The sequence below is a fragment of the Mustelus asterias genome, chromosome 20, assembly GCF_964213995.1.
Source record: "Mustelus asterias chromosome 20, sMusAst1.hap1.1, whole genome shotgun sequence".
In the NCBI taxonomy this organism is placed as follows: Eukaryota; Metazoa; Chordata; class Chondrichthyes; order Carcharhiniformes; family Triakidae; genus Mustelus; species Mustelus asterias.
In genome coordinates, this window is record NC_135820.1 from 3,598,581 (window position 1) to 3,670,669 (window position 72,089).

The 72,089-nt window shown below is 46.7% G+C and overlaps 1 protein-coding gene across 1 annotated transcript; it reads right to left on the reverse strand.

Annotated features, from left to right (window-relative positions):
• Positions 1 to 372: 372 nt before the first annotated feature.
• On the reverse strand, positions 373 to 43,582 carry LOC144508732 (nectin-1-like). Its single transcript, XM_078237040.1, has 7 exons — positions 43,525 to 43,582; positions 21,997 to 22,335; positions 15,051 to 15,344; positions 9,257 to 9,359; positions 5,761 to 5,900; positions 5,032 to 5,145; positions 373 to 383 (listed from the first exon to the last, which is right to left on the reverse strand). Exons 1-7 carry the CDS (start codon positions 43,580 to 43,582, stop codon positions 373 to 375), a joined length of 1,059 nt encoding a protein of 352 aa, XP_078093166.1.
• Positions 43,583 to 72,089: the final 28,507 nt, after the last annotated feature.

Genomic DNA, 72,089 nt, shown 5'->3' on the forward strand with positions numbered 1-72,089 from the left:
TCTAACAGACAGAAAGACAGGCAGATTGACTGACAGACTAATTGACACACTGATTGACTGACTGACTGTGTCACAGACAGACTAACAGAAGGTCAGACTGTTAGACCGACAGACAGACAGACAGACAGTGAGAGAGGTGCAGAGACAGAAAGAAAACAAATATATACCTGATGAGGGGGGATTGGCTGACAATTGATATCGAATGAGGTGTACCTGTGTAATTCACTGTATAGCGATTGTTCTCCGACATTCAGACTCTGTGGGGAGGCGTCACACATGCAATTTTTAGTAAATCAATAATGTTGATTCAATGAAATAAAGTTTCACTCGAAATGTGTGTGTGTTCCGCTTACCATGTATGTTCCAGGCAGCTCAAGTGAATCCTGGAACAGAAATTGGACATGGTTCAAGGTGGGAACATTCAGAAGTTGTCTTGGACAGAAAGGGAAAGACAAGGTGATGGCCTCGTGGTTATATCGCCAGATTATTAATCCAGAAACTCAGCGAATGTTCTGGGGTCCCGGTTCGAATCCCGCCACGGCAGATGGTGCAATTTGAATTCAATAAAAAATATCTGGAATTAAGAATCTACTGAAGTCATTGCCGATTGTTGGAAAAACCCATCTGGTTCACTAATGTTCTTCAGAGAAGGAAATCTGCTGTCCTTACCCGGTCTGGCCTACATGTGACTCCAGAGTCACAGCAATGCGGTTGACTCTCAACTCCCTCGGGCAACTAGGGATGGGCAATAAATGCTGGCCAGCCAACGACGCCCATATCCCACAAATGAAACAATAAAAAGGCACAAAGCATTGGATGTAAACGGGGGAGAGGAGGGAACTCAGTGTCATCAACAAACAGAGAGATCACAGCTTCAACCCTTCTCCACGTGGCAAATGGTAAATGGGAATAAGTCATAGAATCATGAAGTCATGCTGTTCTGAAGTATGTTCCACTGTCCATTAGTCTGGGATCTTTGATAGAGCTCCCCAATTAGTTTCACTGCCCTGCTATTTCTATATAACCTTGCTCACTCTTCCTTCTGAAGTATTGGTCACAGCCATGATGCTTTACAGCAGCGAAAGAGGCCCTTTGGTCCATCTGCCTGTGCCAGCCATCAAGCAACTATCTATCCCCATCCCATTCTGCACTGCAGCCATCAAGCATCAATCAATTCTCATGACACACGACAGCACTTGGTCCGGAGGCTTGTATTCTTTGAGGTCTCAAGTGCTCATCTCAATGCTTCTTATTTCTCCAATCGTCTTCTCAAATCTACTCATAAATTTGTTTCCACCACCTTTCCAGCTAACCCTTCCAGCTCTAAACAATGTGACACACAAAATATATTCCTTTGGAATCTGTTACAAATGATCTTAAATCTGTACAACCCTGATGACATTCGATGAAAAGCTTTGCCCTTCTCCGATTCAAGACCGGCAGATCAATAGTTTTTGGTGAAATGATATCCCCGGGATATTCGAGAGAATCTTTGCAGATTTCCACATCACTGACTTGATGAACGTTGTCACCAAGGCCTGAACCGGATGATATTAAACACGAACACCGATTTCTATTGTGTGGTTCTGGTTTAGGGACCTTGTGGGCAACATGGTTCATACTCGCAATCCTGCGGCTGAAATGATTGGTAGGGAGCTGAAATGACGAAACTAATCATTCAATTACCTGCTCGATTCTCTGCCTCAGAAATGAACTGTTGACGTAGGTTTCTGCTGAATGAATGAAATGGGAGATTTGTATCATTACACATTCGGGTTTGCTGTTCTCCCTGCTGAAGGTCAGGAAGACACTGGTGTAAACCAGCTCCCCAATTCTAACGGAGGGTACAAAAGCCAGATACGGCAGAAACTAGAAATCTGAAATTAATAAACTGAAAATGCTCGGAATTCCCAGCAGACCAGGCAGCTGAGATGGAGAGAGAAAAACAGATTAATTGTTTCAAAGAACAAATAGCAAAGAACAATACAGCAGAGGAACAGGCCCTTCGGCCCTCCAAGCCTGTGCCGCTCATGTGCCCACTAGACCATTCTTTTGTGTCCCTCTATTCCCAGTCTGTTCAGGTGGTTATCTAGATAAGTCTTGAACGATCCCAGCGTGTCCGCTTCAATCACTTTGCTTGGCAGTGCATTCCAGGCCCCCACCACCCTCTGTGTAAAATATGTCCACCTGACATCTGTGTTGAACCTTGCCCACCTCACCTTGAACCCGTGACCCCTTATGTTCATCACCTCCGACCTGGGAAAAACCTTCCCACTGTTCACCCTACCTATGCCCTTCATAATTTTATACACCTCTATTAGGTTGCCCCTCATCCTCCGTCTTTCCATGGAGAACAACCCCAGTTTTCCCAATCTCTCCTCATCGCTAAGACCCTCCATACCAGGCAACATCCTGGTAAACCTTCCCTGTACTCTCTCCAAAGCCTCCACGTCCTTCTGGTAGTGTGGTGACCAGAACTGGACGCAGTATTCCAAATGTGGCCGAACCATCGGTCTATGCAGCTACAACATCATATGCCAACTTTTATATTCTATGCCCCGTCCAATAAAGGCAAGCATGCCATATGCCTTCTTCACCACCCTCTCCACCTGTGCTGCCACCTTTAAGGATCTGTGGACTTGTACACCCAGGTCCGTCTGTGTCTCTACACTCCTGATGGTTCTGCCATTTATTGTATAGCTCTCCCTTACATTAGATCTACCGAAATGCATCACTTCGCATTTATCTGGATTAAATTCCATCTGCCATTTCTCCGCCCAATGTTCCAACCTATCTATATCCTGCTGTATTCTCTGACAATGTTCATCACTATCCGCAACTCCAGCAATCTTCGTGTCGTCCGCAAACTTACTGATCACACCAGTTACATCTTCCTCCAAATCATTTACATATATCGCAAACAGCAGAGGTCCCAGTACAGAGCCCTGCGGAACACCACGAGTCACAGACCTCCAACTGAAACAAGACCCCTCCACTGCGACCCTCTGTCTTCTATGGCTAAGCCAGTTCTCCACCCATCTAGCTCGCTCACCTTTAATCCCATGAGATTTAACCTTTTGCACCAGCCTGCTATGAGGGACCTTGTCAAACGCTTTTCTAAAATCCATATAGACGACATCCCTTCCCTCGTCAATCGTTTTTGTCACCTCCTCAAAACGCTCAACCAAATTTGAGTGGCATGACCTCCCTCGTACAAAATCATGCTGTCTATCGCTAATGAGATTATTCAGTTCTAAATGTGCATATATCCTACCTCTAAGAATATTCTCCAACAACTTCCCTGCCACGGACGTCTATCTCACCGGCCTATAATTACCCGGGTTATCCTTGCTACACTTCTGAAATAACGGGACCACACTTGCTATCCTCCAATCTTCTGGGACCTCACTTGTGTCCAGTGAAGAGACAAAGGTTTCTGTTAGAGGCCCAGCAAATGCATCTTTCGCCTCCCTGAGGAGTCGAGGATAGATGCCATCCGGTCCTGGGGATTTGTCTGTCTCAATGTTTCCTAAAAACACCTCACACTTCCTCCCTTGTAAATTGAGATTTTATCAAAGGGTCAACACATCCCTCTGAGACACTACCAGTCAACATGTCCCTCTCCTTTGTGAATACTGATGCAAAGTATTCGTTTAGGATCTCACCTACTTCCTTTGGTTCGAAGCATAATTCCCCTCCTTTGTCCCTGAGAGGTCCGATTCTTTTCCTAATAACCCTCTTGATCCGAACGTATGTATAAAATGCCTTAGGATTCTCCTTAATCCTGTCTGCCAAGGACATTTCGTGACCCCTTTTTGCCCTGTGTTGGGACCGCAATTGTTTACGACTTACATAGATGATTTGGAGTTGGGGACCAAGTGCAGTGTGTCAAAATTTGTAGATGGCACGAAGCTGAGTGGTACAGCCAAGTGTGCAGAGGGTGCTGAAAATTTGCCAAGGGATATAGATAGTCTGAGTGAGTGGGCGAGGGTCTGGCAGATGGAGTACAATGTTGGTAAATGTGAGGTCAGCCATTTTGGTTGGAACAATAACAAAATGGACTATTATTTAAATGGTAAAAAATTGCAGTATGCTGCCGTGCAGAGGGACCTGGGTGTCCTTGTGCAGGAATCTCAAAAAGTTGTTTTGCAGGTGCAGCATTTAATTAAGAAGGCAAATGGAATTTTGTCCTTCATTGCGAGAGGGATGGAGTTTAAAAACAGCGATGTTATGTTGCAAATGTATAAGGTGCTGGTGAGGCCACACCTGGAGTACTGTGTACAGTTTTGGTCTCCTTACTTGAGAAAGGATATGCTGGCACTGGAGGGGGTTCAGAGGAGATTCCCTCAGTTGATTCTGGAGTTGAGAGGGTTCCCTTTTGAGCAGAGACTGAGCAGATTGGGACTGTACTCACTGGAATTCAGAAGAAGGAGGGGAGATCTTATAGAAACATATAAGATTATGAAGGGAATAGATAAGATAGAAGCAGGGAAGTTGTTTCCACTGACCGGTAAAATTAGAACGAGAGGGCATAGCCTAAAAATAAGGAGAGCAGATTTTGGACTGAGTTGAGGAGGAACTTCTTCACACAAAGGGTTATGAATCTGTGGAATTCCCGGCCCAGTGAAGCAGTTGAGGCTACCTCATTGAATATTTTTAAGGCAAAGATAGATAAATTTTTGAACAGTAAAGGAATTAAGGGTTATGGTGAGCGGGCGAGTCGGTGGAACTGAGTCCACCAAAAGATCAGCCATGATCTTATTGAATGGCGGAGCAGGCTCGAGGGGTCAGATAGCCTACTCCTGCTCCTAGTTCTTGTGTTATTCCGGTAAATTCTTGGACAATGGACTATTCTCAGGGATTAGAAATAATGAGAGAAAGCAGGTCTTTGGGAGAAAATTGAGATCAGAATGGACAGTCACCTCAGAAGGTTGGAAGATGATATGGGGAAGTATTGAATACCTGTGCCCAGGTGAGATACCTGTAACTGTGCAGGTATCTAACTTCACCTTTTATTCTCTGAGAACTTACCTGCTGCTTTGCGTTTTCTCCTGATGAGGAGGACGATGAGAATCGTGGCAAGAACAACCAGCAACAACACTCCCACTGCCACACTGAGGATGATGGTTTGCCCAATGGCATGACCTGTGGAGGTAGCACAAGGCGAACATGGAAATAATTAACACAATGGAGACATCCAATAAATCCCTGCTGTGTTTCATGTCAATCTCCTTGCTTTTGTTATCTGGGTTTTTGCCCAGTGATGGGGACAAACCTAGTTTCGCTGGCTCAGGGAGGTATCCTATATACCATAGGATGGCACAGTGGTTAGCACTGCTGCCTCACAGCTCCAGGGACCCAGGTTTGATTCCGGCGTCAGGTGGAGTTTTCACGTTCTCCCTGTGTCTGTGTGGTTTTCCTCCGGGTGCTCCGGTTTCCTCCCACAGTCCAATGATGTGCAGGTTAGGTTGACTGGCCATTCTAAATTGCCCCATTAGTGTGAGGGGAACTGGGCGTTTAAATATGTGGGGATCGGACCTGGGTGGGATTGTTGTTGGTGCAGGCTCAATGGGCCAAATGGCCTCCTTCTGTACTATGAATGACTCATCGCCGCTCACAATCTCCACCAGTCTCAAAGTGAACTCATTATTATAATGACCTAGTTTTATATCTGGTCGATTAATAACCTCTGTCACCAGTGCGTCCATGAACAAAATGAAAGAAATCCGTCACTTTCTATTACAATTCATTAGTAAATACCTTCAAGGGGGTCTTGAAATATTATCTCAATTGTGTCATTTCCAGTCCCGATTGAATTGCTCGTAAGACAGCTCACGTTTCCGTTCATCCCGGTCTTTACGAATACTGAAGTTTTGTTTGTCTCCACTCCTTCTGGTAACCTTGGAAAAGCCAACAACACACATTGAAGAAAGGTCCTGGTGACTAAATCCAGGTGATTAATGTTAACTCTGGGCTCGATGGAGCAGCCAACCCATTCTGCACTCCTCCAGCTTGTACCTACCACTGGCTGGACAGGTAGGGGACTTCAGGAGGGGTGTATAATGGGGCATGAGTGATACAGATGGTATTAATGAGTTAAGGACAAAAGTTTTGGATTTAAATGGTGATGGAATAATCAAGATCGGAAACACTGAGAGAGAGGAACAATCTAAGTACGTTCTGTCAACGATAAACATCAAGCTTACATCCACAAGTACAATCACATTGGTGTCCAGTTCACCAAAAACCTGTCCTGCTCCCTCCATGCCAACACTATAGTTAAGAAAGCTCACCTCGACTTTCTCAGAAGACGAAGGAAATTTGGCATGTCAGCTATGACTCTCACCAATTTTTACAGATGCACCATAGAAAGCATCCTTTCTGGTTGTGTCACAGCTTGGTATGGCTCCTGCTCTGCCCAAGACTGCAAGAAACTACAATGGGTCTTGAATGAAGCCCAGTCCATCACTCAAGACAGCCTCCCATACATTGACTCTGTCTACACTTCCCGCTGCCTCAGAAAAGCAGCCAACATAATTAAGGACCCACGTACCCCGGACATACTCTCTCCCACCTTTTTCCTTCGGGAAAAGTATACAAAAGTCTGAGGTCACGTACCAACTGACTCAAAAGGCAGCTTCTTCCCTGCTGCCATCAGATTTTGAATGGTCCTACCTCGCACTAAGTTGATCTTTCTCTCCACCCTATCTATGACTGGAGCACTACATTCTGTACTTTCTTTTCCTTCTCTATGAACGGTGTGCTTTGTCTGTATAGCATCCAAGAAACAATACTTTTTACTGTATCGCAATACATGTGACAATAATAAATCAAATCAAATCAAATGAAAACATTTAGATTCACTCGGGTAAGAGGCATGACCAGGTGAGCTGAGTAATCTCTGTAAGTCCAACAGCATCAGCATGAGGGTGATAACATGTCTAATTCAGTCACTAGAGTGCATTGTTACACTCCATGGAGCTGAGAATTGGACTCTGAAGGGTGAAGTTGAGTGAAGAACAGCTTTTGAAATAAGCTTTTGGTGGAGGATGCTTTGAATCAGTCGGAATGACAGAAAGACAAACGAGGGGGTCAGATCAAGAGTAGGAGTTGAGGAGTCAAAAGGGTTTTTGAAAACAGTAACAGAAAGTAAGGGGAGGTGATGGCCCAGTGATATTGTTGCTAGATAATTAATCCAGAAACTCAGTGAATGTTCTGGGGACCCGGGTTCGAATCCCGCCACAGCAGCTCGTGGAATCTGAATTTTTGAAACATCTGGAATTAAGAATCTACTGATTGCTGATTGTCGGAAAAACCCATCTGGTTCACTAATGTCCTTTAGGGAAAGAAATCTGCCGTCCTTACCTTGTCTCACCTTCATGTGACTCCAGAGCCACTGCAATGTGGTTGACTCTCAACTGCACCTCGGGCAGCTAGGGATGGGCACTAAATGCTGTAAGAGTTTGAACAACACCAGGTTAAAGCCCAACAGGTTTATTTGGCGGCAAATACCATTAGCTTTCGGAGCGCTGCTCCTTCGTCAGATGGGGGATCTGACGAAGGAGCAGCGCTCCGAAAGCTAATGGTATTTGCCCCCAAATAAACCTGTTGGTCTTTAACCTGGTGTTGTTAAAACTTTTACTGTGTTTACCCCAGTCCAACGCCAGCATCTCCACATCAATAAATGCTGGCCAACCAGCGACGCCCATGTCCAATGAATGAAAAAAAGACAACTGAATGTGGAGTTTGGAAATGAAGACCTGAGAGTGTTGCTATGGCAACAATTGATGGAGGGAGTGAGGGTAAAGAGAAAGAAGGAGGGTTGGACAGGAGGATGCTATTGAGATTGGATTGTGGGAGGATTGTGGGAAACCAGAGAAGAAGGAAGACAACGTTGATGATCCTGATGAGGGGAATGTGACAATAAGCAAAGATACAATGGGAGACTAATCTTCTGTTGCCTGTTTCCCTTTATCACCCAAAGGGAAATCTGTCCCAAAGATTTCTGGCACAGAACCTCGTACAACAAACCATCCTAATTGGTATTTGTCAGAAGTTCTCCTGCACTCTGGGCTTCTCAATAACACCTGTTGTACATCAGTCCAATCCCACCCAGGCTACTTAACGCGCGATACACACTCTTGAATTGTGGATGCATTTAGACCGATATTAAACTCCAATACATTAGTTTACCCCATCATCTTATTCATAAGTATTGCCTGCATGCTAATCATACACATAATGATATCCTCTCCTTCTCCTTCCGCGCTGCCATAATCTGCAGAGCAGATTCATTCTTAATGCTGGTTCTAGTGACCGGCCATATAAAGAACAGAAAATGCCGGATCACCTCAGCAGCTCTGGCAGCGGGTGTGGAGAGAGAGAAGCAGAGTTAACATCTCGCGACCCCATGACTCTGCTCAGAGCTGAAGAGGGGTGATGGATTATACAGTGAGAGAATGTGTCCCAGAATTGGGATAGGTTGAAGTTCATGAAAGGTGTAATGGACACAAGTCAAAGGGAGTGTTAATGGTAGCATGAAGGACTAAAGAAGGTGCAAGTAGTGGCAAAGATAGCAGAATATGTGAATCGGAGAACAAAGGTCAGTGCTTATTGAAAGCAAAGCTGATGAACAAGTGACAGGTGGCCCTGTGGTGAGAGGGAGAGGGAGTGGTTGATTTGGGCCAATAACAAGTCATGTTGGTTCTGCTCACCAAGCGGTTAAGTGGCCAAAGGACACATGACCCTGAAATACAAATGTTTTTTTTGGGTTTAGTTGTATTTTGTGGGTGTGACATTTCACTGGGCTGAAAGTGGCAACTCAGATTGTTGCATTTTTTTTTCCAACTACCCACACAATGAAACACAAACCTCCAGTTGTGTTTGTTTTATTGTTTAATCTAGTTGGTGTTCCTGGAGCTGAAGGTGCAATCTGATGATGATGGGTTAAGGAAATGACCTCGCTCTTCTCTGACAATCTATTTCCACCTGGTCACAGGATCCAGATTCTCAGTTCACTGTTTCTCATTGAAACATACATCCAGCGGCAGCCAGTGAAGATTCAGCTCTGACTCCCGTGTGTGTCTAACACATTTTCACCAATGTTGCCCTGGAAACAGTGACATGTGGAGAGAGGTTGCCGGGATAGACCTGTTTTCCCAGTTTAATGGCATGTCACAATTCTGAACAATCCATTATCTCCACAGGATAGGAAATATACACAATGAAATTCTCAATAAATTCAGCACATGTTTACCCTCGCCAAGAATAGGTTCCTGCTGGAGGATTGGCTTCCGCGACACATTTGAGGCTGACACCCCCGTTGCCATCGTCACGTATTATGGTTACTTCCGGTGGATCTATGGGGGAAATGATTGTGTTCATGTGGTCAGTGCTTCCAGTATAGCAAAGAATCCAACTTTGTATTTGTGTCAAAGTGGCCACAGCAACAAGAAACTATATTAACCATAGAAACATAGAATCATACAGTGCAGGAGGAAGCCATTTGGCCCATCGAGCTTGCACTGACAACAATCGCACCCAGGCCTTATCCCTGTAACTCCACATATTTACCCCAATTGTCCCACTGACACTGAAACCATTTTGGATACTGTGTGGGGGGGGGGGTGTGTGTGTGGGGGGGGGGGGGGGGGGCGGATGAGCCTCCAGGGGTAAGCCACGGTGACCAGGTCACTGGCACGGAATCGGGCTCTGTGGATCAGATGAGAAAGAGGGGAACCAGGAGAGCAATAGTAGTGGGGGATGAAATGGTTCGAGGCATAGACAGGCGGTTCTGTGGGCGTGGACGAGACTCCAGGATGGTAGTCTGCCTCACTGGTGCCGGGATCCTGGATGTCTCTGAGCAGGTAGGAAGCATCCTAAAAAAGGCGGGTAACCAGACAGACGTCATTGTCCACATTGGTGCAAATGACGTAAGCAGAAAGAGCAGGGAGGTCCTGCGAGAGCAATTCAGGGAGTTGGGTAGTAGGCTAAAAAGCAGGGCCTCTAGGATAGCGATCTCTGGACTACTCCCAGTGCCACAAGCTAGTGAGGCCAGGAACAGGGAGACTGCACAGCTGAACGCGTGGCTAAAGGACTGGTGCAGGAGGGAGGGTTTCGAATTTGTGGATCACTGGGAAGTCTTCAAGAGAGGATGGCACCTGTACAAGAAGGACGGGTTGCACCTAAACTGGAGGGGTACGAATATCCTAGCTGGGAGTTTTGCTCGTGTAGTTCGGGTGGGTTTAAACTAATGTGGCAGGGGGGTGGGGATCAGAACAATAGGTCAATAAGCATAGAGGCTGGGGACGAGGTTGGGGCCAAGACAAGGCTAAGAGGAAGGGCGTTCTGGGGGAGGATGACCTCAGTGGGCCTGGAGGTCTGGAGTGCATCTGCTTCGATGCAAGGAGCGTCACGGGCAAGACAGACGAGCTTGGAGCCTTAATGCTTGCGCGGAACTTGGATGTGGTTGCAGTGACGGAGACTTGGTTAAAAGAAGGACAGGACTGGCAGCTGAATATTCCGGGGTACAAGTGTTTTAGGCGAGACAGAGGAGGGTGGAGGAGAGGTGGGGGAGTAGCAATGCTGGTTAGGGAGCATATTACAGCGGTACAGAGGGTGGACAATATGGAAGGGTCAGGTAACGAGTCACTGTGGGTGGAGCTCAGAAACAGGAAGGGCGCAGTCACTATGCTGGGGGTATTCTACAGGCCTCCCAACAGCCCACAGGAAGTTGAGGAATGGATATGTAAGGAGATTCTGGACAGGTGCAGAAAAAATAGGGCTGTTGTAGTGGGAGATTTTAATTTCCCTCACATAGACTGGAAACCGTTTCGGGCTGGGGGCCTGGACAGGGAAGAATTTATAAAATGCGTACAGGAAGGTTCTTTGAAACAATATGTTGACAGTCCAACTAGAGAGGGGGCTATACTGGACCTAGTCCTGGGGAATGAGCCCGGTCAGGTCATCAAAGTTGCAGTCGGGGAACATGTGGCAAATAGCGACAACAATTATGTCAACTTTAGGAGAGTAATGGAAAAAGATGAGTGTTGTCCTATGGGTAAGGTCCTGAGTTGGGGGAAGGCTAACTACAGCCGGAGGAGGCAGGATTTGGTGGCTGTTGATTGGGAGAGGCTGTTCGAGGGTAAATCCACATCTGGCATGTGGGAGTCTTTTAAGGAGCATTTGATAGGACTGCAGGACAGGCATGTGCCTGTAAAGAGGAAGGATGGGAAAGGTAGGATTCGAGAGCCGTGGATAACCAGTGAAATTGTGGGTCTAATTAAAAAGAAAAAAGAGGCTTTCATGAGGTCCAGGCAGCTAAAAACAGATGGAGCACTGGAGGAATACAGAGAAAGTAGAAAAGAACTCAAACAGGGACTTAGAGGGGCAATAGGGGGTCGCGAAATGTCCTTGGCAGACAGGATTAAGGAGAATCCTCAGGCATTTTATACATACATTAGGATCAAGAGGGTTGTTAGGGAAAGAATCGGACCTCTCAGGGACAAAGGAGGGGAATTATGCTTAGAACCAAAGGAAGTAGGTGAGATCCTAAACAAATACTTTGCATCAGTATTCACAAGGGAGAGGGACATGTTGACTGGTAGTGTCTCAGAGAGATGTGTTGACCCATTAGAAAAAATCTCAATTACAAGGGAGGAAGTGTTAGGTTTTTGAGGAAACATTAAGACAGACAAATCTCCAGGGCCGGATGGCATCTATCCTCGACTCCTCAGGGAGGCAAGAGATGCAATTGCTGGGCCTCTAACAGAAATCTTTGTCTCTTCACTGAACACAGGTGAAGTCCCGGACGATTGGAGGATAGCAAATGTGGTCCCGTTATTTAAGAAGGGTAGCAAGGATAACCCGGGTAATTATAGGCCGGTGAGATAGACGTCCGTGGTAGGGAAGTTGTTGGAGAAGATTCTTAGAGATAGGATATATGCGCATTGAGAACTGAATAATCTCATTAGCGATAGACAGCATGGTTTTGTACAAGGGAGGTCATGCCTCACAAATTTGGTTGAATTTTTTGAGGAGGTGACAAAAATGATTGACGAGGGAAGGGCCGTGGATGTCGTCTATATGGATTTTAGTAAAGCATTTGACAAGGTCCCTCATGGCAGGCTGGTGCAAAAGGTTAAATCTCTCGGGATAAAAGGTGAGCAAGCTAGATGGGTGGAGAACTGGCCTAGCCATAGAAGACAGAGGGTCGCAGTGGAGGGGTCTTTTTTCAGTTGGAGGTCTGTGACTAGTGGTGTTCCGCAGGGCTCTTTACTGGGACCACTGCTGTTTGTGATATATATAAATGATTTGGAGGAAGATGTAACTGGTGTGATCAGTAAGTTTGCGGACGACACGAAGATTGCTGGAGTTGCGGATAGTGATGAACATTGTCAGAGAATACAGCAGGATATAGATAGGCTGGAACATTGGGCGGAGAAATGGCAGATGGAATTTAATCCAGATAAATGCGAAGTGATGCATTTCGGTAGATCTAATGTAATGGGGAGCTATACAATAAATGGCAGAACCATCAGGAGTATAGACACACAGAGGGACCTGGGTGTACAAGTCCACAGATCCTTAAAGGTGGCAGCACAGGTGGAGAGGGTGGTGAAGAAGGCATATGGCATTCTTGCCTTTATTGGACGGGGCATAGAATATAAAAGTTAGCATATGATGTTGCAGCTGTATAGAACGATGGTTAGGCCACATTTGGAATACCGCATCCAGTTCTGGTCGCCACACTACCAGAAGGACGTGGAGGCTTTGGAGAGAGTACAGAGAAGGTTTACCAGGATGTTGCCTGGTATGGAGGGTCTTAGCTATGAGGAGAGATTGGGTAAACTGGGGTTGTTCTCCATGGAAAGACGGAGGATGAGGGGCGATCGAATAGAGGTGTATAAAATTATGAAGGGCAGAGAGAGGGTGAACAGTGGGAAGGTTTTCCCCAGGTCCGAGGTGACGAACACAAGGGGTCACGGGTTCAAGGTGAGGGGGGCAAGGTTCAACACAGATGTCAGGGGGACATATTTTACACAGAGGGTGGTGGGGGCCTGGAATGCACTGCCAAACAAGGTGATTGAGGCGGACACGCTGGGATTGTTTAAGACTTATCTAGATAGCCGGATGAACAGACTGGGAATAGAGGGATACAAAAGAATGGTCTAGTGGGCACATGAACGGCGCTGGCTTGGAGGGCCGAAGGGCCTGTTCCTGTGCTGTATTGTTCTTTGTTCTTTGTTCAATAAGATCATGGCTGATCTTTTCGTGGACTCAGCTCCACTTACCCGACCGCTCACCAGAACCCTTAATTCCTTTACTTTTCAAAAATGTATCCATCCTTGCCTTAAAAACATTCAATGAGGTAGCCTCAACTGTTTCACTGGGCAGGGAATGTCACAGATTCACAACCATTTGTGTGAAGAAGTTCCTCCTCCACTCAGTCCTAAATCTGCTTCCCCTTATTTTGAGGCTATTCCCCCTAGTTCTAGTTCCACCCAACAGTGGAAACAACTTCCCTGCTTCTATCTTATCTATTCCCTTCATAATCTCATATGTTTTTATAAGATCTCCCCTCATTCTGCGGAATTCCAATGAGTATAGCTCCAGTCTACTCAGTCTCTCCTCATAAGCCAACCCTCCCAACTCCGGAATAAACCGAGTGAATCTCCTCTGCAACCCCTCTAGTGCCAGTATATCCTTTCTCAAGTAAGGAGACCAAAACTGTCCACAGTACTCCAGGTGTGGCCTCACCAGCACCTTATACAGCTGCAACATAATCTCGCTGTTTTTAAACTCCATCCCTCTCGCAATGAAGGACAAAATTCCATTTGCCTTCTTAATTACCTACTGCACCTACAAACCAACTCCTTGAGATTCCTCACAAGGACACCCAGATCCCTCTGCACAGCAGCATGCTGCAATTTTTTACCATTTAAATAACAGTCCATTTTGCTGTTATTCCTCCCAAAATTGATGACCTCACATTTACCAACATTGTGCTCCATCTGCCAGACGCTCGCCCACTCACTTAGACTATCTATATCCCTTTGCAGACTTTCAGCGTCCTCTGCATACTTCGCCCTTCCACCCATCTTAGTGTCATCTTCGAATTTTGACACACTACACTTGGTCCGCAACTCCAAATCATCTATGTAAATCGTAAACAATTGCGGTCCCAACACTGATCCCTGAGGCACACCACAAGTCACTGATCACCAACCAGAAAAACACCCATTTACCCCCACTCTTTGCTTTCTGTCAGTTAACCAATCCGCTATCCATGCTAATACATTACCCGTAACACTGTGCACCTTTATCTTATGTAGCAGTCTTTGGTGTGGCACCTTGTCAAATGCCTTCTGGAAATCCAGATACACCACATCCACAGGTTCCCCATTGTCCACTGTGCATGTAATGTTCTCAAAGAATTCCAGCACATTAGTCAAACATGACCTGCCCTTCATGAACCCATGCTACGTCTTACTAATGGGACAATTTATATCCAGATGTCTCGCTATATCTTCCTTGATGATAGATTCAAGCATTTTCCCTCCTACAGAAGTCAAGCTAACTGGCCTATAGTTACCCGCCTTTTGTCTACCTCCTTTTTTAAACAGTGGGGTCACATTTGCTGTTTTCCAATCTGCTGGAACCACCCCAGAGTCCAGCGAATTTTGGTAAATTACCACCAGCGCATTTGCTATTTCCCCCGCCATCTCTTTTAGTACCCTGGGATGCATTCCATGAAGACCAGGAGACTTGTCTACCTTTAGCCCCATTAACTTGCCCAACATTTCCTCTTTCGTGATAATGATAGTTTCTATGTCCTCACCTGCCATAACCTTCCTGTCATAAATTTTTGGCATGTTATTTGTGTCTTCCACTGTGAAGACCGACACAAAATACCTGTTCAATGCCTCAGCCATTTTCTCATTTCCAGTTATTACATCTCCCTTCTCGTCCTCTAAAGGACCAATGTTTACTTTCGCCACTCTTTTTCGTTTTATATATTTGTAGAAAATATATTTGTACAGGGGACTTACAGAGGATGGACAGTTTTATTGTCAACGGAATGGTGCTCTGTGATGCTGTTTGGTAGACAACACAAGTCACTTCTTGACCATCAGTGGATCGAGTGGGTGCCACCTTGTACAGGCTGGTGACAGTTGTTGTTCCATTGTCGCTTTTATTCTGGGTTGTTGTATAGTTTCCATGGAGATTGGAAATCCAGCTGATCCCGGCTGGCGGGTTCCCATTGGCTGAAACACATCTTGCCACAGGCACTTCTGAAAGGCCAGCTGTTGCAGGAATCGGTGTCGCTGAGTTGATGGGATTTACTTGGGGGAGATTAACAAGAAATAGATTCAATGTCAGTTTCAAACATGACAATATCTTGTAATTAATATAGAACAGAAACATGAAACAGATGAATATTTCTATGTCCCCAAATGTCAAATAGCCCAAAGGTATGATGGATATGTTATAGGAAGAGAGAGAAACAAAGAGGGAAAGTGAGAAAGAGGGAAGAAGACATTGTAAAACATAAGGAATGAGCAGGAATATAATAAGTAATGTGTTTGTTTTCAATTTGGAAACGTCCTTTACCCTGACTGATTAAAATCTTTCTATCTCAGCCTTGAACACACTTAATGACCCAGTCTCTACAGCCCTCTGCGGTTTCAAAGTCAGTTTCAAACATATCAATAGTTTGTGACTCGTCTGGAGCAGAAACATGAGTTAATGTCTCTTTAGGTAAATGTGGGTATTATTCAGCACAAATTAAATGAATTAACGGCAGAAATTGAGGTTAATGGGTGTGATCTTACAGCCATTATAGAGACATGGTTACAGGGAGATAAAGCCGGGAGCTACGTGGCAGAAGTATGAAAATGTTGGAAGGATAGGCAGGAAGGAAAGAGTAATGGGGTCGCTTTGTTAGTATGAGATGGAATAAGTGCAAGAGCAAGAAAAGATCTTGGATCAGAAGGTGTAGAATCCATTTGGGTGGAGGTATGAAATAACAAGGGGAAGAACACACCGGTGGGAGTAGTCTATAAGCCCCCTAGTGGTAGTGATACTGTCGGACAGAGAATAAATCAGGAGATAATGAGGGCACGTAAAAATGTAAAAAAAAACAGTGCATCAATCGTGGCTGACTTTAATTTTCATGTGGGTTGGAAAATTCAAATTGGCAGAGGCAGCCATGACCTACTGCACATGAGTGCAACAATCAAAGCCAATGCATTATTCTAATCCAGGTGAGAAACTACAAAGGTTTTATGAAGTCCAGGGTCTCTGCATCCACCACCAAATGTGGGCAATGAAATCCAGAGACCTACCAGCTTCTGCATAAGGAAGTTCTTCCTCAAGTCCCCTTCTGCCACTTATCCTGAATCTATGTCTGCTGGTTCGAGGGGACAACAGTCAACAATGCTACAATGCACTAATTGCATTCAAATATATGACAGAATGAAGGGACAAAAGGGGCAGGATGGGAGAGGAAATAATACAATAGCTATCAACAGAGAGAAAGCACGAGGGAAAATAATGGACCTCAAGGTCGATAAGTCCCCTGGACTAGATGGGCTGCACCTCAGGATATTAAAGGAAGTAGCTGCAGAGATAGTGGATCCATTGCTAGCAATCTTCCAAGAATCCTTAAAGTCTTGAAAAATCCCAGAGAATTGGAAAGCTGCCAATGTAACATCCCTATAGAAAGGGTGGGAGACAAAACAACAGGTATCTAAAGCCTAACATCTGTCACTGGGAAAAAGTTCATTATAAAGGATGTAATAGCAAAGCATTTAAAAATACACAATATAATCAAGCAGCCAGCATGGCTTCATGAAGGAAAAATCATGGCTGAAAAATTTCTTTGTGATGGCAATGAGAAGGATAGATATAGGGAAACCAGTTAATGTGATATATTTGGATTTCCACAAAATTTTCAATGAGGTCATAGAGTCATAGACTCAACGAGGTTTGCAGGATGGAACAGGCCCTTCGGCCAACTTGTCCATGCCGCTCCTTTTTTTAACTCCTAAGCCAGTCCCAATTGCCCATGTTTGGCCCATATCCCACGATACCCATCTTACTCATGTGACAGTCTAAATGCTTTTTAAAAGACAAAATTGTTCCCGCCTCTGCTATTACCCCTGGCAGCTTGTTCCACACTCTCACCACCCTCTATGTGAAAAAAGTGCCCCTCTGGACCCTTTTGTATCTCTCCCCTCTCACCTTAAACCTTTGCCCTCTAGTTTTAGACTCCCCTGCCTTTGGGAAAAGATATTGACTATCTGGCTGATCTATGCCCCTCATTATTTTATAGATCTCTAAAAGATCACCCCTCAGCCTCCGATGCTCCAGAGAAAAAAGTCCCAGCCTATCCAGCCTCTCCTTATAACTCAAACCATCAAGTTCCAGTAGCATCCGAGTAAATCTTTTTTACACTCTTTCTCATTTAATCATATCCTTTCTATAAGAGGGTGACCAGAATTGTACACGGCATTCCAAGCGTGGCCTTACCAATGTCTTGGACAACTTCAAAGATGTCCCAACTCCTGTATTCAATGTTCTGACCAATGAAACCAAGCACGCTGAATACCTTCTTCACGACTCTGCCCACCTGTGACTCCACTTTCAAGGAAATATAAACCTGTATCCCTGGATCTCTTTGTTCTATAACTCTCCCGAACGCCGTACCATTAACTGAGTAAGTCCTGCCCTGCTTCAATCTACCAGAATGCATCACCTCACATTTATCTAAATTAAACTCCATCTGCCATTCGTCAGCCAACTGGCCCAATTGGTCAAGATCCGTTGCAATCCTGGATAACATTCTTCACTGTCCACTATGCCACCAATCTTGGTGTCATCTGCAAACTTACTAGATATGCCTCCTAAGTTTCCATCCAAAGCATGAGTATAAGTGGCAAATAGCAGTGGACCCATCACCGATTCCTGAGGCACACCGCTGGTCATAGGCCTCCAGTTCGCAAAATAACCCTCTACAACCACATTCTGGCATCTGTCATCAAACCAATTTTGTATTTTGGCTACATCACCCTGGATCCCATGAGATTTAAACTCATGCAATAACCTACTGTGTGGTACCCTGTCAAAGGTCTTGCTAAAGTCCATGTAGACAACATCAACTGCACTGCTCTCATCTACCTTCTTGGTTTCCCCTTCAAAAGACTCAATCAAATTTATACTGGAGGAAGTGGAGAGATTGAGTAGATTCGGCCTTTACTCATTAGAGTTTAGAAGAATGAGAAGCGACCTTATTGAGACATGTTGGAATCTCAGGGGGCTGGACAGGGTAGATGCTGAGAAGTTGTTTCCTCTTGTGGACTGTCTCGGACCAAATGGCAAAATCTCAGTGTAAGGGGCGGCACGGTGGCACAGTGGTTAGCACTGCTGCCTCACAGCTCCAGGGACATGGGTTCAAATCCCGGCTTGGTTAACCAACTGCGTGGAGTTTGCACGTTCTCCCCTTCTATGTATGGGTTTCCACTGGGCGTTCTGGTTTCCTCCACAGTCCAAAGATGAGCGCGTTAGGTTGATTGGCCATGATAAATTGTCCCTTCGCGTCCTGGGGTATGTATGTTAGAGGGATTAGTGGGGTAAATATGTGGGGTTTCGGGATAGGGCCTGGGTGGGATTGTTGTCAGTGCAGACTCGATGGGCCGAATGGCCTCCTTCTGCACTGTAGGGATTCTATGATGCAATGATTCTAAGGGGGTCACCCATTGAAGACAGAGGTGAGGAGGAAATTCTTCTTGCAGAGTGGGGTGAATCTGTGGAATTCTTTACTGCAGAGGGCTGCAGAGGCTGGGTCATTAATGCTCAAGGCTGAGACAGACAGATATTTAATCACTCAGGGAATCAAGGGTTATGGGGATAAGGTGGGAAAATAGAATTGAGGATTATTACATCAGGTCAGTCATGATATCATTGAATGGCAGAGAAGACTCGATGGGTCAAATGGCCTACTCCTGCTCCTACATCTTATGGTCTTATGAACCAGATGAATATTTCTATGTGCCCATCGACTGGATGATGGATGATATTATAGAAAGAGAGAAAACTGAAGTCTGTTAGCGAGGAACTCTTTGCCTCAGAAGGCTGTGGAGGCCAGGTCATTGAGTGTCTTTAAGACAGAGATAGATAGGTTCTTGATTAATAAGGGGATCAGGGGTTATGGGGAAAAAGCAGAAGAATTCGGATGAGAAAAATCTCAGCCATGATTGAATGGCGGAGCAGACTCGATGGGCCGAGTGGCTTAATTCTGCTCCGATGCCTTATGGTCCGATGGTCTTATGAACGAGGGAAAAAGACATTGTGAGAAAGGATGGAATGAGCAGGAAGACAATAAGTAAGGTGGTTGTTTTCCATTCAGTTATTGATCTCAGTTAGAGTCCTGTGTTAATGCATCGCAAATGGTGCAAGAAGATGGGCCTTGATCCGATGGGCCTGGGAATGACTAGTGGTGAGTATATGAGGAGGGGGTGTGGGAGTAAGGGGGCTGGGGGTGAGGAGATGGGAGTGGGTGAGGAGGGAGGCACGTGGGTGTGGGGGGTGTGGTGGTGAGGAGGGGTGGTGATAGTGGGGGATACATTGGCGGATGGTTGGGCAGATGAGGGTGGGAGGGTGGTGGAGATGATGATGTGTGGGGGTGAGGATGAGGGGTGGTGGTAAGGAGGGGGTGTGGGAGTGATTGGGCTGGGGGTGAGGAGATGGGCATGGGCGAGGAGAGAGAGTGGTAGGGTTGGGGCAGCAGTTGCGAGATCGGGGTGAGGGTGCATTGATTTTGATTTGATTTATTATTGTCACATGTATTCGTACACAGTGAAAAATATTGTTTCTTGTGCGCTATACAGACAAAGCATACCGTTCATAGAGAGGGAAAGGAGAGGGTGCAGAATGTAGTGTTACAGTCATATCTAGGATGTTCAAAAATCTGATGGCAGCAGGGAAGAAGCTGTTCTTGAGTCAGTTGGTATGTGACCTCAGACAGTGGGAAGCACTGCTTCTTCACAGCGCCAGGGACCAGGGTTCGATTCCCGGCTTGGGTCACTGTCTGTGTGGAGTTTGCATGTTCTCCCCGTGTCTGCATGGGTTTCCTGCGGGTGCTCCTGTTTCCTCCCACAGTACAAAGATGTGCTGGTTAGATGGATTGGTCATGCTAAATTGTCCCTTAGTGTCAGGGGATTAGCTCGGGTTAATGTATGGAGTTATGTGGAAAGGGCCTGGATGGGATTGTGGTCGGTGCAGACTCGATGGGCCAAATGGCCTCCTTCTGCACTGTAGTGATTCTATGATTTTCCATCCTTTTCCCGATGGAAGAAGGTGGATGAGCGTATGTCCGGGGTACGAGGGGTCTTTGGTTATGCTGGCTACTTTTCCGAGGCCACGGGAAGTGTAGGCAGAGTCAATGGATGGGAGGCTGGTTTGCGTGATGGACTGGGACTTGTTCACGACCCTTTTTGTTGCGGTCTTGGGCAGAGCAGGAACCATACAAGTTGTGCTACATCTGGAAAGAATGCTTCCTATGGAGGAGTGGGAGGTGTGCTTCAGGAACGAGGGAAATGTTCAGAGCAGAGTGGTTTCTCGAGGTGGATTAGAAATGTAGCAAGGTGTGTGAAAAACTGGGCTGGCTGGGTTTCTGAAACCATCGATAGATGTTAGGAGGAAGCTGTGCAATGGTATCAAACAACTGGTGATATTTCAGAGTCCAGACAGAGACATCTCTATGGTGGAAACTTAATCTAGTTTGCAGCAATGGGATCTTTAGCCTGGGCCTGTGTCACTGGGAGGTGTGATCTGGGTCCTAACCTATGGCTGAAATAAAAGCTTTGGTGTCATGCTGTGGGGAAGGGGCAGGTGACATGGGTGACACAGTGGCACAGTGGTTAACACTGCTGCCTCACAGCGCCAGGGTCCCGGGTTCGATTCCTGGCTTGGGTCACTGTCTGTGCAGAGTCTGCACATTCTCCTCGTGTCTGCGCGCGCTTCCTCTGGGTGCTCCGTTTTCCTCCCACAGTCCAAAGATGTGCAGGTTCGATGGATTGACCATGCTAAATTGCCCCTTAGTGTCCCGAGATGTGTATGTCAGAGGGATCAGCGGGGTAAATGTGTGGGGTTGTGGGGTTAGGGCCTGGGGTGGGATTGTTGTCGGTGCAGACTCGATGGGGCGACTGTCCTCCTTCTGCACATAAAGATTCTATCACTCTTCAGACCAGGACACTATGATGATCTACAGGCTAAAGGACAACTCAGAGCAATGAATCTGTGGCAAGGCGGGACTATGGAAGCGAATGAATTGGGGACAGATTGAGAGCGAGTGTCACAGAGCTGTGTTAATTTGAAGAAAACAGGGGAGGACCTTTGTCTCTGACAGAGGAAGTGAAGTGATTTGGAAAGTAACATGGGCTAAGTGTAGAGGTGCCTCCCAAAATTCTCCAGTTCTGGGGATTTCCCTCACCTCACGTTCCCGTCAGTTAGAGATTGCCAGAGATTGATTGCTCAGAGCAGTCCACCACTGGGTTCCTGTTACAGGATGTCACTGCCAGTAACTGGAGAAACCAAACATGACGCACATCAATCCATTTTAAAACAACCCTCCCAACTTCCATTCCCAACTGCTCAGCAAGCACTCACCATTAATAACTCGATGAGAACACCATGAGCTGGAATGTGACTGGATTCAAACATTAGAATGATGCAGCAATATTCTGGTGATGATTGCAGAGATAATTGCCGGAATTGTACCGCCTCGCCCACCCGATTCTGGGGCAGGCGAGGCTGGCAGGACGGCATTCCCTGTTGGCCTTGGGTGGGATCTTACAAACCTCAGGCGGGCGAGGTTGTAAAATACCGACCATTAAGTTTTCACCAGGACGCACAATCCAATACATTGTCCCCATTCCCCCCTTTCTTATTACACTTACCCTCACACAGCAACAACACTCCTGGGAAAATACATACCTAGAACTGTCAAATTCATTGTTTCTTCATGACTTCCCTGAGGGAATACAATGAGCTCGCACGTATACATTCCCTCATCCTGCATCTGCAAAGACTTTAATAGAATGGATGCATCCAATAGGGAATTGTTTCTGAAAACTATCCGACTGGAATCATGTGGATTTGAGTTGTTGACCCCACGCTTATGGTGATATGCAATGAAGGAAGTCTTTTCAGCATCTTTCTTCCAGGCAATGTGCACCAATGTTGAGTTGTTCCCTGTTCCCTGGCACGGCAGTAGCACCTCCGCCCCAGCAAAAGCAGTGAGGGTCACTTCTGTAACCTGGTTCCTGGCTGTAACTGCACGAACAACAAGCATTGACACCATTAGGAAATACACTGGGAGCCGGTTTACTCTCAATCTGGATCAAACTCCCAACAAAATGCTCAAATCCCAAGCAGACACGTCTCAGCAGTTAGAAAGTACTTCAGCAGCCCCCAGCTGATAGCCAACCTGTAAGCAGTGTCAATACACTGGGGCCAGGCTTAAGCATGTGGCGACACCTGGCTTGCCCGTTGCCTGCTGGGCCCAATATTCAGCCACATTGGCACCAACATCGGGGGGTGATGGCCGAGTGGTATTATCACGAGATTATTAATCCAGAAACTCAGCTAATGTTCTGGATTCGAATCCCGCCACGGCAGATGGTGGAATTTGAATTCATTAAAAAATATCAGGAATAAAGAATTTACAGATGACCATGAAAGCATTGTCGATTGTCGGGAAAACCCATCTGGGTCACGAATGTCCTTTAGGGAAGGAAATCTGCCTTCCTTACTTGGTCTGGCCTACATGTGACTCCAGAACCACAGCAATGTGGTTGACTCTCAACTACCCTCCAAGAGCAACTAAAGATGGGCAACAAATGCTGGCCAGCCAGCGATGCCCATGTCCAAGGAATTCATTACAAAAAACATAACTGAGGTATCAAAGATATGGCTCCCTCCTGTCCCTACTTAGTTGCAGTGGCATGTTGGCGCAGTGGTTAGCACTGCTGCCTCACAGCACCAGGGACCCAGGTTTGATTCATTGAGCCACAGTCCACACGGAGTCTGCATGTTGTCTGTGTGGGTTTCCTCTGAGTGCTCCGCTTTCCTCCCACAGTCTGAAAAGCATGCTGGTATATTGGCCATGTTAAATTCTCCCTCAGTGTACCTGAACAGGTGCTGAATTGTGGATTTTCATAGAATCATAGAATCCTACAGATCGAAGGAGGCTATTGAGCCCATTTAGTCTGCACAAACCAAAATCCCACCCAGGCCCTATCCCTATAACCCCATGCATTTCCCCTAGCTCGTCCCCCTGACTCTAAGGGGCAATTTAGCATGGCCAATCCACCTAACCTGCACACCTTTGGACTGTGGGAGGAAACCGGAGCACCCGGAGGACACCCACGCGGACATGGGGAGAACATGCAGACTCCACACAGACAGAGACCCAAATCGGGAATCGAACCCGGATCCCTGGCACTGTGAGGTGGCAGTGCTAACCACTGTGCCACCATGATGCCCCATCAGTTTAACTAGAGAGAAAGGGGAAGGGGAATTTTATCGTCGCTTCATTGCAGTGTTAATATAAGCCGACTTGTGACACTAATAAAGAAACTTTAAAATTGCTGAAATTTTAAGTTGTTCACTCTCATTGTTGTGATTAACTTCACAGTTCTTCCTAACCCAGCAGTGTTACTTTCTCTGACTTCACCCCATGGTATGTTGCAGCAGTTGGATTCGGATTCTGTATAGTTCCAGATTCCAGTGCAGTTTCAATTCGGAGGTAAATCTATAACATCCAGTTTCTCACTGTCCATTATCACAAGAAAGGGACAGTTGAAATTAGATTATTCCGTTCCTCTTTGTTGTATCCCCTTCCTCACTAGTTCAACCAAAGCAAAGGAATCAAATGTTAAAAAAGAAGAAACTATATTAAAAACAACTCTACGAAAAATAACATGTTAAAAATAACAGCAACAAAGGCCGGCACAGTGCAGAGTGGCTGGCACTGCTGTCTCACAGCGACAGGGACCTGGGTTCGATTCTGGCCTTGGGTCACCGTCTATGTGGAGTCTGCACATTCTCCCCGTGTCTGCATGAGTTTGCTCCAAGTGCTCCGGTTTCTTCCCACAGTCTGAAAGAGTGCTGGTTAGGTGCATTGCTGTGCTAAATTCTCCCACAGTGTACCTGAACAGACGCCAGAGTGTGGCGACTAGGGGATTTTCACAGGAACTTCATTGTAGTGTTAGTGTAAGCGTACTTGTGACACGAATAAATAAACTTAAACTTCAAACTTTCCCTCATAGCTGCAATTTCCCAGTCCTGGGTGACAACATCCTCATAAATCTTCCCTGCACCCTCTTGAGTGAAACTGTATCCTTTCTGTGACAAGGCAACCAGAACTGTACAAAGCGCTCACATTGTGGCCCAACTAATGTTTTATACAATTCCAGCATAACCTCCCTACTCTTATATTCTGTACCACTGCTAATAAATGAAAAGATTCCACGTTCCCTGATCACCTCATCAACCTGTTCTGATGCATTCCAGAATCTGTGGACACTAATAAATAAACATTAAACTTTAAAAACCTTTTGTTACTCATGGAGTAAAAAGAGGATCAAGAAGGGCCTATGAAGAAACTGATCTGAAAATGGGCAGTGTGAGGTTGGGTAAATATACTGATTCGTGAGAGGAATGTGAGACAAGTTCAAACACCTACGCAGTGGACTATAATCGACAATAAGGAAACAGGAGAGTTGTTAATGAATGTCTTGTATCCACTTTCACAGCAGAGCAACCTGAAAGTGAGATCAGGGGCCCAAAGTCAGTGGAGTCATTTGTGTTGAAAGATTAACAGTGGAATAAATCAAGTTTGGGGAATCTCTGTCAGTTGTAGGGAAGTGGCTGGGATCTATCATTAAGGATAAGCAGCTGTCTAAGTTCATAGTGATCAGTGAGTGCGGGTATGGGTGATTTACACTGTTGGATGTGTCTGGCGAAGCCTGTGTTGATTGTTATTTGAGGAAGTCACAAATCTCCAGAGAGGAGAATATCGGTGCTACCTGCTGAGTTCACCCAACAGTCATCTGATAAACTCCACTCACGAAATTGGAAGGTTATTCAGAAAAAAATGAGGAAGTTGGAGGGGAATAAATAGATAGAAGGAGGAGTAGGCCATTCGGCCCTTCGAGCCTGCTCCGCCTTTCATTTTGATCATGGCTGATCATCAAATTCAACATCCTGATTCCCTCCCCTTCCCCCCATATCCCTCGATCCTTTAGCCCCAAGAACTATGTCTAATTTCATCTTGAAATCAGACGTTTTGGCCTCAACTACTTTCTGTGGTAGTGAATTCCACACATTCACCACACTCTGGGTGAAGAAATTTCTCCTCACCGAGATAGATAGATAGGCTGAGAGAGAGATATGCCGAGAGACGGATATGCTGAGAGACGGATAGGTAGATAGATAGGTAGATAGATAAATAGATAGATAGATAGATAGATAGATAGACAGACAGACAGATAGATAGATAGATAGATAGATAGATAGATAGATAGATAGATAGATAGATAGATAGATAGATAGATAGATAGATAGATAGATAGATAGATAGATAGAGAGATAGAGAGACAGATACAGGTTGGTTGATTGTTCGGGAGATAGGTGAATGGAGAGATCGCTGATGGATGAATGGAGGGAAAGAAAAATAGACGGACAGGCACAGAGAGAGATAAGTAGATGGACATGGCAGGCAGATACATAGACAGACAGGCCAGCTACAGATATTAAATGTCCTCAAGCAAAGAAGTTTAATTCAACGTGAAAATACATGTCATAGCATGGAATCATAGAATCCCTACAGTGCAGAAGGAGGCCATTTGGCCCATCGAGTCTGCACCAACCACAATCCCACCCAGGCCCTATCCTCATAATTCCACTTACTTACTCTGCCAGTCCTGCTGACACTAAGGGGCAATTTACTAAGGCCAATCCACCTAACCCGCACACCTTTCGGACTGTGGGAGGAAACCGGAACGCTGGGAGGAAACCCACGCAGACACGGGGAGAACATAGAAACACCAAACAGACAGTGACCCAAACCAGGAATTGAATCCGATTCCTTGGCGCTGTGAGGCAGCAGTGCTAACCACTGTGCCACCGTGCCGCTGAAATGTCACCCCTAGCTGCTGGGTTGTTCAGCACAGGCTCCCGGTGAGTTCCCGCCTGAACCTTCCCTCCTTGTGTGGATGGCCCACCTCTCGTGGACTGACACCAGCAGTGAAAGAGTTTGAGAATGGAACACTCGATGGCAGCATCCTCCTAAAGCTGATGTCCTTGCCCAGGTGCAAATGCAATGGCATTTTTAAAAATAAATTGACACATGAAGGGGTCCCAAGCCTCAATCTGCCAGCCGACCCTTTCCCCTGAATGATTCATCCGATCCCCAAGGACTGTCGCATGTTCGTTCTGAGCAGATCACGTCCCGAGCAACACTGTCAGAGATGTCACCGAGCTTGCATTGAAAAGACTGCACCATCGTCACACAAGAATATCTATCCTTTTATGAAATGATTAAATGCCTCTGAACCGCACTTCCCTATTTTGTCTATTTTAGTTATCAGTGAATATAACCTTCTCCTTATTGGCAACACGTCTCATCCGCATGGCCATGACTGAATGAGGTTTGGGAAAAGTGATCTATCTGCAGCATATATATCCATACCGTTTTGTACAGGGCGGATCTACAAATTACATGATATACCCCCCACATCCTCCACCCAACCCCAACCCCCTCACCCCCCCGCCACGCCACCCTCCACCTCCCACCCCCCCATTAACAAAGGGGAAGTAAGGAGATAGAAGTATATTTAGGAAGTGGCGTGGTAATGCTAAAATGGCTGAGTAAGTTGAAAGAATCTCAGAATCCTACAGTGCAGAAGGAGGCCATTCGGCCCATCGAGCCTGCTCCGAAGAACAAAGGGACTTTGGCGTGTTTGGCCATAGGTCTCTGAAGGTGGAAAGGCAGGTTAATAGGGTGGTGAAAAAGGCATAGGGCACACTCGCCTTTACCAATCGGGGTATAGATTACAGAAGCAGAGAGGTCATGATGGAGTTGTATAGAACTTTGGTCCACAGCTGGAGGACTGTGTGCAGTTCTGATCACCACATTACAGGAAGCATTTGAACACAGTGGAAGGGGTGCAGAGGAGATTCACCCGGATGCTGCCTGGGATGGAACATTTAAGCTAGGAAGAGAGGTTGGATAGACTTGGGTTGTTTTCTCTGGAGCAGAGAAGACTGAGGGGTGACCTGATTACGATGTTCAAAATTATGAGGGGCATGGACAGGGTGGATAGGGAACAACTGTTCCCTTTAGTTGAAGGGTCAGTTATGAGAGGACACAAGTTAAAAGTGAGGGGTGGGAGGCTTAAGGGGAATTTGAGGAAAATCCTTTTGACCCAGAGGGTGGTGATGGTCTGGAATGTGTTGCCTGTGAGGGTGGTGGAGGTGGGATGCCTCAAATCCTTTAAAAAGTACCTGGGTGAGTCCTTGGCATGCCATAACATTCAAGGCTACGGGCCAAGTGCTGGCAAGTGGGATTAAGTGGGCAGGCCGGGGCATTTCATGCGTCAGTGAAGACTCAATGGGTCGAAGGGCTACTTCTGCACTGTAGTATTCTGTGATTCTGTGATTCTGTGCACGGACAACAATCCCAGCCTGGCTCCATCCCCGTAACCCCAAATATTTACCCTGTTAACCCCCCTGACACTCAGGGTAAATTTAGCATGGACAATCCACCTAACCAACACATCTTTGGAGTGTGGGAGGAAACCGGAGCACCCGGAGGAAACCCACGCAGACACGGGGAGAATGTGCAGATTCCGCACAGACAGTGACCCGAGGCCAGCATTGAACCCGGGTCCCTGGCGCTGTGAGGCAGCAGTGCTAACCGCTGTGCCACTGCATCGCCCCTATTTGAAAGTACGGAGAGTGAGGGGGGGTGTACAAAGAGAGCGACTTCTTCACATAAACCTTTGTGAGCTAAATTTATGAATCTGTTCATTAGAATAGAGTCCCTGAGCTTTAGAAAAACATTCAGTTATTGCTAACACTTATAAACACTGCCACCACAGCTGGGTACTGGCTGAGATTCTCCAGCCTCCCAGCCGTGTGTTTCCCGCAGACGGGAGGTGGCGCACTGTTTGCTAGCGGCAGAATTCCCATTGACGTTGCCCCCCCGACACCAGCAGGAAACCCGTGGGAGGGGCTGCGCTGCTGGCGGGACTGGAGAATCCCACCGGTCTGAACAGCCGGAGAATTCTGGTCACTGAGTCCAATTCTGGCTCCTGCACTTTAGGAAGGAGGTCAAGGCTTCAGAGAGGGTGCGGAGGAGATTAAACTGAGTGGTCCCAGGGAGTGGGGACTTCATTTAATATTGGAGAGACGGGGAGAATCTGGGATTGTTCTCCTCGGTGCAGAGAAGGTTAAGGGGGAGATTGAATCGAGGCGTTCAAAATCATGAGGTGCCATGGTGACATAATGGTTAGCACTGCTGCCTCACAGCGTCAGGGACCCGGGTTCAAATCCAGCCTGGGGTCACTGTCTGTGTGAAGGTGGCACGTTCTCCCCGTGTCTGTGTTGGTTTCCTCCGGGTGCTCTGGTTTCCTCTCACAGTCTGAAGGATGTATGGGTTACGTTGATTGTCCATGGTAAATTGACCCTAGTGTCAGGGCAATTAGCAGGGTAAATGTGTGCGGTTAAGGAGGGGATAGAGCCTGAGTGGGATTGTGGAATGGGCTCCTTCTGTACTCTCGGGATTCGATAGGATAGAGTGCATGAGAGGAAAGTATTTCCAGTGACAGGAGGGTGGGTAACCAGAGGGGGACACAGATTGAAGAGAATCAGGAAAAGAACCAGGGGGGAGATGAGGAGAATTTGTATTTTAACACAGAAAATTGGGATCTGGAAGGTGCTGCCTGAAGGGGCGGTGGAAGCAGATTCAAGAGGAACTTTCAAAAAGGGGGAATTGGGGAAATACTTGGAAAGTATTACAGGGAACAAACGTGGGAGTTTGGGAATCAGGAGTAGGCCTTTCATTCCTTGCAGCCTGCTTTGCCATTCGATAAGATGGCGGCTGATCTGAGCGTGTCTCAGTTCCACTCCCCTCTCTGGCCCTTTCTTCCGCCCATCAGTGAAAAATCAGTGTAACTCAGCCTTCAATATCTTCAGTGACCCACAGCCCAGACTGTGCTCTGTGATCAGCCGCCCCCTGAGAGAATCATAGAAACCCGACACTGCAGAAGGAGGCGATTCGGCCCATTGAGTCTGTACTGACCACAATCCCACCCAGTCCCTATTCCCGTAATCCCACATATTTACCCTGCTAACCCCCCGACACAAAGGAGCAATTTAGCACGGCCAATCAACCTAACCCACACATCTTTGGAGTGTGGGAGGGAACCGGAGCCCCCAGAGGAAACTCACGCAGACTCTGCACAGACAGTGACCCAAGGCTGGAATTGAACCTGGGTTCCTTGTGCTGTGAGGCAGCAGTGCTCACCACTGTGCCAGCGTGCCGCCTCATCTCCTCACATCCTCATCTCCGAATTAAATGGGAGATCTCCCATTCTGAAACCTTAACCCCTGGTTCTTGTCTCCCACAACATTGTAAACATCCTCCCTCTCAAATCCCACTCTGAACCTTTGTTTCAATAAGATCGCCGCTCATTCTTCTGTGCCTCGATACGTGGACGAGAAGTGCAGCATCCCGGGCTTGGTGTCTGCCTCTAGGAGTTGTTCTAATCAACTGCAAGCACTTCTCCGCTACGCCCCCGGAATGTGGGATTTCCCAATCCCACCTTCCCTACCTGAAATTTCCACCAGGAATCAACGAACCTTTCAGTGGTCCCTGAAATTGTCCTCCCCGCCAGCGACATACTGTGTTCTGTGGAATAACACTTCCAAGTGTGGCACGGTGGCACAGTGATTGGCGTACACTGCCTCACAGCGCCAGGAGCCCGGTTCAATTCCGGCCTCGGGTCACTGTCTGTGTGGAATCCGTACGTTCTCCCCATGTCTGCGTGGATTTCCTCTGGGTTCTCCGGTTTCCTCCCACATTCCAAAGATGTGCGGGTTAGGCTGATTGGCTGTGCTAAATTGACCCTAGTGTCAGGGATTAGCAGGGTAAATGTGTGCGTTTGTGGCAATAGTGCCTTGGTGGAATTGTGGTCGGTACAGACTCGATGGGCCGAATGACCTCCTCTGTATTGTAGGGATTCTATGATTCTATGACAGTTGGGCTACAGGTGGGCGGGACTGGAAAATTTACACTTTTTATGTCCCGGGGAGTCGCGCAGTGCAGTCTAGTCCGGATGAAGGTGACCCTGTCCCCTCCTCCCACCCCACGGGTGAGCCACATAAAATACCTAACCATCGGCGGGACTGGAAAATCCCACAATGTGCGCAGTTACACTAAAAGAAGCAAAGTTGAACAACCCCCACCGATTTAATACATCGACTTTTCTTTTTACTGGAATTCCCCCCGAGGATTGTTCAGCTCCACAGAAAATGTTTTACTCTTTTTTTCAGAGGAGCATTTCTTCAAAGAAAGGCAAATATCAGCTTGCGTAAATCATGTGGAACCTGAACCTTACCAGACAGGAGAAAGCCAATGCAAACGGTGGGAGCCCACGCCAGTGAAATCATGTTGAAAAAGCCACCTTCCTTCTATCCGGGAGTCAAAAACAAGAGGCTGCTTTCCCAGCGGACTATCCAACCAACAAGTGCAATGATCTCTGTGGCAATTTATAGCTAGAAGTAGAGGAAATCCTCACAAAAAGTGCAGCGACGCCCATGCTTTTCCTCTCTCTCACCACGTCTTTGCTCACACTAAGATTGCGGTTTCTTGGCCAGAGCTGTGCCAGCTCTTTTTATTTACAGCTCTTGCACCTTCCTCCCCAGTGGAGGGACTGGTGGCCCATTGTACCAGCAGGGGATGTGGATGAGCCGCTTGCACCTCCCTGCTCCAGAAGGAAGGCGAGGCCACACTGCAGGTCCCAGGATTGTGTGGGTCCAGTCTGCAACACGCCAGGGACAAATATATTTTAGCTGTTGCCTTGCTTGATGCTCTGTTGCTGTTACAGGGTGAGGTGGGTCCATGGAGCATGCAGGGTATTGATTTTGGGGACAATATTTGGAATCCCACCACAGCGGATGGTTAAATTTGAATCCAGGAAAAATCCATCAACCTTTGTGTCATCCGCAAACTTACTAATCAATCCAGTTACATTTTCCTCCAAATCATTTATATATATTACAAACAGCTAAGGTCCCAGTACTGATCCCTGAGGAACACCACTTGTCACAGCCCTCCATTCAGAAACGCACCCTTCCACTGCTACCCTCTGTCTTCTTTGACTGAGCCAGTTTTGTATCCACCTTGTCAGCTCACCTCTGATTCCATGCGACTTCACCTTGGAACCATAGAACCATAGAAAATTACAGCTCAGAAACAGGCCTTTTGGCACTTCTTGTCTGTGCCGAACCATTTTATGCCGAGTCCCACTGACCTGCACTTGGACCATATCCCTCCACACCCCTCTCATCCATGAACCCGTCCAAGTTTTTCTTAAATGTTAAAAGTGACCCCACATTTACCACTTTATCCGGCAGCTCATTCCACACTCCCACCACTCTCTGCGTGAAGAAGCCCCCCCTAATATTCCCTTTAAACTTTTCTCCTTTCACCCTTAACCCATGCCCTCTGGTTTTTATCTCCCCTAGCCTCAGCAGAAAAAGCCTGCTTGCATTCACTCTATCTATACCCATCAAAATCTTATACACCTCTATCAAATCTCCCCTCATTCTTCTACGCTCCAGGGAATAAAGTCCCAACCTATTCAATCTCTCTCTGTAACTCAGCTTCTCAAGTCCCGGCAACATCTGCACCAGTCTGCCATGAGGGACCTTGTCAAAGCCCTTACTGAAGTCCATGTAGACAACATGGACAACAATTGCCTCTTAGTGTCCAAAGACGCGTAGGTTGGTGGATTGGCCATGATAAATTGCCCCTTAGTGTCCAAGAGATGTGAAGGTTAGGTGGATTGGCCATGCTAAATTGCCCTTCGTGTACAAAGATGTGCAGGAAAGGCGAATTGGTCATGCTAAGTTGTCAATAAGTAACCAAAGCTGTGCAGGTTAGGTGGATTGGTCATGTTATGTTGTCCTAAGTATCCAAAGATATGCAGGTAAGATGGATTGACCACACAAAATTGCTCCTTCGTGTCCAAAGATATGTACATTAGGTGGATTGACCATGCTAAATTGTCCCTGGGTGTCCAAAGATGTGCACGTTATGTGGATTGGCCATGTTGAGTTGCCATTCAGTGTCCAGAGCTGTGCAGGTTAGGTTGCTGGCCATGTTCAATTGCCCTTCAGTGTTCAAAGATGTGCAGGGAAGGTGGATTGGCCATGTTAAATTGCCCCCTAGTGTCCAGAGATGTGCAGGTGAGGTGGATTGGCAATGCTAAATTAACCCTTACTGTCCAAAGATATTCAGGGTAGGTGGATTAGTCATGCTAAATTTCCCCTTTGTGTCCAAAGATGTGCACGTTAGGTGGATTGGCCATGCTAAATTGCTCCTTAGTGATCAAAGATGTGCAGATTATGTGGATTGACAATGCTAAATTACCTCTTAGTGTCCAAGGATGTTCAGGGTAGGTGGATTAGTCAGACTAAATTGTTCCTTCGTGTCTAAAGAAGTGCAGGTTAGGTGGATTGGCAATGCGAAAATGCAGCTCACTGTCCAAAGAAGTGAAGGTTAGGTGAATTGATCATGCTAAATTGGCCCTTCGTGTTCAAAGATGTGCAGGTTATGTGGCTTGGCCATGTTAAGTTGCCCCTTACTGTCCAGAGATGTACACGTTAGTTGGGTTGGCCATGCTAAATTGACCCTTCGTGTCCAAAAATATGCAGGTTAGGTGGATTGATCATGCTAAGTTGGCACTGAGTAACAAAAGATGTGCAGGTTAGATGGATTGGCCATGCTAAATTGACCCTTAGAGTCCAAAGAAGCACAGGTTTGATGGGTTGGCCATGCTAAATTGCTCCATAGTTTCCAAAGATGTGCAGGTTATGTGGGTTGATCATGCAAAATTGCCCCTTAATGTCCAAAGATGTGCAGGAAAGGTGGATTGGTCATGCTAAGTTGTCACGAAGTAACCAAAGATGTGCAGGTTAGGTGGATTGGCCATGCTAAATTGCCCCTTAGTGTCCAATGATGTGCAGTTTAGGTGCATTGGCCATGTTAAATGGCCCCTTAGTATCCAGAGATGTGCAGGGAAGGTTGTTTGGCCATGCTAATTGCTCTTTAGTGTTCAATGATATGCAGGTTAGATGTATTGGCCATGCAAATTGCCTCTTTGTGTCCAAACAAGTGCAGGTTAAGTGGATTGGCCAAGCTAAATTGCTCCTTATTGTGCATAGATGTGCAGGTTAGGTTGATTGGCCATGCCAAATTTCCCCTCACTCTCCAAAGATGTGTCGGTTAGGTGGATTGATCATGGTAAGTGAGCAGGGTTATGGCGATAGGTTTGTCGGTTGTGCCTCTTTTTCAAACATTTGGTGAAGACTCAATGTGCCGAATGGGCTATTTTCACAATAGTAGGGACGCTATGGCTCATACCTGCTCTGGTCAAGAAGGTGACTCCAGACACACAGCAATGCGGTTGACTCTCAACTGCCCCTCTGAAATGGCCGTTCATTTCCGGGGTAATTAGGGATGGGAAATAAGCGTCAACAAAACAAGTCAACTAAATTGCAGAATGTTTTTTCTGGTTAAAGCTGCGGCTGAGCTTTGTCCTTCCTCATTCCTCTGTGGGGAGATTTGGATTTCCTCACCAACGCTCTTGCCTCAGCATCAGTTTCGTTTCTGACCCCAAAACAGTTCTGCTCCAGGGGAGGGGAAAATGGACCCACTATTTCAGGAGCTCGTGGTTGGTGGCATTAAACATTCTAAACGTTGTTGATTGTCAGAAAAACCACATTTGGTTCACTCATGTCCCTTCAGGGAAGAAACCTGCCATTCTTACGTGGTCTGGCCTACATGTGGCTCCAGAGCCACAGCAATGTAGTTGACTCTCAACTGTCCTCTGGCCAAGGGCAACTAGGGATGGGCAATAAATGCTGGCCAGCCAGCAATGCACAGGTCCCACAGATGAAGAAAAAAACCCCGAGTTACCACACTCTGGCACCTGTTCGGGTACACTGAGGGAGAATTTAGCACGGTCAATGCACCTAACTAGCACGTCTTTCGGACTGTGGGAGGAAACCGGAGCACCCAAAGGAAACCCACACAGACACAGGGAGAATGTGCAGACTCCTCACCGACAGTGACCCAAGGCTGGGAATCGAACCCAGGTCTCTGGCGCTGTGAGGCAGCAGTGCTAACCACTGTGTCGCTGGAATGACACAGAATGGGGTGGAGGGAGTGAGGGATCTTGGACTGCATGCCCACAGATCCCGGATTGCATCAGGACAGGTTGATGAGGTGTTTGGGGAACATGGAATCCTTTCATTTATTAGGAGTGGTACAGAAGGCGGAGGCGATGGCCTACTGGTATCATGGTGAGATTATTAATCCAGAAACTCAGCGAATGTATTGGGGACCCAGGTTCAAATCCCGCCACGGCAGATGGTAGAATTTGAGTTCAATTAAAAATATCTGGAACTAAGAATCTACTGGTGAAATCATTGTTAATTTTTCTGAAAAACCCATCTGGTTCACTAATGCCCTTAAGGGGAGGAAATCTGCCATCCTTACCCGGTCTGACCTACATGTGACACCAGAGCCACAGCAATGTGGTTGACTCTCAACTACCCTCCAAGGGCAACTAGGGATGGGCAATAAATGCTGGCCAGCCAGCAACGCCCATGTCCCACAAATGAATATTTAAAAAAATATATAAAAGCAGGAAGGCAATGCTGGAATTGCACAAAATGTTAGTTAGGCCACAACTTGAGCTCTCTATGCAGTTCTGTCACCTCATTACAGAAAGGGTATAATTTCATTAGAGAGGGTACAGAGGAGATTCACAAGGATGTTGCCACTCAGGACTGGGAAATTGCAGCTGGATGGAAGATCAGATAGGCTGGGGGTCTTCTCCTTGGAGGGCGAGGGGATATTGGATTGAGGTGCACAAAATTGTGAGGGGGTCTGGGTAGAATGGACGGTAAGTGCTTACTTACTTCAGGCAAGAGGTCAGTGACTGGGGGAGCAATGATTCAAAGTGATTGGTAGAAAGATTGGAGGGGAGATGAGGAAGTATTTTTCACCCAGGAGGATGTGGATGTCTGGAACTCAACGACTTGAAAGAGACAGAAACCTCTCAGTCTTATCTTAAAGGTGTCTGGATTTGTATCTAACCTGCAGGGCTATGGACCAAATGTGGGAAAGTGGGGCTTGGCTGGGGAGCTCATATCTCAGTCAGTGCACAGACGATGGGCTGAGTGGCTTTTCTGTGCTGTAAAAGGCAGCCAATGAGTCAAAGTTGATGGAAGTGCAAAATGTTTATATATATATTTCTATATATATATATTTCTTTTTAACTGCAGTCACGTGTCTAACGGCACAGCGAATAGCAGCTTGCAAAATGACAATTGTGCGGGTGAGGTTGATTGGCGATGCTAAATTGCCCCTTCGTGTTGGCACTTTTTAAGGGTACCATGATTAGCTTATCTCCGGCCCACTAACTGCTCTTCATCGACTTGGTCTCACACTTTAGATTGTGGGGAGCAGATTAGGTTGGCAGTTTCAATGCACTCTGTTCCTTCCGTCACAACTCTACACAGCCTTGGAAACAATACAGTTGTTTCGTGCACTTTATTTCATCACCCCTCTCTTTGCCTCTTGTGTGACCAAATTTGGAAGTAAAGAAAGAAGCCTCATCATTTCTCAAGCGGATGGAAGTTTGGTCAGGTTTATATCCAGCCTACACCCCCTTTCTGGATGCCCAATGCCCCTGATTGTCAGCACTTCAACGCGATGGCACAGGGGTGACACGGTGGCAGAGTGGTTAACACTGCTGCCTCGCAGCTCCAGGGACCTGGGTTCGATTCCCAGCTTGGGTGATTGTTTGTGTGGAGTTTGCACATTCTCCCCGCGTCTGCATGTGTTTCCTCCGCATGCTCCGGTTTCCTCCCACAATCCAAACATGTGCGGGTGAGGTTGATTGGCGATGCTAAATTGCCCCTTCGTGCCCCGGGATGTGTAGGCTAGAGGGGTTAGCAGGGTAAATATGTGGAGTTATGGGGATAGGGGATAGTGATCAGTGCAGACCTGATGGGCCAAATGGCCTCTTTCTGCACTGTAGGGTTTCTATGACGATGACTCCACGACATTGATCGCATGATCCTGCCAGGAACTATTTCAGAGAAGTTGGGGAACTATTTAATCCCAGCTTAAAAGTTTTTGAAAAAGCTTTATTTATTAATGTCACAAGCAGGCTGACATTAACACTGCAATGAAGTTACTGTGAAAATCCCCGAGTCACCACCTTCTCGCATACACTGAGGGAGAATTTAGCATGGCCAATGCACCTAACCAGCATGTCTTTCAGACTGTGGAGAGAACCCGGAGCACCCGGAGGAAACGCACGCAGACACAGGGAGAAGGTTCAGACTCCGCACAGTCAGTGACCCAAGCCGGGAATCGAACCCAAGTCCCTGGTCCTATACAGTAGCAGTGCTAACCACTGTGCCACCATGCCACCCAAGCTTTCAAAGAGGCGTTCGCAGTGTGGGTGGTATTAGTATTGGGGATGGGAGGCTGGGGCTGGCGATGGGGGCCGGGTCCCAATTCTCAGACTCCCCTTAACTGTCGCCTCGAGATGGTCCCAATAGAACCTCTCAAAATTATTCAGCACCCTGGTCAGAGAGGTTTTAGCGACATTGACATTTTATAGCCCATTTCTCAGTCCTCCTCAATCCACTGGGGGTCACGTTTTACAGGTAGTTAGGACATCATTCGCTAAGTTGAAAAGAAAACTCCTGTATCCAATTTTTCATTTGTTTTATTATTGTCACATGTATTAGGATCCAGTGAAAAGTATTTTTTGTTGCGCGTTATACAGACAAAGCATGCCATTCATAGAGTACATAGGGGAGAAGGAAATGAGAGAGTGCAGAATGTAGTGTTACAGACATAGCAAGGGTGTAGAGAAAGATCAACTTAATATATGGTAGGTCCATTCAGAAGTCTGATGGCAGCAGAGAAGAAACTGTTCTTGAGTTGATTGGTACGTGATCCCAGGCTTTTGTATCTTTTTCCCGACAGAAGAAGGTGGAAGAGGGTATGTCCAGGGTGCGTGGGGTCCTTGATTATACTGACTGCTTTTCCGAGGCAGCGTGAAGTGTAGATGGAGTCAGTAGATGGGAGGCTGGTTTGCGTGATGGACTGGGCTACGTTCACAATCCTTTGAGGTTATTTGCGGTCTTGGGCAGAGCAGGAGCCATACCAAGCGATGATACATCCGGAAAGCATGCTTTTTATGATGCATCTGTAAAAATTGGTGAGAGTTGTGGTGGACATGCAAAATTTCCTTAGTCTCCTGAGAAAGTAGAGACATTGATGGGTTTTCTGAACTATAGTGTCGGCGTGGAGGGACCAGGACAGATTGTTTGTGATCTGGACACCTAGAAACTTGAAGCTCTTGACCATTTCCACTTCATCCCTGTTGATGGAGACAGGGGCATGTTCTTCACTGCTCTTCCTGAAGCCAATGACTATCTCCTTCCTTTTAATTTCAGCTTCATTGGTGATTTGCAGACGGACCCCACTGAGGGTAAAGCTAATTGATCTCTGCGTGAAGATGCACAATTAAACGGGAAGCTTTCTGAAGGTGATTTACTCCAAACTCCAATGTTGCGAATACCAGTGAGTAACGTTATATGGAGAGACTGCAGAAGCTGGGTTGGCTCTCCCGACCATCAGGGAAATTAGAGATGGTGAAACTCTTTCTGGGTCCTCGTGGTGTTGTGGGTTGGATGGTGACACAATGGTATTGTCACTGGAGGGGCAACAATGTGGATTTTCTGTGTAACTTTTCTCTGGATCTATGGTCAGAGCTGAAGACAACAGGAAATATGATGAGGTTTCTACTGTTGTGGGGGAGTGGGGGAGGTGGAGCTGGAAAAGTGGGGCTGGGTAGAGGGCCAGTGATAAGTGGTGGCAAGGGAGCAACTGACAAAGACGTCCTGGACAACAAGACAAAGGGATTGCAAATGGTCGTGGTCATGGCTTGGAAGGGTGCTGATAGCCGCCATTAAGAGATCAGAATGTGGAAACAACAGAACAACGGTACGCAGTGTGACAAAGGACAATACAGTGGTACAGTGGTTAGCACCACTACCTCACAGCGCCAGGGTCCCAGGTTCAAGTCCAGCCTCGGGTCACTGTCTGTGCGGAGTGTGCATGTTCTCCACGTGTCTGCGTGGGTTTCCTCCGGGCACTCCAGTTTCCTCCCACACTCCAAAGATGTGTAGGTTAGGTGGATTGGCCATGTTAAATTGCTCCTTAGTCTCCCAAAACATGTAGGTTCGGTGGATTTACTATGCTAACTTGCCACTTTGTATCCAATGATGTCTAGCTTTGGTGGATTGGCCATGCTGAATTGCCCCTTAGTGTCCAAAGATGTGCAGGTTAGGTGGATTGGCCATGGTGAATGTTTAGAATTATGGTGATAGAGCGGGGTGTGGGCCTGTATAAGATGCTCTTTCTGAGAGGCAGGGCCGAATGGCCTTCTGCACTGCAGGCATTCAATGGTTCTTTGATACTTCCCTGAGCCTGGGAATCCAGGTCTGTCCCCCTCTCTGGCAAAACCCTGGATAACGGAAACAAGGCGATTGACATAATTCACAACAGGGAGGGGAAGGGGTGAGGGCTGAGGTGTGGGAGGTGTGTGTCTGAGTGTGAGTGTGTGTGAGTGTGAGTGTGTGTGTGTGTGTGTGAGTGCCAGTGTGTGTGTGTGAGTGAGTGTCAGTGTGTGTGTGTGTGTGTGAGTGTCAGTGTGTGTGTGTGTGAGTGTCAGTGTGTGTGTGTGTGAGTTTGCATGAGTGTGTGTATTTGTGAGCGTGTGAGCATGCGTGTGTGTGTATGAGTGTGTGTTTGTGAGAGTGTGTGAATGTGTGTGTGTGTGAGTGTGTATGTGTGTATGTTTGTATACCTGTGTGTGTGTGTGAGTGAGTGTGTGTTTGTGAGAGTATGAGTGCGTGTGTGTGTGTGTGAGTGTGTGTGAGTGTGTGTGTGTATGATTGTGTGTGTGTATGAGTGTGTGTGAGTCTGAGTGTGTGTGTGTATATATGTTTGTGTACCTGTGTGTGTGTGTGTGCGTATGTGAGTGTGTATGTGTGTGTGTGAGTGTGTGTGTGTACTTGTGTGTGTGGGTGTGTGGATATGTGTGTGAGTGTGTATGTGAGTGTGTGAGAGTGTGTGTGTGAGGGTGTGTGAGTGTGTGTGAGCATGTGTGTGTGTATGAGTGTGTGTGAGTGTGTGTGTGTATGTTGGTGTACCTGTGTGTGTGTGTGTGTGTGTGTATTTGAGTGTGTGGGCGTGTCGGTGTGTGTGTGAGAGTGTGTGCGAGTGTGAGTGTGTGTTTGAGTGTGTGTGTGTATGTGTGTGAGTGTGTGTTTGAGTGTGTGTGTATGCGAGTGCGTGTGCGTGAGTGTGTGTGTGCAAGAGTGTGTCAGTGTGTGTGAGTGAGTATGAGTGAATGTGAGTGTGTGTGTGTGTGACTGTGTGTGTGGGTGTGTGTGAGTGTGTGCATTTGTGTATGAATGTGTGAGTGTGGGTGGGTGTGTATGTGGGTGTGGGTGTGTGTGTGAGTGTGTGTGTGTGTGAGTGTGAGTGTGTGTATGTGTGTGTGTGCGTGCGAGTGTGCGAGTGTTGGTGTGTGTGATTGTGTGTTTATGAGTGAGGGTGTGTGCGTCTGTGCGTGTGAGTGTGTGTGTGTGAGCATATGAGTGTGTGAGTGCATGTGTGCGAGTGTGCGAGTGTGGGTGTGTGTGAGTGAGGGTGTGTGTGTGTGAGTGTGTGTGTGTATGTGTGAGTGTGTGTGTGTGAGCATGTCTGTGTGTGTGTGAGAGAGTGTGGGTGTGTGAGAGTCTATATAAAATGAAGATTAACAAATATGACAGTAACAGTCCATTTGGTCCCTTGTGTTTGCTTGTCGTTCATTTATCGATCTTTGAGCACAAACCTTAAACCCTTTAATGACATGAATCTTGGAGATTTCATTATTCACTGGGTCCACCACGTTCTAGATGGTAGTGACTGTGGGTTTGGAAGGTGCTGCCTAAGGAGCCTTGGTGAGTCCCTGCAGTGCATCTTGTAGACGGTACACATGGCTGCCACTGTGTGTCGGTGGTGGAGGGAGTGAATGTTTGTGGATGGGGTGCCAATCAAGCGGGGTTGCTTTGTCCTGGATGGTGTCTAGTCTTGAGTGTTGTGGAAAATTGTGCTATTGTGTGAAAATTCTGACCCGCAGTTGCAGTGGCAAAAATAAATTTCAAATGAAGTTCATATGCCCTTAATCGTAGAATTGTTACAGTGCAGAAGGAGGCCATTCGGCCCATCGTCCTGCAGCAGCTCACCAAATGAGCATCGTGACTTAGTGCCATCCCCCTGCCTTTCCCCATATCCCTGCACGTTGCTTCTATTCAAATAATCATCTAATACTCTCTCAAATGCCTCGATTGAACCTTCCTCCACCACACTTCGAGGCAGAACATTCCAGAACCCAGCCGCTTGCTGTGTGAAAAAATAATGACTCACATCGCATTTGCTTCTTTTGCCAATAGCTTTAACATTGTGATGTGACTGTTCCTCGAGTTATCCTGGAAGAGTCAAGGAGGCAGCAGTTCACTGCAGAAATATTTGGCCCCTTTCACGTCCTCGGTCAGGGGAGAGTGTTTGAAGTCTCGTCACTTTGGCTGAATAGGAATAGCAGAACTCTATTTTCCGGGCACTTGCTGCTTTCCCACGTCCCTACAGTTTTCCCCCCGAAATTCCATTATTTGCCCCATTGGGGTGGCAGGGTGGCACAGTGGTTAGCACTGCTGCCTCACAGCGCCAGGTACTTGGGTTCAATTCCAACCTCGGGTGACTATCTGTGCGGAGTTCTCCCCATGTCTGGGTGGGTTTCCTTCGGGTGCTCCAGTTTCCTCCCACACTCCAAAGATGTGCAGGTTAGGTTGATTGGCCATGCGAAATTGATCCTAGTGTCAGGGGGATTGGCAGGGTAAATATGTGGGGTTACGGGAATAGGGCCTGGGTGGGATTGTGGTCGGTGCAGACTTGATAGGCCGAATGGCCTCCTTCTGCACAGTGGGAATTCTAAGATTCTATGTGTGCTGGATAATGAAGTGATGCCCCATCAGTTGCATATGTCGCGGCTGCTCTCTGCTGCAGGAGGAAGGATTGGAAATGTACCCCAGAGACTGAGAGAATGTTGCCCACTTTACCAGCAGAGCCTTGTCTCAGTGTGGCTGCACTTGTGTTCGCTTCAAAGAAACCTGTGCAGGAATCGCTGGGAGAAATGATTCTCCAACGCCGGTATCTCATCACAGTATTCTCCGGCCTCACCTGCGGCTGGGATTCTCCAGACCCGCTGCTGTGGACAGGGATTTGGCTGAGTGCCAAATTTTCCATTCCCGCTGGCAGCGGACCAGAGAATTCTGGTCAGTGATACCGCCACGGTTTAGAATGTCCCTTTTACGGATGCTGCTGGAGTAATTCCGTGCAGTTGCACTTTCTAAACTGTTTCGGATTTGCTGGTTTAATGAGAGTTTGATCCGGATTGAGAGTAATCCGGCTCCAAGAATGTTTCCTAATGGCCTCAATGCTTGTTGTTCTTGCAGTTGCTGCCAGTGACCAGGTTACAGGTGTGACACTCACTGCTTTTGCTGGGGCGAGGGTGCTGCTCCCGTGCCAGGGAACAGGATACAACACAACATTGGTGTACGTTGCCTGGAAGAAGGAGACTGAAGAGAATGATATCGCTGTGTACAGCCCTCGGAACGGGACAAGCATCCCAAATCCACAATATTCCAGTCGCATAGTTTTCAGAAACAATTCCCCGTTGGATGGATCCATTGTATTAAATTATTTGGAAATGCAGGATGAGGGAATGTATATTTGTGAGCTCTCTTTATTCCCTCAGAGAATACAAAGGAAAACCATGAATTTGAATCGGAGACAGAGGGTAGACAGAGGGTAGTGGTCGAAGGGTCTTTTTCCGGCTGGAGGTCTGTGACCAGTGGTGTTCCGCAGGGCTCTGTACTGGGACCTCTGCTATTTGTGATATATATATATGATTTGGAAGAAGGTGTAACTGGTGTAATCAGCAAGTTTGCGGATGACACGAAGATGGCTGGACTTGCGGATAGCGAAGAGCATTGTCGGGCACTCTCTACAGCAGGATATAGATAGGCTGGAAAATTGGGCGGAGAGGTGGCAGCTGGAATTTAATCCGGATAAATACGAAGTGATGCATTTTGGAAGAAATAATGTCGGGAGGAGGTATACAATAAATGGCAGAGTCATCAGGAGTATAGAAACACAGAGGGACCGAGGTGTGCAAGTCCACAAATCCTTGAAGGTGGCAACACAGGTGGAGAAGGTGGTGAAGAAGGCATATGGTATGCTTGCCTTTATAGGACGGGGTATAGAGTATAAAAGCTGGAGTCTGGTGATGCAGCTGTATAGAACACTGGTAAGGCCACATTTGGAGTACTGCGTCCAGTTCTGGTCGCCGCACTACCAGAAGGACGTGGTGGCATTAGAGAGAGTGCAGAGAAGGTTTACCAGGATGTTGCCTGGTATGGAGGGTCTTAGCTATGAGGAGAGATTGGGTAAACTGGGGTTGTTCTCCCTGGAAAGACGGAGAATGAGGGGAGATCTAATAGAGGTGTATAAGATTATGAAGGGGAGAGATAGGGTGAACGGTGGGAAGCTTTTTCCCAGATCAGAAGTGACGTTCACGAGTGGTCACGGGCTCAAGGTGAGAGGGGCGAAGTATAACTCAGATATTAGAGGGATGTTTTTTACATAGAGGGTGGTGGGGGCCTGGAATGCGCTGCCAAGTAGGGTGGTGGAGGCAGGCACGCTGACATCGTTTAAGACTTACCTGGATAGTCACATGAGCAGCCTGGGAATGGAGGGATACAAACGATTGGTTTAGTTGGACCAAGGAGCGGCACAGGCTTGGAGGGCCGAAGGGCCTGTTTCCTGTGCTGTACTGTTCTTTGTACTGTTCTTTGTTCTTTGACAGTTGTAGGTATGTATTTTCCCAGGAGCATTGTTGATGCGTGGGGGTAAGTGTAATAATCATGCAGAGGATGGGGGGATGGGGGTGGGGTGGAGGGGAGATGGGTGTGGGCGGGTTGGGGTGGGGGATGGGGCAGTGTATTGGATTGTGCATCCAGGTGAAAACTTAATACCTCTGCAATCATCACCAGAATATTGCTGCATCATTCTGATGTTTGAATCCAGCCACATTCTAGCTCATATTTGTATCAGAGAGGTTTTAATTAAATATCTGTTTCGTGGCTGCGAAGTGGTTGTGAGTGGAAGCTGGGAGGGCGGCACAGTGGCACAGTGGTTAGCACTGCTGCCTCACAGCGCCAGGGACCCAGGTTCAATTGCTGGCTTGGGCCACTGTCTGTGCGGAGTCTGCACGTTCTCCTCCTGTCTGTGTGGGTTTACTCCGGGTGCTCCGGTTTCCTCCCACAGTCCGAAAGACGTGCTGGTTAGGTGCATTGGCCATGCTAAATTCTCCCTCAGTGTCCCAAACAAGCGCCGGAGTGCGGCGACTAGGGGATTTTCACAGTAACTTCATTGCAATGTTAATGTCAGCCTATTTGTGACCAATAGTTAACTTCAGGATTATATTAAAATGGATTGATTCGGCTTCTCCCATTACTGGGACTGACATTCTGCAACAGAAATGTGCGAGTACGCTTTATTCCCTGTGGGAATACACAGGAAAATGGTGACTGTAAGGACTTTAGGTGTGTATTCCCCCTGGATCATTGAAGGTTTATCTGTGGTGACGCCTAATAATCCTGTATTGGTGTTGGGGATGTGGATGACACAAAAATAAGTGGGAAGGTAAGTTGTGGCACAGTGGTTAGCACTGCTGCCTCACAGCTCCAGGGACATGGGTTTGATTCCCGGCTTGGGTCGCTGTCTGCGTGGGTTTTCTCCGGGTGCTCCGGTTTCTTTTCACAGTCCAAAGATGTGCGGGTCAGGTTGATTGGTCACGCCATATTGCCCACAGTATCCTGGGATGTGTAGGTTAGAGGGATTAGCAGGGTAAATTTGTGGGGATAGGGGCTGGAGTGGGATTGTTGTCAATGCAGACTTAATGGGCTGAATGGCCTCCTTCTGCACTGCAGGGATTCTAATTCTATGTGGGATGAATGCTGGATCATTGACACTGAAGTGAATTCGTCCCCCCTGCAGTTATCAACAACTACAGGTGTTGCACATTTCCAATTCTTCATTCCAAGTCAGTTTTAGCCCCCATGCTCAGTTTTAGCACAGGGTCATTAATGCGATACTTGACTATTCTCTGCTCAGCGGTCATGTATGAAGCTTTCACTGAAAGGAAGGTTGTGAGTGTTACACCAAGATGATGAAAGTTCATTATATCCACCTTCTCCCACTATGGAGAGCCGCAGTCTGCAATGTAACTGGAGGAGTGTCACTGGGATCAATGCTGGGGCCACAGTCATTTACATTAAATATTAATGACTTGCAAGAGGGAAGTGAACAGACTAATGCCAAGATTGCAAATTACACATAAATAGGTGGGAAGGCAAGTGCTGAGGACGGCACAAAGGCCGAATTCTCCAGCAGGATTTTCCAGTCCCATCGGCAGCCCACCCTCGCCTGCGGGTTTCCCACCGGGGTGGGGGGGGGGGGGGGGTGGTGGGTGCGGTGACATCAATGGGAATTCCCATTGACGCGGGGTGGGGGGGTGGGGGGGCGGAGGGCAGAGAATCTCGCCAATATCAGACAACATGCCATCTCCCACCCACGGGAAACATGCGGCTGGGAGGCCAATGAATCTCAGCCATTTTGTCTACAGAGGGATATAAACAGGTTAAGTGAGTGGGCAAAATAAACTTGGCTGATAGATTATAATGTGGGAAAGTATGAAGTTATGCACTTTGGTAGGAAGAATAAAGGAGCTTAATATTATTTAAATGGAGAAAGACTGCAGAAAGCTGCAGTGCAGAGGGATCTGGAAGTCCTAGTGCATAAATCACAAAAAGCTGGCATGCAAGTTGAGCAGGTAATAGAGGAGCAAATGGAATGTTAGCCTTTATTTCAAAGGGAATAGAGTATAAAAATAGGGAAGTCTTGCTAAAACTGTACAAGGCATTAGTTAGACCACACCTGGAATACTGGGAACTGTTCTGGTCCCCTTATCTAAGGAAATATATACTGGCATTGGAGGCAATCCAGAGAAAGTTCACGAGGTTGATCCCGGGTTTGGAGGGATTTTCTTATGAGGAGAGGTTGAGTAGGTTGAGCCTGTACTCATTGGAGTTTAGAAGATTGAGAGGTGACCTTATTGAGACATATAGGGGGCGATTCTCCCATTCCGACACGCCAATTTTTTGGCCAGTTGGGTCGGGAGATGCGGGAATGTGCCGATTCATGGGATTCACGCATGCGTTCCCAACTCACGCGCACCTCCCACCGTCGGATATACGTGCCGTCAGGACCACACAGGAAACCGGCGGGAACACCAGGTAAGTTATTTTAGTCTATTTTTAATGTGATTCAAATGTGATTATCGGGCCGGGGACTGAATTCTCCAGGCCCGATAGCATCTCCCACCCTGCCAGTACAAATTCGTTTCGGCAGGGTTTTGAGTAGCTCCCCATTTTCAGGGAACTAGTGGGAGACCACGCTGGGGTGAAGAGGGGGCAATCGGGGTCTCCCAGGGGGTTCGGGTGGCAGGGAGTGGTGCCCCCTGTGCATGGGCGCCCTGACAGTGTCAGCCTGTGCCTGCTGGCAATGTCCTAGGGGAAAAGTGCCCATGCTGAGGGGGCACCTTTGCACTGCCCACCGAGCATTGGGTCCTGGGCTGGCCAGCGATCGAGCTGGCCAGCAAACTGCCGGCTGGCTGTTCGGGGCCACTGCACATGTGCAGAGTTCCGGAATTGTCAGACTCTGGCGTTTAGGATCAGAGGGCATAATCTCAGAGTAAAAGGTCACCGTTGAAGACACAGAAGAGAAGGAATTTCTTCTCTCAGAGGGAAGTGAATCTGGGGAATTCTTTCCCGCAGAGGGCTGTAGAGGCTGGGTCATTAATGTTCAAGGCTGAGATAGACAGATTGTTAATACTGAGGGTAAAGGGTGTTTCTAAATTGAAAGCAATCACACTACTTATTATATTCCTGCTCATTCCTTATGTTTTTCCAATGTCTCCTTCCCTCTTTTCTCACTTTCCCACTTTGTTTCTCTCTCTTCCTATAACATATCCATCATACCATTGGGCTATTTGACATTTGGGGACGTAGAAATATTCATCTGTTTCATGTTTCTGCTCTATATTAATTACAAGATATTGTCATGTTTGAAACTGACATTGAAGCTATTTCTTGTTAATCTCCCCCAAGTAAATCCCAGGAACACAGCGACATCAATTCCTGCAACAGTTGTCCTTTCAGAAGTGCTTGTGGCAAAATGTATTCCAGCCAATGGGAACGCTCCAGCCGAGATCAGTTGGATTGCCAATCTCCATGGAAACTATACCACAATCCAGAATAAAAGCGACAATGGAACAACAACTGTCACCAGCCTGTACAAGGTGGCACCCACTCGATCCATTGATGATCAAGAAGTGACTTGTGTTATCTCCCACCCAGCATCACAGAGCACCATTCCGTTCACAATGGAACTATCCATCCTCTGTAAGTCCCCTGTACAAAGACAAATAGTTCAATCCAATTATAGACGCACTACAGCAAACTCCTGCTCAATTGGAACAGGATTAAATTTATCTCATTGAGTTTCTGGGTATCTGCAATGACAGGGTTTCTGGGAGGTTCGGAACGAGCGGTTTTGTTTGATTTCACCACCTGTCCATTTGTAAACCCCAACTGAATATATTAAATAAGTCAAAGACTAACATATTGTTCCAGAGCACAGATTTAAGCAATTATCTGGTGGATGTACAGTTATTAAAATAACTTGTTTGCAGAAATTCGAGATTATTTTAACTTTGGCCAATTTGGTTCCATGAATAGTGGCGAGTAACATTCACGCCACACAAATGCCAGGCAATGACCATCACCAATAAGAGACACTCTAACCACCACCCCTTGACATTCAATGGTGTTACCATCACTGAATCCCCCACTGTCAACATCCTTGGGGTTACCATTGACCAGAAACTCAACTGGACTCATCACATAAACACAGTGGCTACAAGAGCAGGTCAGAAGTTGGGAATACTGCAACGGTTAACTCACCTCCTGACTCCCCAAAGCCTATCCATCATCTACAAGGCATAAGTCAGGAGTGTGATAGAATACTCCCCACTTGCTTGGAAGGCTTGCAGCTCCAACAACGCTCAAGAAGCTCAACACCATCCAGGACAAAGCAGCCCCGCTTGATTGGCACCACATCTACAAACATTCAATCCCTCTATCACCGATGCTCAGTCGCAGCAGTGTGTACTGTCTACGAGATGCACTGCAGCAATTCACTGAAGATCCTTAGACTGCACCTTCCAAACACACGACCACTTCCACCTAGAACGATAAGGGCAGCAGATACATGGGAACACCACCATCTGCAATTTCCCCTCCAAGCCACTCACATTCCTGACTTGGAAATATATCACCGTTCCTTTGCAGTCGCCGGGTCAAAATCCTGGGATCCCCTCCCTAATGGCATTGTGGGTCAACCCACAGAAATGGACTGCAGCGATTCAAGAAGTTAGCTCACAACCACTTTCTCAATGGGCAACTAGGGATGGACAATAAATGCTGGCCAGCCAGCGACGCCCGTGTCCCATGAATGAATTAAAAAAATGTTTTGTACTATGAAAATTGCTACATCAATGCAGCAGGATGTGGTAGTGCAGAATGGACTTTGTGACAAGAGACTTTAGTTATCTAAACACGTTTCAAAAATTCATTAATGGAATGTGGGTTGGTGAGTATTTTTTGCCCATCCCCTACTGTCCCTTCAGAAGGTGGTGGTAAGCTGCCTACGTGAACCGTTGCGATTGTTGGTGTGTTGGTGCACCCACAGTGCTGTTCGGGAGGGAGTTCCAGAATTTTGACCCAGCGACTGTGAAGGAACGGCCGATATATTTCCAAGTGAGGACTGGGAGGGGAACCTCCTGTTGCTGCTGTTCCCCAAGTATCTGCTGCCCTTGTCCTTCTCGATGCTCGTGGGCATGGGTTTGTAAGGAGCGTTGATGAGTTGTTGCTGTGCATCTTGTAGGTGGTACACACGGCTGCCAATGTGCGTCGGTGGAGGAGGGAGTGAATGTTTGTGGAAGTCACACTTTCCAGGAGAACTGTTAAACTGTGCTGGTTTCCTTTGTTATTCAAACAGGCATGGTTCCTGCAAGATTAAAAATGATCACTTTTTAATATTTTGGCATTGTGTAGAGTTAATAACTGTTTCTTGTTGCTGCGGCCACTTCTACAAATGTACAAAGTTGGATTTTTTGCTACACTGGAGGCACTGACCACATGAACACAATGATTTCCCTCATAGATCCACCGGAAGTGACCATAACACGCTATGATGGCAAAGGGGGTGTCATCCTCAGGTGTGTCGCGGAAGCCAATCCTCCAGCAAGAACCTATTCTTGGCGAGGGTAAATCTGTGCTGAATCTATTGAGAATTTCATTGTGGATATTTCCAAACTTGTGGGGATAATGGATGGTTCAGAATTGTGATGTGCCTATTAAATGTCAGACAAATACACAATGGCAAGGTAATGGTTAAGACTCACATTCCAACCATTATCTTGCAATTGTATCTTTGTCTATACTTGCCGTGTTTGTGAAACCTACCTCTCCACTCACCTGATGATGGAGCAGTGCTCTGAAAGCTCGTGATTCCAGATAAACCTGTTGGACTTTAGCCTAGTGTTGTGAGACTTCTTAATGTGTCCACCCCAATCCAACGCCGGAATCTCCACATCATCTTTTTTTCATTCATTCGTGGGATATGGGCGTCGCTGGCTGGCCAGCATTTATTGCCCATCCCTAGTTGGTCGAGGGCAGTTGAGAGTCAACCACATTGCTGTGGCTCTGGAGTCACATGTAGGCCAGACCGGGTAAGGACGGCAGATTTCCTTCTCTAACGGACTTTAGTGAAAAGATAAGTTTTTTCCAGCAATTGACAATGGTTTCATGGTCATCAGTAGATTCGTAATTCCAGATTTTGTTCTGGAATTAAGGTGGGATTCGAATCTGGGCCCACAGAAAATTTGCTGAGTTTTTGGATTAATGGTCTCGCAATAATATCACTGGGCCATCACCTACCCGACTTTCTGTTGCTGTTTCCAGAAACCCTTTTGACCCCTCAACCCCTACTCTTGATCTGACCCACTCATTTGTCTTACTCTCCTTCCTGAGGCCGGCATGGTGGCACAGTGGTTAGCACTCCTGCCTCACAGTGCCAGGGACCCGGCTTCGATTCCCATCTTGGGTCACTGTCTGTGTGGAGTTTGCACGTTCTCCCCGTGTCTGCGTGGGTTTCCTCTGGGTGCTCGAGTTTCCTCCCACAGTCTGAAAGACATGCTGGGTTAGGTGCATTGACCTGAAGAGGCGCCGGACTGTGGCGACGAGGGGAATTTCACAGTAACTTCATTGCAGTGTTAATGTAAACCTTACTTGTGATATCAATAAATAAACTTTCAGAAAAATCTTTTCTTTTTCTTTATCCAGCGATTGTCAACATTGTCTTCTTTCTTGTCTGGTTTTCTTCAATCATCCCACAATCCAATCTCAATATTATCCACCTGTCCCCTCCTCCTTCTTTCTCTTTTCTGTTTATCCTCATTCCCTCCATCAATTGTTGCTGATCCTCCACCAAAGCCTCATTTCAAAAGCTGTTCTCCTTCACTCAGCCTCACACTTCAGAGTCCAGTTCTCAGCTCCATGGAGTGCAACTTTGCTCTCGAGTGACTGGACTAGACATAGATTATCATAGAATCCTACGGTGCAGAAGGAGGCCATTCGGCCCATCGAGTCTGCACCGACCACAATCCTTCCCGTAATCCTTTATATTTACCCTGCTAATCCCCCTGACACAAGGGTTAATCTAGCATGGCCAATCAACCTAACCTGCACATCTTTAGACTGTGGGAGGAAACCGGGGCACCCGGAGGCAAACCACACATACAAGGGCAGAATGTGCAAACTCCACACAGACAGTGACCCGAGGTCGGAATCGAACCTGGGTCCCTGGTGCTGTGAGGCAGCAGTGCTCACCACTGTGCCACCATGCCGCCTCATTGTTGGAGTTTTATCGAGCCCATTTTAGAATCATACAATGATATAGCACAGAAGGATCCCATTCAATAATGTTGGAAAGCCTAATTATTGCCCTCAGACCCTGATCATTCATCACAGTGCTGTAAATGTTACATTTAAGCGTATTTATTTGATTCCCTTTTGGAAAGTACTCTACAATCTCCATTCAGCACCGTGCAGACAGTGACATTAGATCAGAGCATCTCATTCCCCAGAGAGAAATCACACCTACCCGCTGATCCTATCCAGAACTGTAAAAATCTCAGGCGGGATTTTATGGCCTCGCTCAAGCAAGACCGGAAAATCCCACCTAAGGTCAACAGACATTTCCATTGTCTGCCCCTCACCCGCTCCGATTCTGTGGCAGATAGGAGGGTAGAATTCCCATGCTCTTTCCTGCACTTACAACATTTTGTGTCACTTATTTACGCGATCGTAATTTTGCACATCTCTGTTCAATGACCTAAAGTGCCCTTCAGTTCTGAGGGGAATGCACAACTTGTTCAATCTCCTGTCAAACAGCTGGAGAATCACAGCTTGGTCTGACTCCTGCTCTGACCAAGACCCCAAGGAACTACAAAGGGTCGTGAACGAAGCCCAGTCCATCGCGCTGCAGAGGGATTGAAACCCGCAACCCTTTTATTCAGGAATCAGACGGTCACCCTGCTGAGTGACAACTACTGAGTGGAGAGAGGCGGCTGGGGGTTCAAATGGACGTGAGTTGCAACATAATTGTGAGGTGATGCATCTTTGTGGGAGGAACATGGAAAGACAATATAAAATAAGGGGTAAAATTCTTTAAGCGGGTGCAGGAGCAGAGGGACCTGGGTGTATATCATTGAAGGTGGCAGGACAGGTGGAGAGAGCAGTTAATATAACATAGAGCACTCTGGGCTTCATTAATAGGGGCATAGAGTATAAATGCAAGGAGATTATGCTGAACTTGTACAAGATGCTAGATCGACCTCAGCTGGAATATTATGTACATCTTATTTAACCTCTCCACACACAGATTCCCATCCCTGCCGTATTTCCCAGTCAATCTCCCTCTCTGCCTTCACTCTGTGATACCTCAAATCGACAACCCGACTTACAAAGTCATTGATGAAGTTGCCTGACTCTCAAATACAGGCAGAACTCTGAACATCGCACTTTAACCTTTGATGGGGTGGACAGCTCTCCTCACCTGGGATAGAGATCACCACGAGGAAATGGAAGAAACCGGTTACGATGTGTAGAATGATTGGTCCTTCCATTGTGGAACGATGGGTGATCTCATTCACTGACTCTGATAGACAGGATTGGAGTCTGGGCTCAGATCCTCAGTTGAAATCAGTACCTGACTTTTAGAGGATGGTAACCCCCGAGTGACACAGTCGCTGTTAGTTCCCGTGTATTGAACACATTCATTAAGAATAAGTCCTGATCTCATTGTACATTCCCTCAGCCCCAACATATTCCTCATGGAAATGGAACAAGGCAGGAACGAAAGAAAGTTCACTAACAATTAAATATGTTTGCTTTTTTCCCCTATCAGTGTTGCATCATTGATGTTACATAGAAACATAGAAACGAGAAGCAGGAGTAGGCCATTCAACCCTTCGAGTCTGATTATCTAATTCAACATCCTGATTCCTCCTCCCCCCCATATCCCTTGATCTCTTTCGCCCAAGAAGTGGATCTAATTTCTTCTTGAAATCACACAACATTTTGGCCTCAACTTCATTCAGTGGTAGTGAATTCCACACATCACCACCCTCTGGGTGAAGAGATTTCTCCTGACCTCAGTTCTAAAACGTTTACCCCTTATCCTCAAAGTATAATCCCCTAGTTCTGGACTCCCACAACATTGGGAACATTTTTTTCGAACTTATCCTGTCTAACGAATCCTGTTAGAATATTATAAGTTTCTATGAGATCCTCTCTCACTCTTCTGATCTCCAGTGAATATAATCCTAACCGACTTAGTTTCTCCTCATATGACAGACCTGCCATCCCAGGAATCAACCTTCGCTGTACTCCCTCCATAGCAAGGACATCCTTCCTCAGATAAGGACACCAAAACTGCGCACAATACTCCAGCTGTGGCCTCACCAATGCCCTAGACAACTGCAGCAAAACATCCCTATCCCTATACTCCAATCCTATCGCTATGAAGGCCCACATTCCATTATCCTTTTTTACTGCCTGCTGTACTTGCGCGCTTACTTTCAGCTACTGATGCAAAAGGACACCAAGATCTTGTTGAGTATCTGCCTCTCTCAATTTACACCCATTCAAGTAATAATCTGTCTTCCTATTATTGCTACCTATTATTGGCGTTTCCTTTCAGATCAATGGCCTGGTTCTAATTTTAATTCTGATTTCAGTCACTCTCTGCATTATTGACAAGGAAAGAGTTCATGCACAGAATTGTATTCACCCTTTGGAAATATGTCCTGAACCTCCCAGGGAGTGGATTCCCAAACAAATCCTTGGTTTTAAGCCAAGGGAAACTTCTATTGTTGCTATCTGATTGTTCAAAGCTTCCATCTTAGGTACAAGTGACTCAGGACGTTCCATAAACAAAGCACCATCTCCACACTTTAAAGGTGGCTCCTTGGGCAGCACGGTGGCAGAGTGATTAGCGCTGTTGCCTCACAGCCATGATGTGGAGATGCTGGCGTTGGACTGTGGTGGGCACAGTAAGAAGTCTCACAACACCAGGTTAAAGTCGAACAGGTTTATTTAGAATCAATAGCTTTCGGAGCGCTGCTCCTTCATCAGGTGAGTGGAGAGGTAGGTTGTACAAACACGGAATATATAGACAGTGACACAATTGCAAGATAATTACAGATTGGATTGTGAAGAATGATTGGAATGCGAGTGGTAACTGGTCATCAAGTCTTCACAGGTACAAACAGTCTGAGTGGAGAGAGAGGTAACCACAGTTTAAAAATCATAGAATCATAGAATCATAGAAGCCCGACAGTGCAGAAAGAGGCCATTCGGCCCATCGAGTCTGCACCGACCACAATCCCACCCAGACCCTACCCCCATATCCCAACATATTTACCCACTAATCCCTCAAACCTACACATCTCAGGACTCTAAGTGGCAATTTTTTAGCATGACCAATCAACCTAACCCGCACATCTTTGATGATGGGCTGGGGTAAGCACAGTAAGAAGTCTCACAACACCAGGTTAAAGTCCAACAAGTTTATTTGGAATCAGGAGCTTTCGGAGCGCTGCTCCTTCATCAGGTGAGTGGAGAGGTAGGTTGCCCAAACACGGCATATATAGACAGTGACACAATTGCAAGATAATTATAGGTTGGATTGTGAAGAATGATTGGAATGCGAGTCTTTCCAGATAGTCAAGCCTTTACAGGTACAAACAGTATGAGTGGGGAGAGGGGTAATCACAGGTTAAAGAGGTGTGAATTGTCTCAAGTCAGGACAATTAGTAGGATTTTGCAAACCCAGGCAGTATGGTGGGGGTTTCCATGTAGAGTGACGTGAACCCAATATCCCGGCTGAGGCTGTCATCATGCGGACAGAAATTGGCGATCAGTTTCTGCTCGGCGATTCTGCGTTATCGTGTGTCTTGAAGACAGCCTTGGAAAATGCTTACCCGAAGATGGGAGGCTGAATGCTCTTGACTGCTGAAGTGTTTCCCGACTGGAAGGGAACACTCCTGTCTGTCGATTGTTGTGTGGTGTCCGTTCGTCGCCTCACAGCGCCAGGGACCCGGGTTCGATTCCCGGCTTGAGTCACTGTCTGTGCAGAGTCTGCATGTTCTCCCTCGTCTGTGTGGGTTTCCTCCGGGTGCTCCGGTTTCCTCCCACAGTTTGAAAGACACGCTGGTTGGGTGCATTGGCCGTGCTAAATTCTTCCTCAATGTCCCCGACCAGGCACCAGAGTGCGGCGAAGAGGGGATTTTCACAGTAACTTCATTGCAGTGTTCATGTAAGCCTACTTGTGACACTAATAAATAAACTTTAAAAACTATCTGCAGCAAATTAAATCCATGGCTCGTTCAGTTATCAAGTTGATATTTTGCCCTGAATGATTGGTGTTTTGCGCTCAAGGGGATTGGTATTGTCACTGGGCTAGTAATCCAGAGAGACAGGACAGGATCTGGGCACACGGATTCAAATCCCACCAAGGCAGACGGTGAAACTTGAATTCAATTCAATAAAAAGTCTCATGAAATTGATTGTCGGAGAAATCCATCTGGTTCACTAATATCCTTCAGGGAAGGAAATCTGCCATCCTGACCTGGTCTGGCCTACAAATGACTCCTGATCCAGATGGTTGACACTGAGCTGCCCTCTGCATTTTGGAAGGTCCTAAGCATGTAGGAATTATACAGTAAATTTTGAATCCTTTGGAGTATTGACAGGCAGTTAGATCTGGGCATGCATGTCCACCAATCACTGAAAGTGGCAATGGAGGTGGATAAGATAGTCAAGAAGGCATACGGCATGCTTGCCTTCATCAGTCGGGGCATTGAGTGTAAAAATTGGCGGGTCTTGCTACAGCTGTAGAGGACCTTAGGCCTCATTTGGAATATTGTGTACAATTCTGGTCGCCACACTACCAGAAGGATGTGGATGCTTTGGAGAGGGTACAGAAGAGGTTTATCAGGATGTTGCCTGGTCTGGAGGGTATTAGCTATGAGGAGAGGTTGGTTAAACTCGGTTTGTTCTCACTGGAACAATGGAGGTTGAGGGGCAACCTGATGGAGGTTGACAAGATTATGAGTGGCATGGAAAGAGTGGATAGTCAGATGCTCTTTCCTTGGGTAGAAAAGTCAAGTACCAGGGACAGAGGTTTAAAGTGCGTGGGGAAAAGTTGAGAGGAGATGTGCGAGGCAAGTTCTTTACACAAGGGGGTGGTGAATGTTTGGAACACGCTGCCCCGGGAAGTGGTGGGAGTAGATATGATAGTGGTATTTAAAGGGCAACCAGACGAATGCATGAAGAGGATGGGAATGGAAGGATACAGACGACATAAGTGCAGATGGTTTTAGTTTCGGCAGGCATCATGATCAGCGCAGGCTTGGAGGGCCGAAGGGCCTATTCCTGTGCTGTTCTTTGTTTTTTTTTTGAAATGGAGGGCAGTTAGGGGTGGACATTAATTGGACCAAGACAACAACGCCCACATCCTCTGATCGAATAAAAGAAAACAAAATTATACTCTGTCTTTTCCATTCAGGGATCGATAAATATTTTCTGGGTTGGGTTGTCAAGTTGTGGAGCCAAGCAAGCTTGAGTCAAATCAGCCATACTTGATTGAACTGTGGAACAGTCTCAAGGGGCTGAATGGCCTCCTGAATCTTCTTACCTATTTCCTTGTGAGCATTAGGGAAAAATCTGAATTTCCTTGAAGAAAGCAATGATGATGTTTCATAAATGTCATTAATTTAGATATTTGACAGGAGTGAGAAGATTTTTTTTTGCAATCCACGTACACACACCCACAGGTATTAGTGCAAAGGGTAATGAAGAAAGTCAATGAAATGTTGGTCTTTGTCTCAAGGTGTTTGGAATACCTTGTGAATCAGTTAAGGGCTACCACCAGTAATTTTACTCTGCAGTGACCACATTGAGTTCTGAGCATCACATCTCAAGAAGGCCATTCAAGGATATGAGACAAGTGCAGGAAAGTAGGAGCGTGACTTTATTGGCAGTTCTTGGCAAACTCGAAGGGCCGAAATGCCTTTTCTGCACAGTACGATTCTATGACTCTCTGCACATGTGTGCCCCAAAGAGATGCTGAAATTAGATCAAGCATTTTTATTATTAAAGACAGGGGGTAACGCCATTGTCCGTCCTGCATAGAGTAACCACCTGGAGTTTCGCTCAACCCCTATCTCCGTCCAACCAAAACCCCTTCGACCTCAGATGAACCCACTCCATGGAAACACACAATCTTATCTCAACCTGTTCCACTTCAACCTCGAACACAATCCAACTGCGGTCGACGCATTTTTAAAAAATATTGTTTTGTAGGACATGGGCGTCACTGGCTGGTCAGCATCGGGCAGTTGCGGGTCAACCACATTGCTGTGGCTCTGGACTCACATGTTGGCCAGACCAGGGAAAGACGACAGATTTCCTTCCCGAAAAAGACATGAGTGAGCCAGTTAGGTTTTTCCAACAATTGACAACGGTTGCATGGCATTCGGTAGATTCTTAATTCCAGATATTTTGTATTGAATTCAATTTCCACCACCTGCCACGGCAGGTCGATTGGCCATGTGAAATTACCACTTGGTGTCCAAAGATGTGCAGGTTAGGTGGATTGGCCATGCTAAATTGCCCTGACTGTCCAAAGATGTGCAGGTTAGGTGGATTGGCCATGCTAAATTGCCCTGACTGTCCAAAGATGTGCAGGTTAGGTGGATTGGCCATGCTAAATTACCCTTACTGTCCAAAGATGTGCAGGTTAGGTGGATTGGCCATACTAAATTACCCTTACTGTCCAAAGATGTGCAGGTTAGGTGGATTGGCCATGCTAAATTAACCTTATTGTCCAAAGATGTGTAGGTTAGGTGGATTGGCCATGCTAAATTACCCTTACTGTCCAAAGATGTGCAGGTTAGGTGGATTGGCCATGCTAAATTAACCTTATTGTCCAAAGATGTGTAGGTTAGGTGGATTGGCCATGCTAAATTACCCTTATTGTCCAAAGATGTGTAGGTTAGGTGGATTGGCCACGCTAAATTACCCTTACTGTCCAAAGATATGCAGGTTAGGTGGATTGGCCATGCCAAATTGCCGCTTGGTATCAAAAGATGTGCAGGCTATGTGGATTGGCCATGCTAAATTGCCCCTTAGTGTCAAATGATGTGTAGGTTCGGTGGATTGGCCATGATAAGTTGCCCTGAGATGCTCAGAGTTGTGCAGATAAAGTGGTTTGGCCATGCGAAATTGCCCCTTGGTGTCCAAAGATGAGTAGTTAGTTGGATTTGCCATGCTAAATTGCCCCTTAGTTTGATTTGATTGATTATTTTGATCTGATTTATTATTTTATTTGATTTGATTCATTATTATTACATGTATTAACATACAGTGAAACATATTGTTTCTTATGCACTATACAGACAAAACATATCGTTCATAGGAAACGAGAGAGTGCAGAATGTTGTGTTACAGTCACAGCTCGGGTGTAGAGAAAGATCAAATTAATGCAAGGGAAGTCCATTCAAATGTCTGACAGCAGCAGGGAAGAATCTGTCTTGAGTCATAGAACATAGAACATAGAACATTACAGCGCAGTACAGGCCCTTCGGCCCTCGATGTTGCGCCGACCAGTGAAACCAATCTCAAGCCCATCTAACCTATACTATTCCAATATCATCCATATGTTTATCCAATGACCAGTTAAATGCCTTTAATGTTGGCGAGTCCACTACTGCTGCAGGCAGGGCATTCCACGCCCTTACTACTCTCTGAGTGAAGAACCTACCTCTGACATCTGTCCTATATCTATCACCCCTCAATTTAAAGCGATGTCCCCTTGTGCTAGCTGTCACCATCCGTGGAAGAAGGCTCTCACTATCCACCCTATCTAATCCTCTGATCATATTGTATGCCTCTATTAATTCACCTCTTGACCTTCTTCTCTCTAACGAAAACAACCTCAAGTCCCTCAGCCTTTCCTCATAAGACCTTCCCACCATACCAGGCAACATCCTCGTAAATCTCCTCTGCACCCTTTCCAATGCATCCACATCCTATAATGCGGTGACCAGAACTGTACGCAATACTCCAAGTGCGGCCGCACCAGAGTTTTGTCCAGCTGCAACATGACCTCCTGGCTCCGAAACTCAATCCCTCTACCAATAAAGCTAACACTCCATCCGCCTCCTCAACAACCCTATCAGCCTGGGTGCCAACTTTCAGGGATCTATGCACATGGATACCGAGATCTCTCTGTTCATCCACACTACCAAGTATCTTACCATTAGCCCAGTACTCTGTATTCCTGTTACTCCTTCCAAAGTGAATCACCTCACACTTTTCCACATTGAACTCCATTTGCCACCTCTCAGCCCAGCACTGCAGCTCATCTATGTCCCTCTTTAACCTGCAACAACCTTCCGCACTGTCCACAACTCCACCGACTTTAGTGTCATCCACAAATTTACTAACCCATCCTCGACGCCCTCATCCAGGTCATTTGTAAAAATGACAAACAGCAGTGGCCCCAAAACAGATCCTTGCGGTACACCACTAGTTACTGAACTCCAGGATGAACATTTCCCATCAACCACCACCCTCTGTCTTCTTACAGCTAGCCACTTCCTGATCCAAACCGCTAAATCACCCTCAATCCCATGTCTCCGTATCTTCTGCAATAGCTTACCGTGGGGAACCTTATCAAACGCTTTACTAAAATCCATATACACCACATCAACTGCTTTACCCTCATCCACCTCAAAGAACTCAATAAGGTTTGTGAGGCACGACCTACCCTTCACAAAACCGTGTTGACTATCCCTAATCAAATTATTCCTTTCCAGATGATTATAAATCCTATATCTTATAATCCTTCCCAAAACGTTGCCCACAACAGAAGTAAGGCTCACTGGTCTATAATTACCAGGGTTGTCTCTACTTCCCTTCTTGAACAAGGGGACAACATTTGCTATCCTCCAGTCTTCTGGCACTATTCCTGTAGACAATGACGACCTAAAAATCAAAGCCAAAGGCTCTGCAATCTCTTCCCGAGCCTCCCAGAGAATCCTGGGATAAATCCCATCCAATCCAGGGGATTTATCTGTTTTCACACTTTCGAGAATTGCTAACACCTCCTCCTTATTAACCTCAATCCCGTCCAGTCCAATAGCCTGTATCTCAGCATTCTCCTTGACAACATTGTCTTTTTCCTGCACGAATACTGACGAAAAATATTCATTCAGTGCCTCTCCTATCTCTTCGGGCTCCACACACAACTTCCCACCACTGTCCTTGACATGCCCTAATCTTACCCGAGTCATGTTTTTATTGCTGACATACCTATAGAAAGCTTTAGAGTTTTTCCTTGATCCTACCTGCCAAAGACTTCTCATGTCCCCTCCTGGCTCTTCCTAACTCTCTCTTTAGGTCCTTCCTGGCTAACTTGTAACTCTCAAGCACCCTAACTGAACCTTCACATCTCATCTTCACATAGGTCTCCTTCTTCCTCTTCACAAGAGATTCAACTTCTTTAGTAAACCACGGTCCCCTTACTCGACCATTTCCTTCCTGCCTGACAGGTACATACTTATCAAGGACACCCAGCAGCTGTTCCTTGAACAAGCTCCACATTTCAATTGTGTCCATCCCCTTCTGGTTGGAACGTGACCTCAGACTTTTGTATCTTTTTCCCAAAGGAAGAAGGTGGAACAGAGAATGTCCAGGGTGCGTGGGGTCATTAATTATGCTGGCTGCTTTGCTGAGGCAGTGGGAAGTGTAGATAGAGTCAATGGATGGGAGGCTGGTTTGTGTGATGGATTGGGCTACATTCACGATCTTTTGTAGTTCCTTGTGGTCTTGGGCAGAGCAGGAGCCATACCAAGCTGTGATACAACCAGAAAGAGTGTGTTCTATGGTGCATTCGATGGTGTGCAAAGATGTGTAGTTAGGTGGCGTGGTCATGATAACTTGCCCCTTAGCATCGAACGATGTGTAGTTAGGTGAATTGGCCATGGTAAATGTGTGGGGTTACAGGGAGAGGGGGAGAGAGAGCTGAGGTAAGATACGCTGTCAGAAAGTTGGTGTAGACTCTTCTGCACTTTAGGGATACAATGATTGGGGGAGGCACTCAAGAGTGTACGTGCTCTCTTGGGTGCATTTGTTCATTTGAAGAGATGAGAGGACAGCACAGGTACGAGTTTAAAATGGCTTTCTTTCATTGTTAAGAACTACATGACAGAAGCAAAAAATTGAACTTTCAGTCTGGCTTCTCAGCCGGGCCCATTAATGTAAGAACTGAACTGAACTCACACACTCCAAAGCCACAATATATTTCAACCCTGATCTCATCATCGGAAGTGTTTTTCGCATGTTGTCTCTGCCTAGAAAAACAATCCTTGCAGCTGCTGTTATGGGAAACTGTTGTTTGCCTGCATTGTGTACCCTTCAGGAATGCAGTCAATATTTAGCTAACCCATCATGCCTTCTGATTCTACATGTAATCACGTGAGCTACAATTATTCAGCTGTGCAGATTTAGTTAACACCTACAGTCTAGCATTTAAATGTAATTGTGCATCGGCTGAAATATCTTAAAATGAAGTCTTTGCAGAGACTGAAGCAAACAGGGCTATGTATGTACAGGATCCCTCATGCTCCCACGGTGGAAAGGAAAGGGTTTATACCAACCTGGCATATCTCCTCTGAGCAACCAGAGGGAACTGATGATGTGACAGTTCCAAACAGTTCACAGAGAATCGGCATATCAAATATCCACATCATTTTATTATATTGACACAGTCTGAGGCAAAAGAAGGGAACACAGGCACAACACATTCCGATTGGAATAGGAATGCAACACTCGAACACAGTGATCATTATTCCATCAAAATAGATAACGATTAATTAATAATACCATCCAAATGTGTACCATCCAAACATTGCCCTCAACATTATTAAGCAAACATGACTGTGTTCCTATGTTAGTTGGGATTAATTCCGTGGGGGAACATTCAATATATCAATTGGCTATTGTACATTATAGCTTTAACACTTCATAACAATGCATGACAATATTAATATCGTCACTACCTTTCCCTGAGAGCAGAGGTCAATAACAACATGTGAAGCAGCCAAAGACTGATTCGGGGGGAATCGAGGAGCAATGTTTGTCCCCAAAGGGTGAAAACTCATTGCCTTTATAATATTGTGGCTAAACTAAAAAAAGAATCACATTTAAGTAAACGTGTTTGGATGTTATCTCGAAGTGTAGAAAACGACAAGGCAACGCACCAAGTGTTGGAAAGTGGGATGATGTTGGACAGCTGTTCCTCAGCCAGCACAGATGCAATGGGCCGAATGACTTCACTCCGTGCACTTATATTTATATGACAGCATTTTGACATTACAGGCAAACTGCTTCATTCCTGATGAATTGTACTTGCGTGGTTATGACACTGGGGCACGGTTGCAAGGTTGTGGGAGAGACATCATGTCTGCTGCATTGGGGCGGCACAGTGGCACCGTGGTTGTCAGTGCAACCTCACAGCGCCAGGGAGAAAAGTTTGAATGCAGCCTTGGGTGACTGTCTGTGTGGAGTTTGCACATTCTCCGAAGTCCGTGTGGATTTCGTCCGGGTGCTCCAGTTTTCTCCCACACTCCAAAGATGTGCAGGTTAGGTGGATTGGCCATGCTAAATTGCCCCTTAGTGTCCAAAGATGTGTAGGTTAGGTGCATTGGCCATGCTAAATTGCCCCTTACTGTCCTAAGATATATCCGTTAGTGGGATTGGCCATGCTAAATTGCCTCTTAATGTCAAACGATGTCTAGTTAAGTGGATTGGCCATGCAAAATTGCCCCTTAGTGTCCAAAGGTGTGTAGGTTAGGTGCATTGGCCATGCTAAGTTGCCCCTTACTGTCCCAAGGTATGTACGTTCGTGGGATTGGCCATGCTAAATTGCCTCTTCGTGTCAAATGATGTCTAGTTAAGTGGATTGGCCATGCTAAATTGCCCCTTAGTGTCCAAAGGCATGTAGGTTAGGTGAATTTGCCATGCTAAATTTCCCCTTACTGTCCCAAGATATGTACGTTCGTGGGATTGGCCATGCTAACTTGACTCTTGGTGTCCAAAGATGTGCAGGTTCGGTGGATTGGCCATGCTAAATTGTCCCTTAGTGTCAAACGATGTCTAGTCAAGTGGGTTGGCCATGTGAAATTGTCCCTTAGTGTCCAAAGGTGTGTAGGTTAGGTGCATTGGCCATGCTAAATTGCCTTTTCGTGTCGAAAGATGTGCAGGTTCGTTGGATTGGCCATGCTATATTGCCTCTTAGTGTCAAACGATGTCTAGTTAAGTGGAATGGCCATGCTAAATTGCCCCTTATTGTCCAAAGGTGTGTAGGTTAGGTGAATTTGCCATGCTAAATTGCCCCTTACTGTCCCAAGATATGTACGTTCGTGGGATTGGCCATACTAAATTGCCTCTTAGTGTCCAAAGATCTGCAGGTTTGGTGGATTGGCCATGCTAAATTGTCCCTTCGTGTCCAAAGGTGTGTAGGTTAGGTGCATTGGCCATACTAAATTGCCCCTTGCTGTCCCAAGATATGTACGTTCGTGGGATTGGCCATGCTAAATTGCCTCTTAGTGTCAAACAATGTCCAGTTAAGTGGATTGGCCATGCTAAATTGCCCCTTTGTGTCCAAAGATGACAAGGTGGATTGGCTATTATCAATGTGTGGGTTAACAGGATTGGACTCTTTTGGAGGGTCGGTGCACACTCAATGGGCTGAATGGCCTCCTTCTGCAGTGTTGAGATGTTGAGGTATCTTATCTCAATGGAAGGAATGTCTCCAAACTTTGATTCAAAGGTCAAAACAGCCAATTTGTGATCACATTCATCCTGCGGGACGTATGATAAAACTGCAAGCTCTATAAATGCAAAAGCATCTCAATTAGGTTCAAGTTAATTAACAGGGAGAAAAATAACCAGTTATAACGAACAGTGTCATATCAATCCAAACCTTGTTACAATGCAGGACCACATATATATGAACCTTTCTACCTTAGAGGTTAGAGTTGAACATTTGCAATCCATTACTGATGAATGTAAGTGAATTTAATCTCCTGTTTCAGAACGCTACACACAACTCCTTCTATCTGCACTGGGCCATGTTCTCTTGCTGATCTCTCCTACTCTGTTGGTGTATGATCAGGATGCTCCATGGAGGGAACTATTGAAGCTAATTATGTCCTGGCATGGTGAACACTTTGTATCAACAGATGCTCCAATTTTGATTGTCAAATGTATCTCCTGCTTAATCATAAAATCATAGAATCCGACAGTGCAGAAGGAGGCCATTCGGCCCATCCACCCTGCACCGACCACAATCCCTCCCAGGCCCTATCCCCATGCAAGTCCTGCAAGTCCCTCTGACACCAAGGGGCAAATTAGAATGGCCAATCCACCTAACCTGCACATCTATGGACTGTGGGAGAAAACCGGAGCACCCGGAGGAAACCCACGTATTCACGGGGAGAAGGTGCAGACTCCGCACAGACTCCCACGCTGGGATTTGAAACCGGATCCCAGGCGTTGTCAGGCAGCAGTGCTAACCACTCTGCTACCCTGCCACACTGGATTGTGAATCTCTGGAATTCTCTGCACCAAAGGGCACCTGGTTCAAATCCTGGGCTCTGGTCTCTGTCTGTGGGGAGTCTACACATCTTCCCTGTGTCTGCGTGGGTTTCCCCCGGGTGGTCCGGTTTCTTCCCACAGTCCGAAAGACAAGATGGTTAGCTGCATTGGCCGTGCTAAATCCGAGGCTGTGCCCTGGAATCCTGGTCTCTCCTCCTCATGGAAACTTCTTCCTCACATCCATATAATGAGTTCATCACACACGGTTTGGGGGTTAAATCTCAGCTTGGACACTGGCAAGAGGATCCCCTGCACTTTGACTTTCAAAATACTGACCCTGGGATCTTGTATGTTTCCTGAGATGTTTAACCCAAAAAAGTTATGCAAAGTTTATTTATTAGTCACAAGTAGGCTTACATTAACACTGTAATGAAGTTACTGTGAAAATCCCCTCGACGCCACACTCCAGCACCTGTTCAGATCAATGCACCTAACCAGCTCGTCTTTCAGACTGTGGGAGGAAACCGGAGCACCCGGAGGAAACCCACGCAGCCACAGGCAGAATGTGCAGGCTCCGCACAGACAGTGAACCAAGACCGGGAATGAAACCGGGTCCGTGACTCTATGAGGCAGCAGTGCTAACCACTGTGCCACCGTGCCACCCTGCAGGGTGGCATATCACATGGGATTAAGCTGGCATGTGGAATGTTGCCATTTATTGGAAAGGGTTGGAATACAGAATGGGGGAAGTTTCACTGCAGCTGTACAGGGCCATGCTGGAACCACATATGGAGTATTGTGTACCATTTTGGTGTCCTTATTGGAAAGCAAATAATCTCCTTCGAGGCAGTTTGTCTCATTCCAGGTGGAAGGTGTTTATATTGTGAGGAAAGTCTGAAGAGATTAGCCCTGTCAACCTGGGAATTCTGAGGCCATTTTATTGAATTCTGTGAGGCCCTGAGCGAGCTGGATTGGGTGGATGTTTGAGGAATATTACATCTTGGATGGGATTCTCATAAAAATAATTCTGAGTGCAAAGAGACGTAAAACCGCTGGTTTTTCCAGCAAGAGTTTCAGAATGAATCTTTCACATCTGTGCTCTGCAGAGTGTACGACCATGAATTGGGGCAGCACGTTGCCACAATGTTCAGCACTGCTGCCTCACAGCGCCAGGGACCCGGGTTCAATTCCTGGCTTGGTTCACGGTCTGTGTGGAGTTTACACATTCTCTCTGTGTTTGCGTGCGTTTTCTCCGGGTGCTCCGGTTTCCTCCCACACTCCAAAGATGTGCCGGTTAGGTAGATTGGCCATGATAAATTTCACCTTAACGTCAGGGAGACTAGCTGGGTAAATGCATGGGGTTATGAGGATAGGGTCTGGGTGGGATTGTGGTTGGTACAGAGTGATGGGCCGAATGGCCTCCTCCTGCACTGTAGGATGCTATGATTCCATGAATCCCATTAGAAATCAGTGTGTGGGCCTATTCCCGCTGGAGACGCCTGCAGCAGAGCGCTGAGCGAACCAGTCCACATGCACTAATCTGTCACCGCCGACATTGGTGCACTGTCAGCTTCCTGATTGCCACAACCCACATCGCTGGCCACGCGACACCCCTCCCTCCCCTCCCTGCACCACTTGCTCACTGGCCTCCCTGATGTGGCTGTGCCAGCCCCGACCACCCCCGGCACTCCTGATCTCTGGATCCACCAACATCCGTAGCCCTGACCCCGAGGCAGGCCGATTGCCCTTGCCCCCTCCCCATCCCGATGGCCAGCCTCAATCACTGGCCTCCCTCCCTCTGTCAGCACCGAGTGCAGAGTGGCAATGGGACCCTCCACTCACACAGATCGCCCCTCAGAGGTCCCACTCCCTTTAGTCCCCCATTCGCCCGTGCCCCCGTGGCACTGCCCGATGGCACTTCCAAGGAGCTCCCTGGTCATTGGCATTTTGCCCCTTGGGCAGTGCCAGGGGACCAAGTTGGCTTTGCAAATGTGGCCATACCCAGGGGACACTCTCCACCCCCTCGGCACCCAACCCTCTGAGGGTTCCTTGATTGCCCCCGCTTCGCTCCAACAGGGTCGGGCTGCCAGCTCCCCGCAGTTAAACCCCATTGGAGTGACATACTCCTGTCAGGCAGGAAAGGCTAGCGGGAGGCTCCAGTCCCGGACATGCTAATGAGATTAAAATGAATATTAAACTAATTTATATAGCCTTGCGATGGATGGACGGACGGACGGACGGACGGATGGATGGATGGATGGAAGGATATATGGATTAATGGATGTATGTATATATGTATGTATGTATGGATGGGTGGGTGGGTGGGTGAGTGTGTGAATGTGTGGATGTGTGGCTGAGCTGTTCAGGCAAAGATGCAATTGAGTTAAAATAGGGCCCAGAACTGATGAACACAACTTTCCATCTGATGGTGAAAGTGGAAATTCATCCTTCTCAACTCAGTATTTGGGGTAAATCCATTCATGATCAGGTTCTGTCGGTCCTGGAGAGTGGGGAAAGGCCAGAGTGAATTATGTACCTCCTGGAGTTCTGCAATTCCAAACAACATTCTCACTTTAATGAGGGGAATAAACACAGATGAGAGTGAAGGGATATTTCACCGCCCTCTTCAGTTGCTCTCTGACCTTCCTCTGGGTCAGTGCATAAACAGCGGTGTTGGTGCAGGAGCTCAGGTAGAACAGCATTGACCCGGTGTAATCCGCGATAATAACCGGGTGGTTGTAACTCGGGTAAACATGCCTGTTGGAAATCTCCATCAGTAAGAACATAACAATCTTGGTCATCCACAGCAATATAAAACTGCCCGACACAACAAACAACAGCATGATGGACTTCCGCCTGTTGGCCACCTCTGTGTCTTCTCTCTGCTCCCCCTTACTGGAAGCCCGGAGACCCCTGCGGGCTCGATTGGCCAGCACAATGTGTCTGACCGTCAGAGCGTTGAACAACAGGATCAGCAGGTAGGGGATCAATGGATTCAGCAGGTGGTGAAGCCAGAAAAATGACACCCACCCTGGCAAGGTGAAGAACTCTGGTCTTAAAGTACAGCCCCTGGGTACACCGCCCCATGTGCCGAGGGATTGGTGACTGAAGTAAAAAGGGACATTCCTCAAAATGTTCACCAGAGAGACGGTGGTTATCACCGCCACCGCTGCCTTCTGGGTGCAATATCTAGCTTTCAGATTGTGGCAACAAATGGCCACATAACGGTCAATGGTGAAAGCGATGGTGAGCCAGACGGAGCAGTCTATCGCGGCGTAGCCCAGCACCCTGACAGTTCTGCACACTGCCGTGTAGCGCAAGAATGAGGCTGGGAAGTACATGGATCCAAGTAAAAAAAATACCGCATTGAAGAAAACGAACAGGAGATCTGCTGTCGCCATCGAGACCAGGTAGATAGCAACACCTTTCCCCAGGCCGCACTTTCCCCGAGACAGAATTGCGATCGTCACCAAATTGGCTGGAAGATAAGTTGAGAAATGTTGAATGTTGAGGAGGATGATGACCCATCTTTACCACAGTGTGACCCAGTGAAAATTGAGTCCTCGATCAATATTGTCACAGTGAGTTACAGTTAATATTGACTTCAGAGGCACAAATTTATAGACAAATTCTGCAATGATCTCAGAGGAAGGGTTAATTAACATAAGGGTGAAAAATACAAGAAAAATATAAAAATGTAAGTGTTGAGCAACAGAGGTACCTGGGGAACAATTGAACGTGGTGTCCCAGGCAGACAGAGTGGTGAAGAAGGTGATTAACACACTGGCATTCATCACTCAAGGCATTGAGTTCCGGAGTTGGGACATTATGTTACAGTTGTATAAGTCACTGGTGAGGCCGCACTGGGAGTATTGTGTACAGTTTTGGTCACTCTGCTGTAGGAAAGGCTTTGATGAACTGGAAAGGGTGCACAGAAGATTTATAAGGATGTTGCCAGGACTAATGAACCTGAGGGGTTGGCCAAGCTCGGGCTTCATTCCCCATGAGTTTAAATAAAGTTTATTTATCAGTGTCACAAGTAGGCTTACATTCACACTGCAGTGAAGTTATTGTGAAAATCCCCAGGTGGCCACACTCTGACACCTGTTCAGGTACATTGAGGGAGAATTTAGCATGGCCAATGCACCTAACCAGCACGTCTTTTGGACTGAGGGAGGAAACCGGAGCATCCAGAGGAAACCCATGCAGACACGGGGAGAACATGCAAACTCCAACACAGACAGTGACCCAAGCCAGGAATTGATCCCGGGTCCCTGACGCTGTGAGGCAGCAGTGCTAACCACTCTGCCACCCTGCCACCCAAGCAAACTCCACACAGATTAACTAAGTTCATTCAAACAAACATTCCATTTCAATTCAATTACACGTCATGAACATTGATTTGGGCACATTGCTGTTTTAAAAATACTATTCCATATTTCTGAATAGTAATGGATGGAATATTAGCCGATCAGAGAATAACCTTCAATTAAATATGTGGTAGGAACTGTTCCAATCCATTTCAACAATCAGTCAGTGAGAGCCAGCCTCATTTATATTCTCAATCTTAAATCAAACTCCTGTTACAAGCTCCGATCAAGAAGGCCAGAGATATTGGAACCTTGACTGTGAATGCACTCAGCATTACTATGGAAACAAGGACTGATTGTCATTGTGTATGGCCCGAGGAATTTATTTCAAAAATATGCCACAGCAACACGTCATCAAAAATTGTTCTGCCCACCAGATACCTTTCTTGCCTCCTTCGATAATTTCTCAACCCTTCAAGAACCTGCTTTCGCAATGCAATGGTGCCAGGCGAGAGTTTGAAAGTTTATTTATTAGTAACACAAGCAGGCTTATATTTACACTTAGTTATTGTGAAATCTCCTGGCTGCCAAACTCTGGGTTTCTGTTCGAGTACATTGAGGGAGAATTTAGCATGGACAATGCATCTATCCAGCATGTCTTTTGGACTGTGGGAGGAAACCGAAACACCCGGAGGAAACCCATGCAGATACGGGGAGAAAGTGCAGGCTCTGCACAGACAGTGACCCAAGCTGGGAATCGAACACGGGGTCCCTGGTGCTGTGAGGCAGCAGAGCTACCAACTGTGCCGCCGTGCTGTGAGTAATGATGTAGGACTTTAAATGGAGATTAATTCGTCCGATGAAGAACTATTTCCCTTATTCCTTCTGAAAAAAATTATAATTTTCACAGTATCTGGCATTGTTTGGATTTTATAGAGTCCATTTTAGAATCATAAATGATATAGAACAGAAGGATCCCATTCAATAATGTTTGAAAGTGTTTTCACGTGTGTTTCCTCTGGGTGCTCCGGTTTCCTCCCACAGTCCAAACGACCTGCTGGTAAGGTGCATTGGCCATGCTGAAATTCTCCCTCAGTGTATCCGAACAGGTGCTGGAGTGCGGCTACTGGGGGATTTTCACAGCAACTTCATTGCAGTGTTAATGTAAGCCTACACGTGACACTAATAAATTAACTTTAAACCTAAATGTTTCCCACATGTAGTGATCAATGGCTGGGAGGAGCTAATGAGTAAACCACAGTCTGGGAGACATTATTGGGTTTTGGGTAATTGACAAAAGAAGCAATAATGTTGAAATTACTGCCTCCGGCCTCACAGACCCTGATCATTCATCACATCTGCAATCTCCATCCAGCACCCGTTGAGAGAGTGACATTATCTCATCGCACTTCACTCCCCAGTGGGAAATCACATCTCACCCTGATCCTGTCCGGATCCGTGGAAAAATCTCTTTCCTGCACTTACAGAATCTTGTGTCACCTGAAAACATTTCGCTCCCTTATTTCCGCGTTCATAATTTTAAACATCTCCATTCAATTACCGAAAGTGTCCTTCTGTTCTGAGGAGATTGCACAATTTGTTTAATCTCTCCGCACACAACACGGGTGCCCCGTAAGGCTGTGTCCTCAGCCCCTTATTCTACTCCTTATACACCTCTGACTGTCTGGCCAAGTTCCCCTCCAACTCGATCTTTAGGTTTGCTGATGACATCACCATAGTGGGTCGGATCTCAAACAATGACGAGACAGAGTACAGGAACAAGATAGAGAATCTGGTGAGCTGGTGCAACGGCAATAATATCTCTCTCAATCTCTCCCTCAAAACGAAGGAGAGAGGCATTGACTTCAGGAAGTATAGTGGAGGACATGCCCCTGCCAACAGGGATGAAGTGGAAATGGTCGACAGCTTCATGTATTTAGGTGTCCAGTTTGCCAACAATCTGTCCTGGTCCCTCCATGCCGATGCTATGATTAAGAAAGCCCACCAACGCCTCTACTTTCAAAGGAGGCTAAGGAAATTTGGCATATCCACTTCGACTCTCACCAACTTTTACAGATGCACCAAAGAAAGCATCCTTTCTGGTTGTATCACAGCTTGATATGGCTCCTGCTCTGCCCAAGACCGCAACAAAGAACAAAACGTCGTGAATGTAGCCCAATCCATCACGCAAACCAACCTCCCATCCATTGACTCTGTCTACACTTCCCGCTGCCCCGGAGAAGCAGCCAACATGATCAATGACCCCATGCACCCCGGACATTCTCTCTTCCACCTTCTTCCATCGGGAAAAAGACACAAAACTCTGAGGCCACTGACCACTGACTCAAGAACTGCTTCTTCCCTGCTGCCATCAGACTTTTGAATGGACCTACCTTGCATTAAGATGATCTTTCACTACACCCTCGCTATTATGTAACACTACATTCTGCACTCTCTCCTTTCCTTCTCTATGAATGGTATGCTTTGTCTGTATAGTGCGCAAAAACAATACTTTTCACTGTATACTAATACATGTGACAATAATAAATCAAATCAAATCAAAGTTTTCCATCCCTGCCGCTGTCCCAGTCAATCTCTCCACCTTCCCCAAAGTCACGCGATGGAAACTTTGCATCGCAAACCCGGGTTACAATGTAATTATAGAACCCTGTAGTGCAGAAGGAGGCCATTCAGCCCATCAAGTCTGCACCGACCACAATCCCACCACATGCATTTACCCTGCTAATCCCCCTGACACTAAGGGGCAATTTAACATGGCCAATCCACCAAACCCGCACACCTTTCGGACTGTGGGAGGAAACTGGAGAACCCGGAAGACACCCACCAAGACACAGGGAGAATGTGCAGACTCTGCACAGACAGAAACAAACCCAGCTCCCTGGTGTTGTGAGGCAGCAGTGCTAACCACTGTGCCACCGTGCCACGCCGATCAACTAATCGATCAACTAATTTACAATGGAATAAATACTGAACTCTGAACATCACCTTTGATGGGCTGGACAGCTGTCCTCACCTGGAATAGTAACCACCGCGAGGAAATGGTAGAATCCCAGTAAGATCTGTAGAATGATTGGTCCTTGCATTGTGGAACGATGGGTGATCTCATTCACCGACTCTGACAGACAGACTGGAGTCTGGGCTCAGATTCCCAGTCAAAAGCAGTGCCTGATTTATACAGGATGGTAACCCCCTGGTGGCACAATCACTGTGAGTTCATGTTCATTAAGCATATCCCCATCGCATTGTACATTCCCTCAGCATCAACATATTCCCCTGGGAAAAGGAATAACGTCTGACCAACAATCCCATTCCCCACAAACAACTCTCATGAACAATGAGGCATGTTTGTTTTTCAATCACATTCTTGAAGCACTGACATCATTTCACTTCGAGTCGGCAACTTGGAGTCCATTCCCCTCCACATGTCAGTCACTTATTGTCAGTGGAAGGATAATGACCCAGAATTTTATACACTCTTGTTCTCCCAGATTTGTGATCAAGTCCAAGTTGGAGAAACAGTGTTTGTTAAGGCAACCAAAAGAGAAAATGCTGGAAAATGCTGGAAAATCTCAGCAGGTCAGGCAGCATCTGTAAGGAGAGGAACAAAAGGGTTGTCAGGGGAAAAAATTGGACCTCTCAGGGACAAAAGTAGGGAATTATGCTGAGAGCCCAAGGAAGGAGGGGAGATCCTAAATGAATACTTTGCATCCGTATTCACAAAGGAGAGGGATGTGTTGACTGGGAGTGTCTCGGAGGGGAGTGTTGACCCGTTAGAGAAAATCTCCATTGCAAGGGAGGAACTGTTAGGTTTTTTAGGGAATATAAAGACTGACAAATCCCCAGGGCCTGATGGAATCT

Bases quoted from the DNA above. Each gene is read 5' to 3' on its own strand.
- LOC144508732 (XM_078237040.1), bottom strand. From the start codon at position 43,582: ATGTGGCTGGATTCAAACATCAGAATGATGCAGCAATATTCTGGTGAT. The intron at 22,336-43,524 runs GTATTAAGTTTT...TTGTTCGTGCAG, and splicing joins TTCTGGTGATGATTGCAGAG to TTACAGCCAGGAACCAGGTT. The intron at 15,345-21,996 runs GTATGTATTTTC...ATCTCCCCCAAG, and splicing joins AATGAATTTGACAGTTCTAG to TAAATCCCATCAACTCAGCG.